Source organism: Polyodon spathula, chromosome 13 (assembly GCF_017654505.1).
Source record: "Polyodon spathula isolate WHYD16114869_AA chromosome 13, ASM1765450v1, whole genome shotgun sequence".
Classification (NCBI taxonomy): Eukaryota; Metazoa; Chordata; class Actinopteri; order Acipenseriformes; family Polyodontidae; genus Polyodon; species Polyodon spathula.
The window spans coordinates 17,172,864-17,244,952 of NC_054546.1; the positions used below are offsets into that span (position 1 = coordinate 17,172,864).

General features: G+C 37.6%; 4 protein-coding genes across 5 annotated transcripts in view; 3 read left to right on the forward strand and 1 right to left on the reverse strand.

Annotated features, from left to right (window-relative positions):
* The first annotated feature begins 4,020 nt into the window (after positions 1 to 4,020).
* Positions 4,021 to 27,676, forward strand: stox1 (storkhead box 1). 2 transcript variants are annotated; one of them, XM_041267628.1, is made up of 4 exons: positions 4,021 to 4,489; positions 21,942 to 22,094; positions 23,952 to 26,328; positions 27,272 to 27,676. In XM_041267628.1, exons 1-4 carry the CDS (start codon positions 4,156 to 4,158, stop codon positions 27,423 to 27,425), a joined length of 3,018 nt encoding a protein of 1,005 aa, XP_041123562.1. In that variant the 5' UTR covers positions 4,021 to 4,155; the 3' UTR covers positions 27,426 to 27,676. The 2 variants fall into 2 exon arrangements, with proteins under 2 accessions (XP_041123562.1, XP_041123563.1); XM_041267629.1 differs by having other exon boundaries at positions 23,952 to 26,217.
* Positions 27,677 to 31,321: 3,645 nt separating this feature from the next.
* Positions 31,322 to 52,234, forward strand: dna2 (DNA replication helicase/nuclease 2). The gene is made up of 22 exons (XM_041267574.1): positions 31,322 to 31,541; positions 31,635 to 31,682; positions 32,967 to 34,117; positions 34,694 to 34,867; positions 35,165 to 35,348; positions 35,862 to 36,010; positions 36,445 to 36,576; positions 37,022 to 37,247; positions 37,446 to 37,563; positions 39,019 to 39,178; positions 39,983 to 40,174; positions 41,086 to 41,316; positions 43,233 to 43,349; positions 43,971 to 44,080; positions 44,333 to 44,442; positions 44,751 to 44,975; positions 45,722 to 45,915; positions 46,767 to 46,856; positions 47,553 to 47,751; positions 49,084 to 49,173; positions 49,680 to 49,859; positions 51,756 to 52,234. Exons 1-22 carry the CDS (start codon positions 31,512 to 31,514, stop codon positions 51,912 to 51,914), a joined length of 4,269 nt encoding a protein of 1,422 aa, XP_041123508.1. The 5' UTR covers positions 31,322 to 31,511; the 3' UTR covers positions 51,915 to 52,234.
* Positions 52,235 to 59,920: 7,686 nt separating this feature from the next.
* Positions 59,921 to 68,048, reverse strand: LOC121325268 (phenazine biosynthesis-like domain-containing protein). Its single transcript, XM_041267693.1, has 9 exons — positions 67,913 to 68,048; positions 66,462 to 66,561; positions 64,153 to 64,251; positions 63,581 to 63,690; positions 62,377 to 62,406; positions 61,890 to 61,978; positions 61,267 to 61,436; positions 60,645 to 60,707; positions 59,921 to 60,095 (listed from the first exon to the last, which is right to left on the reverse strand). Exons 1-9 carry the CDS (start codon positions 67,994 to 67,996, stop codon positions 59,983 to 59,985), a joined length of 858 nt encoding a protein of 285 aa, XP_041123627.1. The 5' UTR covers positions 67,997 to 68,048; the 3' UTR covers positions 59,921 to 59,982.
* Positions 68,049 to 69,302: 1,254 nt separating this feature from the next.
* LOC121325348 (heterogeneous nuclear ribonucleoprotein H3-like) overlaps positions 69,303 to 72,089 on the forward strand; it is a 16,576-nt gene continuing 13,789 nt past the window's right edge. The window contains exons 1-4 of the mRNA XM_041267779.1: positions 69,303 to 69,473; positions 70,256 to 70,365; positions 70,593 to 70,748; positions 71,358 to 71,501. Coding sequence (XP_041123713.1) covers positions 70,278 to 70,365; positions 70,593 to 70,748; positions 71,358 to 71,501 — 388 coding nt within the window. The 5' untranslated portion in view covers positions 69,303 to 69,473; positions 70,256 to 70,277. The remainder of the gene's footprint in view (positions 69,474 to 70,255; positions 70,366 to 70,592; positions 70,749 to 71,357; positions 71,502 to 72,089) is intronic.

Genomic DNA, 72,089 nt, shown 5'->3' on the forward strand with positions numbered 1-72,089 from the left:
CAAGCCGCTTTGGATCCCTGCTAATAGGCAATCTGAGCAATTCCAGTACCTTTACAGGTTTAACAGCAATAATACAGGTATGGTTATCACATGCCCAGCCCCTAGGCTAGACATTCAAACCGCTAAAGCACCCACTGCTAAATCCTAAAAGAGCCAATATATCACTCTCCAAAGCTAAAATGTAATGAATCAGTATAAATGAGATACAAGTTCAAAATTGTTCTTACCTTCCACTATATGGAAGTGTAGTTGTAGAATACAACATAAAAACAAGAGCTGTCTTTAAAGGCACGCTTCTGAATACAACCAAACAGCAACCAATATACAACACCCACTCTGTTTAATCATTCCAACTCAGGTTTAAAATATATTTCTCTCAATAGGTTAGATTTGCTTCATGTGTAGATGTGTTTTAACAAATTATTGGACAAAGACTGTAGGGGTTTATCACTGAGCCTTTGAATAAAACCACTAAGCATACAGTGGCCAGTCCAGTTATTTTCATTTAAATTCAGACTATAATGGACAATGAACATACAGAGCCTGATCTCTCTCTGTTTCTAAAAAAAAACAAGCAGGTTTGAGACACCCCGTTTACTTGAAAGACTAGTTTTTTTAATTAATATGGAACTCTACTGCAAGCACTTTTCCAAATTCACTGCATTAAGTCATTTTTGGCTGGATTCAAGAAAGCCTTGAACCGGTATCTTTTCAGATAAGCAAAAAGCTTACATCCTAATTTTACTCTCATAAGCTCTCATTATTTTCTTATAATATAATGCAGTAAATACTCCTGTCTTTCTTAAAGCACCTTCCATTGGTTATCATTCAAGATTGATACACAGCAAATACAAATCATGCTTTTAAGAGCCAACAGCAACACCCTGCTTTGAGGTGCCAAAGACAAGGCCTTATCTTTTGAAGGTCTGATGCCTTTCTAGAATCCTACAGTGTGTCTGAGCCAAATTTTTAATTATTTTGCTTTTAAACTCTACAGTTTCCCTGTAAATATGTTTATTACTGCAGTAAAACTTAAATAAATGCAACACTGAGGCTTTTTAGTTTTAAATGTGATTCTGTCTAGCAGTTGTTTTTTTCTTTTGTAATACAAAAGCCTCTGTATTTTTGGCTCACAAACATCATCCCAATTAAAGTCACTACCATCCTGATAAGAGCTTACACTGAAGACAATTCTTCTAATTTAAATGAAATGCTTGCTTCGGCTGCCAAGTTTTCATTCATTCTATAATATAATGAAGAGAACGGATATTACACCATATACTCCCTTTTTCTGTTCTAAAAGGGATTTCAATAGTTCATTTTTAAAAAGATCACTCATTATAGAAAGGCCTTGGATTCAAAACTGCTGATTACCAGTGAGTCTCGCTTCGACTCGCAAAAAAACTATTTTTTCATGCCCAGCACAGTCTTGCTACGAGCAGGTAAAGAAGAGGCCACAAAACTAGTTATTTTCCTTCAGTAGGTCTACTGTGTTCTAAAAGTTATTGAGTACAGTTTACACTTTATAATCTTATATTCAAACATAACACTTCCTCTGTTATAATAAAACATTTACACTTATATTCTGTTTGAATTAGTCTAAAATACCTGTATTTAGCTTAAAGACTACTTTGAGATCAAGCTTACTTCTTTTCTAAATAAGAAACCTGACTGTGAATCCATTAAACTATGGGCTTGTTAATAATGATAAATATAGCAGCATTATTAAGTCTCATGTTGTTATTATTATTATTATTATTATTATTATTATTATTATTATTATTATTATTATTATTACACTCAAGCCTCAAACAGACAAAAACACTCGTTAGTTCAAATATGATGTTTCTATTTAATTCAAACATATTATTTCTCTTCAGAGAGTTTATTTCATTCTGTTCCTTATTAGATCAAAATACTTTTTAAAACCTTACAATAACATCAAATATGTATAACATTGTGATTTTAGTTTTAAACATTTTTCTATCTAGAAAGGGTTACTTTTGATTTGTGTTAACTTGCAATACGTAGCCTCGGTGTTTAGTTCCCCCTGGTGCCAATGCTAACACAAGCTTCCACATACGATAGTCTTTATTAATTTAAAGATAGGGGAGACTCTATTTTTGAGACTGACCAGCTTCCAAGAGTGCATGTGGACTCTAATAACAAAGGCACATGGACAAGTTTTTTTTCTAACATTAACATTTGTTCAGTTTTCTTAGTTCAAATCCTTGTAACCTGTTCACAATTTGCTGCAATATTATTTATGCTGGTTTTATATTCTTTAAAACACAGTACAATTATTACAATATTCTGACAAAAGACAAACATATAAAATGTAATCTTGAAACTTTTGACTGAGAATGGCATTTACATCATTGTAACTTGGTTAGCGGCTTCACTTCCTGCCAAAGCATTTTGAAACTCTTAAGGAATGCTCACGGCTTCTTTGAATGCAAACCCTAGTGAGAAAGAGTTTGTCTCTTCAATAGCCAGTCAATTCCTTTTTACTGTGACCAAAACTAATTTGACCTAAACCACATTATTGTTTCCAAGCTTTACCTCAAAATAGTCAACCTAGACTTATTTATTGTTTGTTTTGTCATATATCCAACAAGTCCCTGTGGTGTAACTACTTAGACCTTCTTTAAAACTAGGACTTACACAAAGTAACACCTGCATGTTTAGTACCTTTTATGAGTAATTCATAAAGTCAACCCCATCTTAAAACTCTTTAATACAATGTTAAAATTGCATCGATCAAAAATGATGGTCAGTTATACACTAAAATATAATTATTTGGTGCCTGTTAACCACATTCCTTCTGTTTAGTCTTTAGTGCACGCTACAAAAAGACAACTTTGTTGACAGTAAAGTTTGTTTTTGTTCCCCATGAATATTTTTAAGACTTGCCATTGTGTTGCTACGTAAGCCAAACAGCATGCTCTCTGTTACAGTTCAGGAAGCAAGCAGGGAGGTTTTTCTCTTGCAATAGATTACTATTTAGCCAAATCTATTTCTTAATTACAAGTTTTGATAGCTGTCAATTGTTGCCTTAGATACATAAAGTGATAATTGTCAATATTGTTTTCAACCTAATTTACTAAATAAAAGAAGGGGTTCTTAGACATTCTGCAATGATATTACAAACAGATTAATCAATAAATACTTATATTTCTAGGTTCAGATCTGTTTTAACAACAACAACAACAACAACAAAAAAATAACAATATTGTTAAGTCAAAGTGTAATAACATTCCTTGGTGTCTGTTTACATTCTTATACGGTTTGCCATTCTGTTTCTCCTAGCCCCTGTGTAAGCCAAGCCCTGGTTGACAATCCAGTTTGTTTACATCATCCAGTAGTTCAAGCTGTATGGATACAACCCTTCTACAAGCTTCCAATAGTAAAAGCATAGCAAAGGATAATAACACCTAGGACACCCATAGTTAAGCACCGTAAAGCCCCGGGAGACATGGCATATTAAAAACGCATAGCAACGCACGGTAAACTATGTCAAATAATACACTGCACAATTACCGTGCAATTTACTGTGGTAAACTATTACAAGGGATGCTTCATTCTTCCTTAAAACCAATTTATCACAAAGAACTAAAAACAATGTTACTGTCGTTTTAGAAGCTGGGGATATGGTTACAACTGTTTTTAGTTTAGGAAGAAAAACAATTAAAGGGAACTTTTTTTCTAAATAGTAAAACACCGCATACGCACGAAACTCCCGTCAATAATGATACACAAGCTTCTCTGCAAAATGTATTTTAAAAACGCTTTGTGTTTGCTCACTAAGTGACGCGTGGCAAGTCAAACAAGTAATACAAGACGCACACTTTTACACCTGTAGATTATGTTAATATTCGCGAAATGATCACGCCCATGTACGGCTAGGGTATTGACTTCCTGAATTAGACACCGCCTCTCTTGCGACAGCAGCGCCTCGTTACCTTGGAAGCAAAGGAAAGCTGTTAGACACAGGTTACTCTGTGCGGGACAGCATGCGAATTGTTGTATGGTACAAATCATAATATAAACGCAGATGGAATAGACAGAATATGTCTGTGTAGCTGAAACAGAGGCTAACTTTTTGCAATATTCATCCAATAATGTTAATGTAATTAGATAAATAAATAAGTAAAAATGATGACCCAGCAGCAGCTGCAGCAACGGGTTCAGCTTTCTACAGCGTCTCTTGCGATCGTCCTGTGCAGGGACGAAGAGAGTTTGAGCAGCGGCGTTGGCAAACTTTCTAACCCGAATGGTTATGATGTATTCGCGGATTTTAAATCGCAGAATCTGAAGAGTTTTTGGAACAAAAGGCTAGTGAAAGCCGTGTCAGAGGTTTATTTCCAGGGATGGATGGAGAATTTTGTGCTTCTGGTCCACGGGAAAAGCAACAGTCTGGAAGTACTAAGAGAATCTTGGATGAGAAGGGCACTGAGGTCCCCAAAAAGATTTATCATCCGAGCAGTGGGTAAGTCAACACGAGATACACGATCTTTATTATACACATGGGTATGCAGCAGACAGATTAAGATATGTTATGAAATATAAAAATAAAATATTCTGTATATTAGCAGAAGTTTATTTATTTATTTATTTATTTATTCATTCATTTGGTAATGAATTGCATTGCATTATGTTTCATAGTAATTACAATATGTTAAATGTAAACCAAACAAGATGGCATCCTGTCCACTCACGTTTCTTTAAAAACTCTTAGTTAATCAAGCAAACGTTTACAGTATATACTGTTGCAATATCTGGTGCTCCCTGCTCTATCTATAAATAGTGAAGGCAATCCAGAACAAATAATCATAAACAAACCACAATCTGTATGTCTTTGTTCACCCTTAACATATCTGACATTATGAAAGTGTTTACATTGTTTTACGGAGGTGCTTTATAGAGCTGCATGTGATGTATTATTGTAACACTTTGTTTGAATTGGACATTTATAAAGGTTACATAGCACTGTATAGTATAGTTAAGGCAGTTACATCTCTTAAGCCCAGAAAAAAAGAAGGGAAGCGGGAACTTGTTTTAAAATCATAAATGGTATAGATAAAGTTAACCCAAGACACTACTTCAAATTCAGCACAGAGAGTAAAAGAGAGGACATAAATGGAAGCTAAGTAGTTTACAATGAAACATAGGAATTAGTAGTTTTTTTTTTTTTTTTTTGCAAAATTATATTTAATATATCTCAATTAGACCTATATGCCATGTCATGTCTGTTTTTTTTTTTTAGGAAGAATGTGGCCATAGCTATTTATGTAGTTTTTTGTAAGTAACAGTGAATGCTACACAGTGTCCAATTCAAATAAAGCCTTACTGAGATAATCATGCTATAACTGGCACACATGGCAGGCACTCAGCCTCTTTCTTCCTTGTTATACACTTTCATCACATGTTTCTAACTAAACTCGCAGAACATAAACAGACAAGCTCCTTCTCTTTTTACATCAGCGTTTGGGTTTTTGATCTTTATTTACACACAATCCCCATTTGATGTCAGTTCTAGTTTTGTAAACAGTGAATTGTGGCTTCTATTCATGCATCACAAATAGCTTTGATAATATAAGCATACTGTAAACAAATGGGATGATAATATTTCTTCTAATTAGCGGTGCCAGTAGCAATAAGGCTGCAGCGTGACTCATATTGACATTGTTATTCTGTTGACTGTTTTACAGTGGAAAAGTCACTTTTACAAAGCCATCAAAAAGGGTCAATAACTGACAACAGATGCTGTCTCGCAAGACCTGCTAGTTAGCACAATGTCTAAAGAAAAAAACACATTTTCAACAGTTGTTAACAATCACCTCAAAGTGCTTTTACAGTTTTGTTTGAATGTGTTTCATAAATATAGACTTGCAAGTTTATTTTATAGTTTAGATGGACCTTCCATATGTTTACATGCTAACTGATTTACATTTCAAAGTGAAACGTAGCCATGTGCTGGGTATTTCTACAATTTGTTCACCCCTTTGGGAGGACCTGATCTTGAAAGGCGCTATATAAATGAAATGCTTGTTGCTGTACTTTTAAGATTTGTGAGTTCTCTATGTACCTATAACAGATACACATAGAACAAAAGGGTTTTCAGTATTTTTGCAGACAGAAGAACTAGATGATGAACTTTAGGCTATATTTTCTTATTGGATCATTCATTGTTTAGATCAGTTAAATAGAACCCACACTATTTAGTGATACATTTTTGTTGCTTTTCTTGAAAAAAAAAAATAAATAAATGGGTCATGTGTTCATCACAAGAACTTACCAAAATAACTAACTAGAGTAGCATATAAAACTGAAAGGGGGTTAGTTTGCTATTAAGCACACTGACTGATCACAAGCCGTTGGACCACCTTTGTTTTCAAGTGTTGCTCGAGGTGTTAAAAACTATTACTTAACCTTCAGCAAGTGTGAAGTCTTGATTGTTTTCTGATTGTACGTTGGTCCCTGTTCCTTAGCATTCATTTGAATTTCATAATCCACAACAAATTAGCAGCAAACTAAATGTGTCAGAAGTTTCATTCTTTTCATTTCACAGCGGGGTCCTTGCATGCTTTAACATGAAAGGTGAAAGGTTAATGCAAGTCAAAAAAAAAAAAAAAAGAGACTGAGGTCTTTGTATTGTACTGAAAGTCAAGGCCAGACAGTAGTTTACTACTGCATATGGGGACTGAATAAACAAATATTTATCATTATTTATGCTCTCCACAGAGAGTACGAGATGGTACCAGTATAAAATTATTTAACATTGACTTCAGTAGTACTCCAGTACTATCGATTTCCTGGTTTCCATTCATGATTTGACCTCCAGACATGGGCTTCTGCAAATTTGCCACATTGAAATACCAGTACTGTTGTTGGAATTGCTGAAACCTATTCAGTATGTTAAAATAAAGAAGAAATAACCCTAGCCTTCTGCTTAGAGCCCTTTGGCTATAATGCAGTGCCAGTCTGTCAAATGAGAAATTGGGCTTTGTTTTTTTTTAACATGCATAAAAAATGTTTTTACTAACTATAACGCATAAAGTAGAAAACCTTTTCAAATACTCAATGTAAAAAACACAATACATATTCACTGTAAATTATTCAAACTGTTATCAGTGATCACCAATTATGGGGACACAACATATAAAACACCAGTATAGGCTTATTGCAGTACTTTCTTCACAGATGCAGGAATATTCACCCTTCATTCCAGTTTAATCACTGGTCTTCATGCTGGTTGGTTTGCACAACCTAAGCAGATGGGGCTGGGTGTGTGTCCAGTTTTTCTGTATGACAGGTCATGGAGCTACAAGTTCTTGGAAACCACACACAATGTCAATAGTAACATTGCTTCTTAAGGGGAGGGGTGGGGAGTGTTTACATTACTACATAGTAAAATAAAAATTATAAACAAATCCTGTCAAGTCAAGAATCAGAAAAGGCAATGAGATCTTGTTTACACAGGTCAGTAAACCAATTAAGTTTCCAAATTTACAAAACCTAGTAAAATAAATAAATAATTTAGTGCTAAAGAATTAGTGTTCCTGATGTCTTAGATAGTGGCCACCCAAAGAATGGAGAAAGAGGTCTTCAATGCAAATATAAGACCAAGTTTTCTTTTCTTTGATGGGCAATGGGAGAAAGACAATCTGGCAGTCTTTTTTTCTGTTGTATGACTACAGCAGTTAGTGATTAAATGGTGTTTGGGGGAGGGGGGAGCACATAAGCCCACCCAACTGGAAAACATCTTAAAATCATCCTTGCTAAAAGCTAAAAATATATATATAATTTGGTTGTTTTTTAGAAAGAGTAACATAATGAATCCCTTTGCATTGTTAAGGTGGATCTCAAGTGTGACTCAAGGAATATAACCATATTTCCTTCAAGGAATAAAGCGAGGTCAAAACATGAGACATTTCTGCCTTTACAACTTCAACTAACTTATAGTTAGAAAGAGCTTTTCTAATCCATTATGCAGCTGCAGCCAGAGAATAAAAAACAACCCAAGCAAGGTTCTGTTCCTAGTTTTCCTCTAAAAGGGGGTAGGGGATTAACAAACTAGGCAAATTTTGGATTATTAAAAAAAAAATCCACAAATTGCATTTTATGTACAGCTATAATCTTTGATGCCTTTGATTTGAAGCCTCATATGGTTCAGGAGACACTACAAAGGGCTAAAAAAATAAATAAATAAAAGTATCTTCTAAAATGTTGGGTCAAGAGAGAAATTAGATTTTTCTATTTCCCAATGATACCATTCTTCGTGAATTAAAAAAAAAAACAAAACAAAAAAAAAGATGACATACCAGCACTAATTCTCTGGCTTTTAGTGGAGTTGCATGCAGTAATGCCTGACTACGATGATCTGTGAGGTTCAGTTAACCCTGTCATCTTCTCTGCTCTGTTTTAAGGAGTTTTGATCTTGCCATCTGTTTGCCAGACACACCCTTGTTTTTAATAAGGTATCACAAGTACCTGCTGGGAAACCGTTTCCTCCCAGCTTCCAGAAACAGGAGGCTAATGTCTGCTCAAAGTCAAAGGTCCACTGAGTTAAGGTGCCTTTTTCAAAGCTCTCTGTTATGTATATTGTCATTGTGGGGACTGTTAATCCTTCTAAGGTAGCAGACTCACAACAGTCACAAATTTACTACCAACTTTATTCACCCTGCTTTTTATTCATCCAGGACTTGTCGTAGAGAAGCCAATCCGTTTGGCTTGCCTTGAAAAGACTGCATGTCAGCAGGCCCTTTTTAGTTTTGTAAAAAAAGGAAAAGCATCTCCAGCCCTCTGGAGAGTGTGAGAGTGTAAACACATGGCAACTGGTTAAATAAACATTTTAAAATCACGTCACTTCATGGCTCACACAAAACTAACATTACTGTCTTCAAAGCTCTCTCTAAAGACGATGCAATGGCCAGAGTGTTGCTCTTTACTCACTTGTGTATATTGTTTTGATATTTATTTAATTAATTAGGTCAAAAGTGATTTCTACCAGTACATACATAATGTTCATAATTTACGAACAAGAGGAGGCCTTTTTGCCCATCTTGGCTCGTCTGGTTCCTAGTAATTGAGTGAACTGAATTTTACCATGTTGGGTCTTTTTGGCTCAGAGTGAAACCCATAGCAACTGGCTAAATAGTTTGACCTTTCCCTAAGTTAAACTGTGAAAAAAATTTGTCAGAAATAAGGATTGCTGAACCTCTTAGAAGAAATTAAATAAAAATCTAATTTGTTAGCAACCATTATATTTCCAGAAGGAATTAATAGATTTGTGTACAAAGAACCTGAGAATGGGAATTACTCTTGTATTTTATGTTTTTACCTTTAAACTGGTTGATTTTATATGTTCTCTAAAATACACTCGCATTAACGTTGAACTGTGTATTTGATCGATGATGTATACTTGTTTTACACTTAATGGATGAAGGAGTTAGAATGTAGCCAGATGAATTATAACCATGTTCTTTTTTTTTCTTATGGAAGTAAAATTTCAATCTTTTAAAAGTGGTCATTTTAGACAACAGTGTTCGTTTCCACAGCGGTTGGAATTTTTGTCGGGCTGCCATTTGTTCTGGCTGTTTCTCTATTGAGGGGCAACATTACGCAGGAACACACAACCCTAATGAGAGTGACAACACAGTAGGAGATTCTGTGTGTTTCTTGTTACTCGAGTAGACTGCATAATAACAATCTTTCATCTCCCCATCAGATCCGGAACCATTGTGGCTTTGATGGAATACTGCACCATGGCATGCAATACTAATGATGTTTTTGTATTGACTATCTTCTGTTTAAGTAACCATTTTTATTGCCTCTTGTACTGTGAATAATTTGCGTCTGTCTGAGCAAAATCATCTTTTAACCTTTGATATTCATCCATAGCAACCACTCATTCTTATTAAATGAGAATTCCAGTCTTGTCAGTGAATACTTTTAGGCACCGAAGTAGTATAATGTAGTATGTTGGGGTTCACAAATATAAATCTCTGGAACCCCCTAGCCCCTGTGTGAATACATATTTAACACCTTTTGACAGTGCCTTGGTCTTATCGGTCTTTAATACTGACTGACAGAAAATTGGACTGAAATGTGTACATTAAAAAGTATAAATAACAATATAGTCTTACACTGTATTGTGTTACTTGGAAACAACTACATAAGAAGAGGCTGTTCGATCCATCTAAGCTTGTCTGGTTCCTAGTAAAACTGGACGAGCTTAGAAGTTGCCATGCTTAATCTAATTGGGAATTGGAATGGTGTCTTATCTGTGTATGATTACTACATGTTCCAGCCTCCGCCTTTCATTGACTCAGCTGGGAAAACCTCAGCTAAAAGAGGAGCAGCAGATTTGATCTCAAGTACTGACTGCTTCATTCTGTGGAACAGAGATGAAATGTCCTGCATGGCATTGCTATTCACTGAACATTACAACAACATTCATTTAAATTGACCTTTAGTAAATGTTGCACTTGATTCCTGTTCAACTACAGTTCCCTTGGGCATAATTGAAAAGGCCTCAATGACTCGCTCCATGCAGACATTTAAAAGCACTTGCCTGGTAGATAATGAAATTAGCTTAAAACATTTATAATAAACAAAGCCCTTGTTCTTCTGTTTTTTCCTTATGCGCTCCAGTTTATCAGTGTTCATTTTAAAATAAAACTGCTGTCGTGGTATTTATTATCCCCAGGAATGTAGTGGAACATCAAAATCACACTTTTGTGTTTTACATCTACAGGCCTGCTCATCCAGTCTAGCTAAGGACATTCTTTGGCAGAACTTGATGAGAATCTAGGGATGTTTTTAAACTCATACTTGTGTCTAATTTAAGAACATTTACAAACAACAGGAAGCCATTCACTTGAGCACCATTTATCCAAGTTATTGAGAGTACCATAATCTGGGGATATATGAAGTTCTGTTTTTGCTTTATTTTAAAGAGCCTGGTGTTCAGTTTGTCAAAATGGCTGTGAATCTAAATAGCTGTGCAGAATTAGACATGCTTGTAATGCTTTAACACCAAAAATGACTTCAAATAAAAGTCTATGCTGGATTACAGCCATGTTATTAAATCTGCTGAATAACATGTTTCATATTGGAAAGTTCTTCACACATCTCATTGGTTGCCTAATGTGTCTTTTCCAATAAACCTCTTCAGGCTGCATTTTAAATTAGGTTTAAGAGTGCAGATGTTAAAACATTTATGCCTAACTGCAGCATGTTGTAATGAGGTATCCTGTGTCATTATAGACAACAATTACTTCTGTTGTGTCATAAAGAACAAAACACAGAGGTATCCTTCCTGAGAGTGAATATTCATACCAGTGACAAAGATAACCACAAACAAAATGTTTTGGTATAACTTTCTGACTACAATGTAAATTACTTATTATAAATGTTTTCCCAAAACTGTAATTTGTAAGTAATGATGTTCTCAGCCAGAAAAGTCCTTTTGGTGCCAGCTTAGTATTTTCACAGTGGGTCTTCATTATCGTGAGCTACCACCTGTGGCTCTCGTTTGTCGGTACACAGTGGGGAATATTATCATATGTGGAGGTCAACATTACTAGACCAGTCCGACTCTTGGGTTAAGTCACATTGGCCTGCTTCATGTAAAACAGATCACATCTTGATTGTATGACAAGTCTGAACATAGAGGGTGATTTAGAACAAATGTAGGGTGCTCAGAAAGTGGTAATTGGCACAGCGAGGGAGGGAGGTATGTGATGTCCATCTTGTCTCCACATATACTTTTCATAAAAATAAGGAAGAAAAAAGTTAAACTACAGTGCTGCATACTCTCTTGAGGCAAATGAGTACTCTATGGCAACTTAATTTTAGTTAATAACATTATTTAAGTTCATCCTCAGAAATGCCCGGAACGCCTTGCCTTGCTTTTTACAGTATTTCTGCCAGACAGGCAGTGGGCATGCGCTTCTTTTCCTGTTCATGTGAACTAGCATCTGATTTGCTGGTCTCATCCTACCATCCTGAAAATGCTTTGTAAGTACATGCCCCTCAGAGTATTCAATGTAAAAAAAGCGTGCCACCTTTAATCCAGAGCAGGGCGACAGGCTTGTATTCCTGGCAACAACCTGTAAATAAATTGTGCACATTGAAGAAAACTGACTGTGTATAATTTGCACTTATTTGGAGTTTCAAAATGAACTGTTATATAGTGAATAATTAACAATATTCAATAATGTTAAAAAAAAAAAATCAATGATGTTAAATGCAATTTTGGAGTAATGATCAGATTGACCTGTAGGGGGTATGCATGTTGTGGTAGGTAAATCAATTTATTATTATTATTATTATTATTATTATTATTATTATTATTATTATTAGTAGTAGTAGTAGTAGTAGCAGTAGTAGTAGTAGCATTGTGACGATGATGATGTTTTATGCAGGGATTTCTGCATTGTGTGTTTCACAGATAGTGATGGTTAGGTGGTACAGTATTAACAAGATGCAATGCGTGATGCTGCAGTGGTCACTGAATAAAAAAAGATGGTTTTCATAAATCTGAGATTACATTGGAAAGTCCTATATAAGTATATTTTAGTAACACCCAATTAATCGATTGGTATTTGGAGGTTTAACTGACAGCCCTACCCAGTATGTGTAATCCATTAAGGGTACCAAGGTTAATTACAGGTTAACACAGTGTCATTTTATATAAATACAGCAGAGGTGCTGAATTTAGGAACACTAAAAGAAGCTTAAATTGAGTGACAAACATGTTTTAAAAATGAATACATTGAAAAAGACTTCCAGTTAAAAACTCTTGTCATGAACTAAAATATATTGTACTAGAGCTACTGCTTTAAGTAGATCCACAGTACGTGTGTGCATTTTTCAGAGCATTTGAACACGCCACTCTCTAGCATGGCTTTGTTAATGAAGGTATGTACTTCCGTTTGTCATGCTGAGTGCAACACTAGAAACCAAACTCTTCCAAGGGCAAAGGTGATTGCACAGGTCATTGCTGTTCATGGTGGTCGGCACTGGCTGATACTTACAAAAACAAAAGAAGGTCCATGTGCTCTTCATGTGCACAGCTAACAGAGCTCTCTGTGCAATAACAGTGTTACCTAGATAAACATGTATACAATGAAAATATGATCTAATACATATTTAAACTCTCTCTCTCTCCACTTCTACACAGCAGAGAGTGGTGAGGTTATGTAATGGGCTACCTAGTCATCATCTTGAGGCAGAATCACTTGGATCCTTTAAGTCTTAACTTTGACCAAATTTTTAGATCAATCAGCTGCTAGGAACCAGGTGAGTTTAGACGGGGTGAATGGCCTCCTATTGTTTGTAAATGTTCTTATATTTATTATTAAATTGTCTGCCTTTTATTATTAAATTACAATACGTTGTGTAGACTTTAATAAAAATTAGTAGCCAAATGTTTTTTTTTTTTCCTTTAAAGGTTGAATTAAAAGGTTTTCAGTAGGTTCTCAAGGTCTAGGTAATATATCACAGATTGCATTTAGACAGATACTCAGTGTAAAAAATATATAAAAAGTTTGTTCAACTAAATCTTTACATACTTGATATAGATTACAAAGTCTTTAAGTTTAAAGCAACAACATTGTCTTGAATTTGGAAATTATCTGAAGAGACCTGCTAATCCAAGCAAGATCCAATTTTCATAAAATGTGGTAAGAGTAATGGAGCATTAAGTATACAACTTAATACCCAGAGCAGTTTCAGTATGATATATATATATATATATATATATATATATATATATATATATATATATATATATATATATATATATATATATATATTGCATTTTATCTGTTGCTTAAAGAACCACATTTGAAACACTTATTTGACAATATTATATTGTTGTTGATATTGTTTTTAAAGGTTTTTTTTTTTCTGTTTGTCACGCTGAAAAGTAATTTGTTAGAATGCGTATGTTAATTGGTGTCAGGCTTTGTTTGGTTTTTTTGGGGGGGCTGAATACGTATTGTACTTTTATTTGGTAACTTAAAGTAATAAACCCAAACTTTTTAATGTGAAAATCAAGGAAACCGAGAGAGGAAATGCAATATTGAAAACATTTGTTGTTTTGTGGCATCTGTTAAAGCCTAAGAAACTCAGTGAAGCAGACAGATGTTTCAGATACACGCCTTTCTTTATCTTTTCAAACAACCCTATACTGTAAAATCTGCCAGTGTCCAACTAGGTCCCTCACAAATCCTAATGCAAAGTCTGCATTTTAATTGCAGAGTTATTGGGACATGAAACCAATGAGACATGCTTCCTATGTGGAGAAAACCCTTTGATGCACCCATTGTGCATCATAAACAAAGGATAGTGGATACTGAGTAGGTTCTGTAAATGTTACAGGAGCATAAAAGTTTCATTATCTTTTCCAACTCAGTTTAGTGTTTGCACTCTGGGGCTATCATCATTTATTTAAAGAATCATTTTAGAAAATGCTGGTCTAAATGAATGTATTGGAGGATGGGTCAATTGTTAAGAATCTAAAATGATTATTGTAAGTGTCTGATGCAACATTATTAAATAAAATGTCAACAACAGTGTTAGATTTCCATTGCATTTCTCCAGCCATCCATTTTATTTGTGGTTTTTCTTTAATATAAAACTAAAACATTGTTTGAGAAGTTGATATCCATATCCTGGATACTGCAATGTTTGTGTTTAAATGTCCTGTATCATTACTCAACTCTGGTAGGCACTTGTGCCAGACAAATGTGACCTGGAGCTTGTTCATGGTTGATGAAGTTGTCTGGTGTATAGCTATATCATATATGTATATATATATATAGATTATATATATATATATATATATATATATTATATATCTATATATATATATATATATATAATATATATATATAATATATATAGAAATCTTGTCAATAGAATATTACACAATCTTGTCAATAGAACATTAGGATGTAGTAATGCTTGCTATGTGGTTAAAAATAATATTTATTTTGAGTAAAATTTGGTAAATGTTAAACATTTTTAATGTTGGTGTTATTTTTCTGATATATTTACCCAGTTTTTTCATATAATTCTATACATTCGGTTTATAAATGTGTTGCGCTTTGATTGATTTATTTTAAATAGTGTACCATTGTATTCCATCCATTGAGTAAAAGCAAGAGGGCAGAGAATGTAATTGAATGAAAACTTATAATTAGGAGATCCACTTTGTCCCTCAGCCTCTTACTGGCTCGCTGGGTTTATAGCTTTTTACAGTGCTGGCCACATCTGTCTTCCCTCTTGAACAAGCTAAGGAGGTTTACCCTTGTAAAGTTTTATGATAAGTCTTGTGGGGAAAAGCTCTACAAATGTGAATTGCCTAAGTTTTAAGCCTGATTAGTCATCTAAAACAGTTTGATTTTGCATAGTATTGGAGCTTAAATAATGTAACAGGAAAACCCCTTCAAATTTAGCGTTGAAGCAAATCTTTGAGACTTGTTTTGTTAGTTTTAAATTAGAAACATATTGAAAGGGTTCTATTACTATTGATAAAACACCCAAAGGTAATTACTTATTTTGTGTTCTGTGCTATGGGATGTTAAACTGCAGTAAAATGAATGCGGCCCCTCTACATACTGGCAATGTGTATAATTTGGGAGCCAATCAAATCCCTACTGAAATTAATGGAACTTGTCTATTCTGGTATTCAACATAATTTGTAAATTGTGTCTGCCTTAAATCATTATAAATGCTGTGGAGTCCGGCACCAAGTTATGTGCCTTTTGTTTTTCTAAGTTTAGAGTAAAGTACGGTGTGTAATATGAGCTCGTGGGTATGCTACGCCTACAATGAAATCCTTGTTTACAGATTTTGATTAATACAGTCCTTGTATTACAAGGGATATACCTGGACTTGTACTGTAATAGAGTTCACATAGTTTGCCTTTTATACATGTATTTTGTTTGTTTTGTTACAGTGTTAGATTTTACAGAACCTCTGTAAATTGGTTATTTTTACTGTACTCTTCCGGGCTGTTTGAAATCCATCATTGCTTCCTTTGCAGCTCATATCTCCGAAGCAGTTTGAGATATTGACTTCCTAGTTGGTTGCCAAGTCTATGTCAACAGCGTTGTATAATGTATACCATTGCAGCTGGTTTCTGACTGGTGTAGTAACAGGAAACCCCTTCCCAGAGTCCTGTGTGAATAGGAACGTGTGAATGCAAGCTTAGTGAGCAGCACTTAAATGTGGATTGCTGTGGTATTTACTCACTGCTGCTTCAATAGGATTATCACCGTGTTGCCTCTTGTTCTTGACAGGCTGTGAATTGTCAGTGCCAGGATCTAGACTTCACAGTTTGAAATTAATTGTTTGCAAAAGAATAGAGATCAAAGGCTAAAGATTGGTTCCTTTTCGCAATATTATTGGTTGCCCTTAATTGTATGTATGTATGCATGCATTTATTTATTACACATTCAAATTACAGCACATGGCTTTACTTCAACAAATAGACCCATCAGGACAAGTCCACAGTGGTTGAACAGGACATTTGGAATGGATTTTCTTTTTAATGATCGCTGTAAAGTAATTGCATTTTGATCTTTTAGTGTATTACCCTAGGCCTAACTTTAGCAGGTTCAGGTAACTATTTGTGCATGTCACACATGGTTCCCTGCAAGACCTTGTGTGAATGCCGTGTTAATGAGAGGGAGAAAATGTTTTGTTCATAAAAAGGTGTTTGGATCATGAAAGCAGCAGATGTACGCTATAATTTCTAAACAGATTGTATAGAGCACAGAATGCCTGCAGGTCCAGGTGTGGTAAGGTACAGCTTGACCTATTAAACCAGCATGCCTCTTGAATACTGCGTCTTCAAAGGAGTGTTTTGTTTACTGTTGAGGCAGTCCCCCCGTCCCCCACATGATTTAAACAGCTTTATGATTCTACAATCACTTGTACACTGTTTGCAAATCTCCAAGGCCATCTAAACTAAAAATAAAATCTGTTGGCATTGTATCTGATTGCTTGTTTGCTTAACAGAACCTACATGCATAACAGTCTCAGCCACAGAGAGCTGTGGTGTGAAGATGCTGATAAGAGTAGGATCCGTGAGGTCTGAAGCTGGGGTACTTTCACAATGTTAGATACAACCAGGACATGGAGAGAACACGCTGTATAGTGTACAGACACAACCATCGACGTGCAGTCTGTTCATAAAGAATCACCATCATTCAGGATGAGCAACTTTGTCACCTATTCCCTACACTCAACACTGTCTGTGTAGAATGGCCTCCTACAATCTGTCCTAAATCTGTCTCCACTCAATTTCCAATTGTGTACCCTGGTTCTGGTCTCTGTGCTGCGCTTAAAATACTGGCTTAGGACAACTCCTTTTTAAAGATCCAGTATCATAGTTGAAACTTCATAGTGTTGTACATACATTCTTTTTCAATTATAAACAGTTTCACCTTACCTGAAAATATTTTTGTTCTGTGCACACCTAAAGCATCTGTAATGGGTACTGGCACTTTTAAAGCTCTCATCATAAACCATTTGATATGCTGACTTTTTGTATTTTCAGTGAAACTATTGAATGTAAGTTAAAACAGTGATACGTACCATTCACTTTGACCTGAAACTTGTAGGTCATGTTGGGTGATGAGACTTTTTGGTTTACAGATGATAAAGACCAATTGGAATGAATTATGTGTTTTCTTGATTGAAGTATGATTTTGAACATTTTGTACAGCCTAAGAGATATTTATTACATTTCTGTACACAGCTGCATTCTATGATTTTGAAGATGGCTTTTGATTATTGGTATTGTCCAATAAATTATGTGGCCACATTCGTTTTAACCTCATGGTTCAGAAACTGATAACAGTACAGACACTATATTTTCTTCACTTTGCAACCACTGCAGGTTCATTATTCACACATCTGTTTTACAGAAAAGTTGACAAACCATTATATTAGAGGTGCCTTTCCTCACTGAGGATACCTAAAAAAAGAACCACCATGTCCACTAAAGTAACAATATTAATAATAGTAATTGGCTGAAATGTATATGAAAAAAAGATTACTGTAAATGATTACAGTTAAAATCAACCTTTTCATGGGACATTGCAGATATACTACACAGTTAGTTCCATTACAGCCTGATTTGCACTTCATTTGTCATCTTAATGCCCATTTGAGGGATGATTGGCATACATTGTAATGCATGTTAGAATTAATAAAACGGTCTTCCAGATTTTTGCTTCTTTCTGTGGAAGTACTTTGATTATACCTCTTTGACAGGGTCATGCTGTAGATGTAAACAGACTTGTATTCGCCTTGTGAGAATTCAGGCCAGCATGCTTTCCCCCAATTCTACAGAACTGAATTATGAATATTTGGCTTTGTTGAAGCTGTAACACAGGTTTGTGTTATTAAAGTATTACATTACTTATTATTTTAAGTCAGCCAGCATGTTTTCTAATGTCAGCAGCTTACATTTTTAACTTGCCAGTACAGGGAGAAAAGATTATAAGACAAGATTGTGGATACTATTTGAAGGCAGATAATCCTGGTTTACTTCACCCAGATATAATTAGCTTTGTAGTTATGGGATTAGTATTAGGCATCTTTCAGTCAAGTTACACTGTTGTTGTTGTGCAGTAATAATTTACAGTTTTAACCACTGACCATGTAAATGAAATAAATCTTTTTCACACATCTGTTTTACTTCCTATTTACAAGCTATTCAGTTACTGATGATATCCCTGTGCTGCTGGGGGATGCTTTATTTTTGTTCACTAAAACCCACATCTACAGTTGAGTTAAGGGAACTGTCCTATTGTATAGACAATAACTTTGATTTGGTACCGCAAATAACTCCCAGGTTTTCACATATGTAAACTTTGTGTTTTTAGTGAAGTGTGAACTAAATTGGATCTACTTTTTAAAGCTTTTATTTATTGGGCAGAGAAAATTAAATTTCCTTACCTGACTGAAAGCACTGTACTTCAGCTTCACCATTCCCCAAAACCCTTTAAAAAAATAGTCCACTCCAGTATAACACCATGTTTAGTTGGCCTATAGCAGATGCCCACAGCATATCAAATATTCATAAAGGCTCTGAAGAACCTGAACTGAACAGTGTTAAAAGAATACACAATCTGTTTTGAATAAGAAACACGGTAAAATGATGTTCTGTGATGTAAGTAACACAGATGCCCTTTCAGAATCAGTAACCTGGCCTGGTATTTGTGGAAGGACATCCTCCCCTAGACGCTAACATAATGAAGAGGCTGTGTTCAGAAGCCAAGTTGCTTATTTCTACAGGCGGTGACAATAGCACTATGAAAGGAACAGAGCATTCTGTCTGGCTTTCTTGATGAGGGCACAGTGCCCTGCTTGATGCAGAACTCTACCAGGTTTCAAACAAAAGCAGCATTCTCTTGACCGGGCTTTGACTCTCTTCTGTCGTTCTCTGCTGTCCTCCCCCTGACCTGGATTTCCCCACAGGAAGAGCAGGGTGACTGGAGCTGACTGCTAAACAAAACACTACCTGCCCTCCTGCCAGTCTTTTCACAGAGGTCAGGCTGACAGGGTGATGGATCAGATTGTACGAGCTATACAAATCCCACAATACACCAGGACTCAGTTGACACCCAGAAATTCTGAAATGCTGTCTACAAAACACTAACAGTACAATTTAGATATTTTTTTTAATGTATTAGGTAGAAAACATGACTGTTTGAAGGAGGTAAATTACCAAATACAGTGCTTACTGTAGCTATAAACAAGATCAAATTGGGTTCTGCTGTATTTGGGGTGTATTTCTCTACTTTTAATCTCCAAATAGTGGGTTTATGTAAATGTGAAGTGAAGTCACACCCGAGGACAATATGATGTTCTCAAACTCCCAGAGGGTCAGACTTTGGCAAGAGGTTTGCTGCAGTAAACTAAACGGTACTGTTTAAACAATGGCCTGGGCCTTTTCAAGAAAACAGAATACTCGTATATTACATTCATTTAAAAAATAAAAAAACACCACTCTTCAATTGGACATTAAACATTGTTTCACATGTACTACAGTACTAAGCAGTACATAATACACTTTTCTATTAAGGTAGGAAAAAAGTTATTTGCACACATGTTGGAAAACAGAGCATTCTGAAAACCTCATGGCTAATTAACATAAAGCGGGATTTAATCACGGACCAACTGGCAGTTAAGTGTCACTTGTGTATACTGTGAAAGCTGAATACTGCTTCAACCTTTATTTTTACATAGCACAGACATTCTATAATATGCCTTCAACCTGTGAAGGGAGGGGATTGGCAGACAAGTTTTTTTTTAAGTTGTGTATTTTATTTGCCAATTGTAAATCAATTTAAATAAACAATCACCCATTCTTCAAATATTTTAACTTCACTGCATTTTCCTTCCAGAAGGTTGGGCTATACTGATGATGATGAAGGCAGGTACATTTCTGTGCACAGACATGTCATTCCAGTGTTGATTTAAGGAAGCAGCAACTGTTTTGAGTCCTCGTTTGTTTTTCAATGTCAGCAAATCATACTTTTGTTGTTCGTGAAAAAAGGGAGATTGAACCAGTTGGGAAACCACAGGAGATCAGTTCAACCTCCTATCTCTGGATTTGTTTTCTATTGATTAAGGTTTATTTTCTTAAACTTGGTCTTAAGTGTTTCAGCAAAGATTCTGTGTGTTTTGAATGAATTGAGGGAATGTAAGCTATCACTGTTGTTTTAATTTACATTCTTAGGGGAAGCACATGGAGGAGTAGTGGTCCACCTTGAAATTCAAAGTGTAATCCTAGAGTTTTGCTAAAATGTGAGTAACATTGGGTGGATGGTACCTAAGATGGTATCTTAGTAACCTTCTTTGTTTGTGTCTTTTAAGCAATACCCTGCATAGTTAAACATTCAAAAGGACAGCTGTAAAACCATCTAGAAGCTGTGGAGTAGAGGTATATTGTCCATGTGTTGTTAACTGCACACAAATAACTTTTTACGAGGCTGTGCGTCCTAGTAGTTCCAGCAGGCTACTTTTCTGTTCAGGGAAATCACGTCAAGGTTTTGCGCCTTGGTCCAAATACCCAGCAGGGCCCCACTACTAATGGTATTGACTCCTCAGTTAGCTTGTCCTCCTGAGAAAACAGTCATTCTATGGGGCTGTTTCTAATGTCACAAGGAGACGTTGTGAGTACAGAAAATAAAATAAAAAAAAAACACTACAGCAAGTGATATTTGAGACTTGACAGCTGGACGGCACTGAAAGAAATTAGGTTGTTTGAAATATTGTCATGGATTTTGAAATGGTAATTAACTCCGTCATACCTTTGCAACTCTGTGTGCGCAGAAGGTAAACAGAGAAAGACAAACGCCTCATTTAAAACATAACACTTGTAATCCAAGTAAGACCTTGTTGAGAGAGGTTGTGTTTTTTGTAGTGTGTGGTTTTTTTTTTGTTAGTTTTTTTTAGTGCTGCTACATTGTTATCATTCTCAGACATATATTCAAGTACACTTACATTTTGACCAGTGGGGAATTTACTTTCTAGTTTGTTTTTTTTTGTTTCAGATTAAAATTGAGATTTGGGAATCAAAACAGAAGAGTTTCTATGTGCTATGGAAATCTAGTTTTTTTGACTGCTGAGCAAAAAAAAAAAAAGTGTATAAATTAGACTGAAATTCATTTAACAAAATGAATCTGCTTGGTACGGTAGTAGTCTTATAATATGTACTGTAATAATCTTACAATATACAGTGTAAGCAGCGTCAGTTTGGGATAATGTATCAATTAATCACAATTATGGCATTGACCATTGAAAATATACTCGATGCAGAATGTAAATGCTAAGGGAACAATTGCCATGTGTAATATGAAATTGAAAAACAGATTCATGTTGGGGTTTCTTTTCTGGTTGAATTGCAGGTGATGTATCTGCAGTGCAAATGGCACCCATTTCCCAGTCCCAGTTTATCCCACTGTCAGAAGTGCTGTGCTCCGTCATATCCGATATGAATGCTGGTCATGTGGTGGTCAACAAGGAGGCTTTGATTGAGCATTTGATGAAGCATCACCCAGGTATTTATATGTGAAATCAATACTCCAATGTTAAGTAGGTATGATAAATACTTCTCTTTTCTACCATAATCACAGTTTTGATACTGTTCTAGGGTGTGCAGCCATACATTATGTTTGCAGAAAATTGACTAATAATATATATATACACACACACACACACACACACACACACACACACACACACACACACACACACACACACACACACACACACCAAACGTAATAAAGTCAAGACAAACATTTTGACTAGAATTCTTTGTCAATGTCTTTTAGTTGAAAGTTTGTCATTGAATGTATTATGTTTCTTTTAGCATTTTTAAATGTAGTGTTTAACAGTTCAGGATTATATTCTGTTTAGACATGCTCTGCATGGTTTTACAGTGGAACCTTTATTTTGATGCACCACCTGTTAAATGGCATGCATATGTTTGGCTCCGTTCCCCAGCTGATCAGTTATGAGACTGATAAAGGCAATGGCAGAATTGTTTGTCGCTTTCGTTATGTTGAAAGGGTTGTTGTAGACATGTGTACAGCTCAGCAGAGGTAAAAAGGTAAGTAATGAACTGGTTCTTAAAACTACAGGGAGTTCTGTTTTAAGTCCTCGTCAAGAATTCTCATTCCTTTCAAACTCCATGGTAACCAGCATTACCACTGTTTGACTTTTCAAAGCATATCCTAATTACTGGTATTAAATACTTGTTCTGTATAATGTGTTGGTGAACCTAGTTGAAGTCAATATTTGGAGCAAATAATGCAGTGCATTTGAACTTTAACTCACCAAGTAATCTTGTTATCGATGGTTACCAAGGGATGACCTAGACAGGCCCAGCAAAAAAAGGCAGAAATGTAACTGTGAACACATTTATTAATTATTAACTATTGGTAGACTGAAAAACAGGTAACGAGTTCAAACAGAAGCAGGAAAACATAGATATAACAATATAACAATACCAAACATAGACTAGATAATGCTACCCAAGTGCATAAATACTATACACAACATTTAGAGACAGGAAATTGAGAGTGGCAGATCTCACAGAGCCTGTGCTACCTCTAGTGACTGTCCAGTCACGAGCATGGCCTCCTCCCCATTGAGTGTCATATTCTATGGTCCTTTTGATAGAAGAAATCTTAAGATGGTTCATACTTCAGATCTCATTTCTGGTCGGCGTCAAGGGCTCTGACCCTGTGTCACAGGTCGGAATGACATCATCCACACTCTTGCGACAGGCGTCTTTTTTGGAAAGTCGTACAGCCTTTTTTCATGTGTCTGCGACCTGAAATCGCATGGTGTCGGATGATGGTGAAAACCGTCAACATTTGCTGCATGGTCATACGCTGGTAACCATCACAGAGCAAGACTTCGTGGAACGTTTAAATAGAAGAAGTTTGTAAACATCCACATTCATATAACCCCTCACTTAGACAATATAGAGATGTCCAAATAATAGAAGCAGCGTTGGTGTGTTATTATTCAGAAACAAATAGAAAAGGAATGGAGAGAATGTAAAGCCTGTGGCCACACTTTGCTGGGAATTGCCAGTTGCTATTTGCAGTGTGACTGCAAGTTTGTCTGCAGGTGTCGCTGCATTGCTGTGTATTTTTGTGTTGAAGAAATGGGACCCAGTCTGTTCAACAGATCATCTGACATTCTAAAATACCTAAAATATCTCTGACTGTCACATATCCACATCTCTCCAATTTAATGTACACCATTCTTCAATTCAGATTCTCCGTGTTTCAACTAATGATACTTTTTAAATTGAACACAGTGTTTGATATTCACTAAGTAGTCACTTCTTGTGTTTAATGGCATTTCAGTATTCACATGTTTTTTTTTTATTTTTATTGTTTTAGGAATGTCAATACCTACTCAAGACATCCTTTACAGTGCACTGGGTTCTTTGATCAAGGAAAGAAAGATTTACCATACTGGAGAAGGGTATTTTATTGTAACGCCGCAAACTTACTTCATAACAAACAGCCTGGTAAAAGACAACCAAAAGTGGCTCATACCAGAAAAAGACCACCCATCTCCACCTTCAGTCACATATCTGGTGAGCACAGAAACCTGTGCAGACACAGTAAATGACTTTGTTCCCACTGTGGCTCATTGTAAGTCCTGCCGTTGTTTCAGCCAAACACCAGCACAGTCGGCACAAGACCTGCAGTCCATTAGTGAGCACAATGGGAAAGGCCAGAAGTGCAGCAAGGACACCAAGCCCTTAGTTCAACACCAGTCTACCTCTACAGCAGCCAACTACCACCCTTGCGAGCCACTGACCACCAGGAAAGAGAAGGTCTGCAAAAAGTTTGGTCTCAACCTGTTCAGACGGAACATATCAAAGAAAGAGAAACACAAAAAGGAATATGCAACCTACTCTGGTCAGTTTCCCCCTGAGGAATGGCCTGTCAGGGATGAGGAGAATTTGAACAACCTACCCCGGGACTTGGAGCATGAGATAATTAAGCGGATCAACCCAGAACTTACTGTGGACAACCTAGTGAGGCACACCATCATGATGAAGAAAATCGAGGAGCACAGAAACGTCATCAGCAAAGGCACCTCAACAGAAATGCTAGCCACCAAACACCGGCATCAGTCCAAAAGCATTGCTCGGAAAGTGGTTGCCAAGACAACAAAACATAAAAAGAAAGGCCATTCTACCAAAGAAAAGCAAAGGCTGAAAAACAAGTTGGCTTTGCACAAGACAGAGCTAGGGGAAGTAATTGTAGATGGCTATCCTGAAAACCACCCTGAATATCTCCACGGGCACCTGAGGACCGAAATCATTGCGGAAGCGAAATTTGAGCGCCAAATATGTGATGATCCCAATGATAGTGAAACAAATCTTTACAAGAAGCAGATTGATAACCCCTTTCAGGGGAGGTCTGTAAGAGATGCTGGTGCAGGGAAAGGTCTGAAGGGTCATAAAAACCGTGAAATGAAGGGATCCAGGACAGAGAGAGCAGACAGAAGTATGCAGAGGTCAAAATCCTGGGATTCTTCAAGGACAAAAGTTGCTGCTGATAATGAAGACATACAAGCAGTTGATGACAGACACTGCAAGGGCACGAAGGCAAATGGGTTGCATTGCAATGTGAATCTGGATCTCCGGCTGGTGAAAGAATGCCTTGGGGATTATGGCTCAAATTACCCAGATAGCAGTACACTGAGAATCGAGGACAAGTACAAACTTCTACAGAACAACCAGCCCAGAAGAAATCTGTTCAGTGATGAACTTCAGAAAGACACAAGATACAAAGTTGTGCCAGACAGGTGTGCAGCTGGCAGTTTGAATCGGAGGTTTATGGCCAGAGTGACTGGGGAACGTCAAGTGGTGGAACAGACCATACATTCCTTACCACCGCAAGTCACTTACCACTATGATACAGCCAGGATGCTTCCCCCTTGGCCAAGACAAACAACTGGTCAACGCCAGCCTTCATCTGTGCTCAGACAGATCAACAACAAAGGGGCCAGAAACCAGCCTGGTAACCCTGATCACCTTACCACTGCATATCAACAGTTTAACAATAAGCAAAGTGGAGCGGAGTCGAGTCCGATGGGCAGCGAGGTTTTCACGGATGAGGATCAGACTCTTTATCAGCAGGCGATCGAAGACGGTGATGCCTGCAGTTCCCTGTATCTGAATGAAGATTCAGAGGAGTTGGAGAGCAGTGAAGACTCTCAATCTGGATCAGTTCACGATCAGCAGCCCTATTCTAATGCCAGCGACTGGCACAATACTGCAGCTGAAGACCACTCTGCCAGTACATGCGAGAATCACTCTGCCGTGTTTGGTTCTTGCTATCAGCAAGAGGAGGCAAGGTGGCACGATTCTACCAACAGACACCTGGCAAAGCCGCAGAATATCTCTCACATAGAAAGCAGTCACAGGCCCATGTCCCAGTTTATTTACGAACACCTTGAGGAGAAAGAACGGGAAGTGGGAGAAGCTGATCTGGTCAACGGGAGCATATTTGACTTTTGCCAGACGAGCGAAGGTGACTCTGATGCGGAGACCTTGCACAAATCCACAGATGAAGGAGACAACAAATCTGGGCACTGGAACTTGGCTCAACAAACGGCGGAGAATCAGAGAAAACAGATTGAGCAAAGGTTAGAGCTTATAAATAGCACACACAACGCCATTTCTGGGCAGAGCACCCAGGGCGTGCCTGTTCCTGGAGATTATAGTATTACAGGAGACAGTGGAATAGATTCTCCAAGGTAAGTGTCACCTTTTTATTTAGCAAATGCTTTTTAATTTCCAGTCTGTAGACCTTTTTAAAACACTTTCAAATACTTTTTTCATCACTACTTTTATTGTAATGGTCCTGGGGGAAAACATGGTGTTACTTTGCAATTCTCTCTAAATGTTAGGTGACTGTGTGTGTCAAAATCTTGAAGTATAACAAATCAGTTATTCAGCTCAACTGTTGACCTTAAAATACCAAAAATTGACCTTAGAGTGACCACAATATTATAAAGTTCAATGTTCTTTTTTCAATTCTAAATTATCACCAGGACAATCACCCTGTACCATACTCTGAATGGTTTATTCAATCCAAGATGATTAGAAATGCAATACATTAGTTGCTTCCCATCTTCTGCCACAAATAAATCCAGCAGTGTACTGTTTGTCTTTTCCTCTTGTTGTCTTGGTTTTGTTGCATCACCTGTTTTCTCTTTCCAGACAGTAGTTAACTATGAATGGACTCTTCATTTTGAGTTTTTTTATAGATTTTTTTTTTTTCGTGCTTGTCAAGTTAGTACTCATGAATAGAAAATTCACTGAGAATTAGAGACCTGCTTATCTATAATTCAATCCTACAGCAAGTGTATGTAATTAGCAATAATCAACCCAGATTAACAGTCATGGTTCATTCGCATGGAGAACATTTCAATGCTTTTGTTTCAACTGGATCAGATCCAGAATCCATTACCGAAACAGATCTAGGTCAATTGTGCCAGATTTTTTTTTGTTTTTGTCTAAGCTTGTGTTTTAAGTTTCTTTTAAAACTTTTAACATAAATTGGAAAATGTCAAAACTTTCTTTAGTGGCACACAGCAGTTTATCATAAGGAAAATAAATAAAGTTGTTAAATAACACAGTGTAACTTTTATGAATATTGTCCTAAGTGTACTAAAGGCTTTCTGTTTCTTTTTCAAGGACGCGAATGAGTCTGGCCTCCAGTAATTCAGTGATCCTGGAAGGACTGAAGCGACGAAGCTTTCTCCAGAATTTAGAAAACCTGCACTCTAAAAACAATGTGATCCGTTCTCAGAATTCTTTACTTCCACTCACACCTGTGATTAATGTGTGATTCCCTCAGCTGTTAAACCACAAAGAACTGTACAACTCACAAGGCTTCATCACATTGAACCACATTGCAACTTGTACAATTGTATATAGTCTTCTTCCTGTAAATAAGATAAGGTGAAACTCTCTAATATGTACTCCTCGTTTTGTAAACCTGTTTCATGATGCCTGTTTTATTTTTTCAATCTGTCGGATTATATGTGGAGCCAGTACTGAGATTACTGATTTTTTTTTTTTTTTTTTTTTTTTATGTTGTCAAACTGCAATTAAATGTCTTTTAAAATACATTTTTCGTCATCTTTTTTCATAAGTTACATTTTAAATGTTATTTTTATAAAGTAGCTCTCTTAGCACAAGAAAAGGGCTTTTTTTTCCCCCCATAAAACTTTGGTAAATTAATTTTATATTTAATTATGATACTCTTTATGTTATAGATGTACCACAATAAGCATGGTAAATCAAGGCAAGCTTATTAAAGCATTGCAAACTAAATTCAAAATACAGGAATAACTGCAAATTTATCATGTCAATTTATGTGGTTGAATCACTCAATATTAAATACATGCATTTAATAAAAGACCCTCAAAGTCAAATGTTACAAATCCAGTTATTAGAACATGTCATCATTTTCGAAATGATCAATTTCAGGAGTTTTAGAATTCACTGCAGTGATTGTCTTTAGAAAATGATCAGGTTTCATAACCCTGAGCTAGTAAAACATGATTTATATTACGCTATTCCTAGTATGAGTCTTCCATGTGCACATATCTGTGCATCACAGTGTTTACTGTTGGTCCAGTTAGGAGGACTCCACACTCTTAAACAGTAATGATAATAAAGCCAGTGGGAGGTTCTGTTTACCCCGCTGTCCTGTGTATGTGTGTTCACCTGCCTGACACAGAGATTAGTCCTCATTAGCACCTACTTCTTGTGAATGCAAGCATTACACATTTTTGGTGCCACATCACAGAAGCAGTGACCGTGAAGAAACGTGCATCTTATTGAACCTCCTGAAGCGCCTAATGTTCAAATAAAGTAGTTAAAAGTGTGCTGGTGTGATTGCAGGTCATTCTTAGAAACATTCCTCATTATATTGGTAGAAACCTTCCGTTACACTATTATAGGTTGTAGAACTACTTTGGGTCACAGCCCCCTCTAGTGTCATACTAATATGTCTGCAACCATACAAGGAAGCAAGATGCCAAAACTATGTAGGTAAACCAATAAATATGTAATGCACATCTGGCTATACAAAATATACTAGAAGACTGATGATATCCATAATCAAATTTAGTATACACCATATATTTATTCTTTCTGACTAACAAAAGGTACAGAAAGTCATGTTTTCCCATGGCTTTACTATGCATAAAGCATAGTTTATTTTGCTATGTTTTTTAATATACTTTGCCAAAACTCTCAGGGCTTTACAATGCTTAGCTATGCTAAGCTTCTAAGGGACATCACATTTCAAATATGCATTTGGACACCTTTGGAAGATAATGGGTCTGTTTGCAGCCAACACCTTAGCCAGACGCAGGGCTGCTGCTTTTAACGCCAGGTGGCACAGTCACTCTTAACACCTTCACAGCAATTTGTGACCGATTTCTACCACATAATAAAATACAGCTTCATCTCTGGTCTTGTGTTTGATAGACCTTTTCACCTTTTCACTGACTTAGATGAAGCCAAGTTACTCCCTTTTTGACTTGTATTAGAAGCACTGTAGAACCTTACACAATCCTTGTCATTATAATAATAATCTTTATATACCACATTTCACAGTAGACCACCATCACAAAGCACTTTACAAGATACGAAACTAGGGTGTGTAAACTATGCATCAGCTGCACAGTCATTTACAACAACATGTCACCCAAAAGACAGAGCAGAAGGAGGTTAAGTGACTTGCTCAGGGTCACACGAGTCAGTAGCTGAGCTGAGATTTGAACCGGGGACCTCCTGGTTATAAGCCCGTTTCTTTAAACGCTGGACCTTCTTATACAGGACAGTGATGTGCAATTCCCACTGTAATAGGTAAACCGAAGTCATTTACTTCTGCGAGACGGGTGGAGGTTACATGACAATTGGTACAAACATAGTTGGATTAAATACCCAATCTGAAAGAAACACAGTTGTCCATAGTTGACATAGGAGATAATATAGCATTTAAAATACTTCATTCAATTCTGTTCCCTGAATTGCAGAATATAATGTTCTCTGCATTTACATTACTAACAGTCCCTTTGAAATCAGTGCCAAAAAATACCCTGACACCAAAATATGTACCCAGCCTAATACCTTATTCCTATCCCAGTACATTACTAATAGCATTGGTATTTTATGGCAGTCTTGAATGGCTGCAGTGCCAGCTGGAGTTGCCCTTTGTATCCCCAGTTTGATTGGTGTTAATCACTCTGGAATAACCCAGGTGGATTAAGTCTGGGGCAAGTCTCTACAGACATGTTTGAAATTTACAGCTCTCACACCGATCCTCGCAAATAATTTGCATCCCACAGGACGCACTTTGCACAATCGTGTACTGTTCCCCTTGATGGGTGTGACTCTGTTACAAGACTGTTTTTAAACATTCTCTTAGATTAAAAAGTGTTTAGAAAAATGTGAATAATCTTCTATCTCTATTTTTACAAGCAACTGTAAACCACAGTCCTAAATATTTTAAGACTAGAGCTCTTTACGTCTGTTATCTACCGCTATTTCTACAATCAATTGTAAACCACAATTCCAATATAGAAATTGGAAAACACACTTTCAAAATGTTTGTCTTCCAGAATATAACGTTACTTTAGTTTAACTCCTATTTATATTGTGTTTCAAAAGGTATTTTGGTCACAAATGTTCACAGAAGGTAACACAATAAAAGCAGAATTGCCCTGAAGGTAACAAAAGAGGTTAAGGCCATTAATGGTGATTTAAGCTCTTTCATTATTAACATTGTCTCAAATATGATGTATTGCATTTATTGCATTGCATTCACCACCTGGGACCTCCACTGTTTGCTATCCCAATGATTAATTACTGCTGTGGAAATAAAACTAACAACTAAATACAGCTGCGAAGCATACACGTTAGTTCTGTCTGCTTATATGGAAAATACATATCCTGGCTGTATTTGTTCTGACATGAATGAATGTTTGTCCAGTTTACACTTTGTAAGGTTCATTCTTAGGGATCACATTCAGCCTGGACGACGTGGTAACCCATTCCGTGTTTCAAGTGGTTAGTTAGTGCAATGCTTAGATCTAAAAAGTTAATTTTAAATTGTGTTGAGACTCTTGAAGGGGATACAGTGGAGGTAGTCACATGCATGTATGTGAGTCACACTTCCGACATTGCTCTACGTATTTAAAGAACCGCTTACCCACTTGTCATTATATAGCATACATGCTAGAGATTACCAGATCCTGGGGACAAAGGGAGCTGTCTGTCTACTTGTTTTTAATAAAATAAAGCGGCAGCCTACTAAATATTGTAATACACTATTGTAACTTAATTTCGTGTTCTTAGTGACACCTATCGGTCTATGGTATAAATTGTCCAAAATATATGCCTGTAAATTACATTTAGAAAAATTAAGAAACGGATTACGTGTATGTTACTGCCTCGTATTAGCAATATTTAACTGACTACAAAAAAATTGTACATACTAAATCAATAGTAACGCCGGACAACTGTCTGTATCAAAGATGTTCCAGTAAAAACATTTCACTTTTTTCACTCAGTTTCCATTCCTGTTACGTTTTCCTCTGGCTTGCAGACCATTTCAGAGGAAGTTCCGCCTACTCTACCAGTGCAACCTGGTTTTCTATTGGTTAGTTTTCTTTCTCAAATCGTATTATCGGTTTTTTGTAGTTAGGTATTACTGGCGGGAACCTTTTAGATTACGTTCAGAAATTTTTGTCAGCTAGTGTGTTGTGCTGTATTTTGATCACAGAACGTAACTTTTTTTTTTTTTTTAATTTACGAATTTATAGGTAATCAGATTGTGTAACGTTAACAGTAATATAATAAATAAGGATTAAGAAATCTAGAAGCCTTAGCTTCATAAGCAGTCGGGGATCGGTTTAAAATGTTGAAACAAAACAAGCTGAAAAAAAAGGTATGGATTTTCTTTTTTATATAGAAACTAATATATATATATGTGTGTGTGTGTGTGTGTTTTTTATGATGACATCTTATTGTTGTTTTCTAGTCGGACCTGGGCAAAAACTACCCAAGCATTTCCTCGTTTTTCGGAAAGGTAAGACTGATCTGTTGTGTGACAGTTGTAATACACTGTGATTAACAAGTTTAGTCACAAAACGAATTAAAATAATTACTGTAAGTAAAAGTACCGTACACATAAAGACAAATATTACTACTCATATCAATAAATGTACTGTACTGTTCTTTAAAAAAGGGTAAATGTTTGTCTAATGGAATTTGTTTGTTTGTTTCTATTCGTTTTAAACTGGCTTTAAAAAAAAAAAAATTCAATACAACAGTATTTTTCAGTTTGAAAATAAAATAGTAAAATTGATTTATAAGTAAAATCGCAAGGAGTCTCCACACGTGGCATTGATCTGAGCTAATTTACTGGTCAGTTAGGGTTCGTGTGCACGCTTCTTGAAATTCTAAATACAGCAAACCGAAAGGAGTTCCGTAAATATCCGAGTCTAGTTAATGGCTGAGTGCATATAGATACATTTACACTTTTACACTCCTGCACATGGGAAATGTGGATGTGTACAAAAACATACTATCACATGTATGGTGTTGTACATATCTAGAGAACTGAATGTCCAACTGTGGTACAGGGACGTTTTTAAGTTTAATAAAACACCTGAGCTTGTTGCCTACACAGGGTGGCTAATCATAATGGCAGTAAAACCAGGAATGGATCAAACTGGAATAAAGTCTTATTCCATCCCTGCAGCCTGTCAATACATATTTCACAATTAGTATATGTACACATGGACAAACACATACTGGGTGTTTCATTTCTCCTGAGCAGGCCAGAGCGCTACTGAGCACATTTCATTGTTTCTTGAGATCTGTTAATCTAGTTGCAATAAAATTTGATGTGAACCATTTAGTGCACGTTTGTGATGGTGTCAGAATCTAGATCACCTTTCATTCAGTAGGATTGCTGGTCTTCGATTGGTTGGATAATAAAGGCTTTAAAACCAGTTTGATTACATTTTAAATAGATATTTGTACAAGTTTTTTCACACACACACTCATCCCTGTGTTTCACTTCAATGGGCCACATAATCAAACACATGTCATTGCAAAGCAACAATCTGTTACTCGGAGGCTACAAAGTTATGGTAATACATATTAGGTAAAGTAATTTTTTGTAACTTTTTTGTTCTTTTACTTTAGCAGGAATAATGTCAAGGGTGCTAGGTAATGCTATGGGCTGCTTCACTAGCCTTTCATACTGCCTGTGGTAAATCTGGCCCATTCAGTATTAATGCACTAGAATAATGCTGCTTTTTTTTAATGTATGAAACTGCTTAGTTTTTTTTTTTTTTCATTGCAGAAACCTGGGGCCTTTTTGAAAGGGGATGGAGTTGAAAATGTGACCCCTGTTAGCTTTGGAACCAACATGGATGTAAAAAGCATGGTTTATAGTCTTCTAGGTAGCAGCGATGAAGAAAAAATTATTACAGCTCTCCCCCAGTCGCCGGTTTTAACAGACGATCTGTTTTTAGTTCCTGAAACACCAGACAGCCAAATCAAACCCTCGAATTTTGAAAAGCAAGGGGATGTATCCCCACTATCACGAAACCAGCATTGCAGGGACTTCAAATTGAAGAAGAATGTCTCTGGTAGAGGAGCTCTGTTTACAAACAGTACAGCTCAGAGTCACTTGCGCTTGTCCAAAGTGCTGAATCTGGACAGCGTCAATAAATTAAAGCCTCAGAAAAGGACTGTCTGCAGCCCTGAAGAAGTACAGAAAACCAAACGGCAAAAAATAACCCATGTTAAGAAACCTTTCGGTACCAGTCACCCAGCAAATGAATCCTCCGATAACTTTCTGGGTGAGTGTTTGAAGATAATAAGCTGTTCTCCACCAGAAGTGAAAAGCCCTGCGAATAGGTCAGCGCTTGCTAAAGCAAATAACAAAACTGGTCGGCTTAATCTGCAGAGTACAGAGTTTTTAAGAGCTGAGAAAACTGATGGTTCCCCTTCTAAAACTCACGTGGGTAAAGAAAATGCACCTTTAAAGCAAATTTCATCCCACTTGTTTTCCAAAAACCTCATTAAGAACACAAACTCTTCTCGCAATAATACCTGTCCAGGCAGCTGCAGTGCAAGTAATGAGGAGGAAACAGTTTTCACTCAAATTGCTGAACAGAAAGATTGCATTCGCTTGAACTTCTGTGACAAACGATCTGAAAGCAAAACCCAAGCCCACCTTCCAGCTTCCAGCTGCACGACCACCTTAAAGTCGGTGGATAAACGAGATGCCGTTGCTGGGAGATTCCTTGCAGTCCCAGATTGGGAGGCTGGGAAAGCAGCAGGTGTTCCGCTCGATGTGCTGGATGAAAAGCCTTGTCCGAAGGGGAGTGTTGATTCGGAATCAGCTGCCCCTGCAGAGGACGACCCAGGGTATGTGGAGGCATGCTGGTTTGATGATGTCATGGAGCAGAGGGATCCAGAACCTGAGGAGAAGTCGTCTGATCTGAAGTAAGACAAACATTTTGTAGTTGGTAGCTGCACACTTTATTCAGTATAAACTCTTTCATGAAGGGGAGCTGCCCCTAGCCTGCTGTCTAATACCCCATCGGGGAATCCTTAAATTAAACCAATACAAACTTCACCTACCTTTTTCTTTATATGGTCTCCTTTTCCAAATATTTTGAAGTGTTGACACTGCATTATGATCTGCAAAAAGGCCATTAACACTCCTTGGGTCATCCTCCGAGTATTGGCAGGAAGCCTGGTCAAGTGCATTGTAGACTCTGTAGTTTCATAACAGGAGCTTATATGCCAGTGCTGGCACACAACTATCATTGAAGCCGACTGCCATAGAGTGTTTCGGATAACATGCAAAAATATATCTGGGATAAGTGATACACATTTGTCAACTGCTTAATGTTAGTTTATGGATTTTCTAAACATTTATTACTAGTGAACTAAGAAGCATTTACACGTTTTAAAGTGGCAACCTTACTCATGAGGATAGCCGTAATAAGACACTCAATCCCTTCCATATAGATATAGACAGATCAAAGATACTAAATTCTAATTGATCCCTTTCAGGAAGAAGAAAGCAATCCCTGATTATGCTGTTCTGAGTCGAGGTCTGCACAACAGATACTGGGTTGTGTCTGTGAAGGAGGTGCCGGGCCTGAAGGGGTACCCTGAGAAACACTTGAGCATCACAGCCTCCCAGTGCGCAGAACACACCGAGCTCTGCATCCTCCAGGATGACTGGTAAAGAGCACTGAATAACAGAAACCATAACACTAACATGACATTAATGTGTGTCTCTTTACTGCACCTTTCAGTTGCTTTTCATATTACTATGAGTGTATTTTCAACATGGAGTGCGTACAAAATACACTGAACTTTGTTCTAGGTAGCCACGGAATGCTTACATTCTGCAGAGAGCTAAACTATGGAAGAATGTAGGGAACAGTGTCTCATATTTTTAGCCTACAATGTGGGACGCATTAAGTCAGCTATATCTGAAAGGATCAGGTACTAAACTCTGTGTCTTTCCTCGTCAAGGGAGTCGGCTCCAGTGAAACAAGGTGACATCATTCACCTGGAGGGGGAGTGCAACTCTGATACCTGGGTGCTGCACAGGGATGCTGGGTATCTGGTTTTAACTCCAGACCTGCTCATCTCTGGAACCAGCATCGCTAACAGCATACGCTGCATGAGACGAGCGGTGCTGAGTGAACGGTTCAAGGTGCGAATATGAGTTAGGGCCCAGTTTTTTGCAAAAGTGCAGCATTTGACTTCTATTGAGTAGCAGTTGAAGCCAGTGTATTTTGCAGCTGCACTGCTCACTTTATTGTTCAGTGGTCCTTTTTACACTTTGAAAAGTTAAGTACTGCAATAGCAGGCTTTTCCTCCATTACAGTCCAATTCTAGTGTATTTATGGTGCATTGAGTTCCTCATACTGATTAAGTGTCCCATTCAGGTTTCTATTATTAAGTAAACTTTTTAGTCACCTAAGCTTTTTTCTGTAGTGATATTTTTTGTTTATGTAAGAACTTCCTGGTAATCGTTATTTTTCCCAAAATTTATATTATATATAAATATTCTATTTGAACTCGTAAAATGAATATTCTTTAAAGCAACATACAACTCACTACTTACTGTTGCCTCCAGTATACTATATATTATAACCAGTTCCTAATGTTATGCAGTTTAGCACAGCAATAATCTATGGTGCGCTAAAATACTGACCTCTTTCAGGCCTTTGACAAAGGCATGAAGCAGATGCTGGTTGGCACCATTGTTCACGAAATCTTCCAGAAGGCAGCTGTTTCCTACGGGTTTGCAGATGATAGACTGCAGGAGTTAACTTCCAAAACTCTTCTTGGGCCCAAGTACCTTGGAGAAATGTAAGTGAAACTTGCTTATACAAATAATGGCATGTAAAATTATTATTATTTTTTTTTTAAACTGAACTGGCTGCAGTACACTTATTTCCAACAACGTAAGGTTTCTTTTCTAATGAAACTACACTGCCAATCAAATTGCCAATCAAAGAGCAACTTTCTTAGTGGGATTTACCAAGCACACTAGCACAGGATTGGCTTTAGTCCTCCAGTATCCCACAGTCCTTCACTATTTCAACCCAGATATCAAAAGTGACAATCACCTAGGAAACGCATGTCTTCTGCATGCGAGCAACACTTTGTTTCTGTACTGTGGAATGGAGTACAGTAATATTCTTACTAAAAGCTTAAATTCTTAAACATTTTCATTCTAGCATGTTTTAATCACTGGAACTGCTGTTTAACCTAATTGTGCATTTACAATGTCTTTCATTCAGGTACAGCCTAAAGCTAACTCAAGTGGATGTGAGACAGGAAATAGAGGAGTACTTGCCTTCGCTCTCAAGCTGGGCGAGGCATTACTTTCACACGTCCCCTGAGGCTGGCAAGAGACAACTGCAGCTTCAGCTGTAAGGATCGCTCTGTTAATAACCTTGAGGCGAAGTAGGTTCAGTTCCCTCAATCTTTCAGCTCTAGTTAGTCTGGTTGTTCTTCGGGGGGCTTATCTCCTGAACATCAGTGTGCTTTTTGCAATCCGCAGACCAGAACTGAATTCAGTATTCTGAAGCCCAGCCTCCCTGTACTCTGTACTTTTATCTAAGCATGTTAGCCTTTTTCAGACATCACATTTTTCCATAGGAAAGATGCACCAGGGAAAAAAACTATTCTCTAACAGCTTCATATAATATGTTTCGCCATAACCACAATAATGTGAATTTTTGATGAAATGCAAGACCTTTGAAATGATGGCAGGACTTGCTATGTAAGATGTATAGGAATTGTTTTGTTAGCACCAAATACATTAATGGAATCTTTTTGCTGCACATTGATGGATTTTAATTCGTCTTCCTTCAGCCCAAGCGATGGAAAACTGAGCCAACAGGATGCGGCCAGCACTGTCACAGTCACGGAGTTCCTGGATATCGAAGAGAACATTTGGTCCCCTCGGTTCGGCTTGAAGGGGAAGGTGGACCTCACAGCTGGTGTGAAAATCCACCGCAGATCGAGAAACCGTCAGCTTGTTATGCCCCTGGAGCTTAAAACCGGCAAAGAATCAAACTCCATTGAGCATCGTAGCCAGGTACTGTGCCATTCACATCCAGACATCAAACTCCATCGAGCACCATAGCCAGGTACTGTACAGTTTCACATCCAGACATCAAACATAAGAAAGTTTACAAAGGAGAGGGTGCCTGGTTCCAGTGTGCCTCCTTTGTGTTGACTGCATTAAACCCCAGGATGTAAAACATTTTGTTTTGGTTTGTAACTCTTGTTGCAGGTTATTTTGTACACACTCATGAGCCAAGAACGCAGGACAGACCCCGAAGCTGGATTCCTGGTATATCTCAAGACTGGCAACATGTACCCTGTCCCGGGCACCCACATGGATAGAAGAGGTGGGAAACCCTTCATGTTTCATGAGACAGTATTTGCACTTTATTACAAATCGCCATTTAGGATCTGTCAAAATTCCAGTACAGTACATATTCTGTGTATAGAACTTGGTTCTAAATGGAAATGCTTTTTATGTTTAATACTTTGTGTACAATCTTCATTTTTGGGACTTAGATACCTGTGTGGTGTACAGGTTGTGTTGTACAGTCAGGGGAGCGCAGGTTTGCGTCCTAGCTGTGAGAAATGGCTGGTCTTCGCATAGGCTGTGGTGCTTCCTTAGGTTAGGGAGACAAAACCGTTGTGGACTGTTTCTCCTTGTCACGCTACAGTGGATCTTGCTGGCCATGCACATAGTGAGTTCAGGCAGACACCTACAGGGCTGGTCTTCCAGAGACCGGTAGCTCGTTGACATCTGCTTTCGAGTTCCTGGGCGTGAAAGAGGAAGCTGGCATGGTCGTGGGATCGGAGGACATCTACTGGACCTTCCGTTCATTTAGCGCATCCACAAACTGCCAGAAGTAGTTTTCTTATATGATCTGCATACATTGATACCTCATGCCTTTCCAGCAGCTTTATAGAAAGAAAAGGCAGATACAGTTTTCACACCAGGAGCATGTCTTTAATGAATGCTACTATTGTAAAATAAACATGCAAACAAATAATACAAAATAAATGCATTCCTACCTGTGCCGAAGTCTGGTTTTAGAGATTGCACGCAGTCTCAAATGCAACAGAAAAAATAATACCCTATTAAAGTGTAAACAACATTTAAAATACTATTGGAGTAATATTTACAGAGTGAAGCATTTGTTTTGTTCGTTGCTTACCTTTTGTGCTTGATTTTAACTGAAAGTAGATGACTGATATTTGTGGAAGGAGGGTGGTCAGATGTTTTTAAAACATTCTTGGCTAGCAACAGCAGGTGCAGCATTGCTAGTGTTTTCACTAGAATCTTGCCATGATGTTTCATCTGTTAATGCCCTCACAAGTGCTGCAAAAAGTATTATTATTATTATTGTTATTGTTATTAATAACCTTATCTGCCAGTTTGCGAGAAAATAAATCGGCAGTTGAATGCTGCGCCATTGCATCAGGTGGAAATACAAAAAGCAATCTTGCAATTGACGCTTGTCCAGCGGGTTATGTTCATGTGGACTCAGAGCTTATTCTAGGCTCTATGTGAACGTGACGTACGTTTTTACAGAGGGAAATCAGCGAATCTGTGGTAAGACAGATGTGCTTATGTTAGCGCTTTGCAAGAATGCTCTCAATTATATGTTTATCTTGATGTTGGAGTCTCCATTTTGAGGTTGATATTTATGATAACTTGCGAAAGTTAGTAAATTGACTGACTGCTATTGTCAGTTGTTGTAAAAAATGTGCACATTTTAGCCCTCGGGAACGCTGATGAACGGTCTATGCAAACGTAATTGTACGTGTATTTGGTTTTTCAACAGAGCTGCTGAAGTTAAGGAATACAATGGCCTACTACCTTACCAACACTGTAGAGCATGACGAGAAGCAGGCACCACGCCCGGCACCACTGCCTCCTGTTATAAATGACAGACAGGCCTGCAAGTTCTGCTCTCAGATACGAAACTGTGCACTTTACAGCAGGTGAGGAATGAACTTCCAATTTATCCAGAACTTCCAACACCCAGAAAGACAATGTTAAGTTTTTTTTAAGTTCCAGTTTAAGCATGCTTGAATGCTTCCATGCTACATGGTGCCATTCATAATTCTTGTAACATTGTTTTTTCAATTATTTTCAGTTCTACTTGTTTTTTGAGTTTTTATTGAACAACCCCGTGGTAGCCAAATGGTGGATCGTAGAGTGTCTCTGTCATATCCCTTTGCATTTCATCCTCGAAATACCCTCTAGTTTTCCCGATGATCCGACTTGTGCAAATTATGAATCGTCTCTTTACAGTATATAAAATGTATTTTTTCAATAAATTGTTCAGTTTATTGAAGATACTGACATTTTCAAAGTCAAATACTTTATTGTCATGACAAATTGAACAAGTATTACCAAAGATGCAAGTATTTAGAGAACACAAAATAACAGGAATGAATTAAACAAAGATAGGTGTTGGGTTCATTACTGCGTGTCTGTGACCCCCCCCCTGGTTGCAGGACGTTTCAAACTCTGCAGCTGTTACTGCCCCCTCTCTGCTCTCCCCAGAAAGAAATGCCAGTTAATGACAGCCGTCCAAGAGTTTGGGTTGTGTTGGGAATTCAAAAAATGATGCTGTTTTTATTTTTTATACCAGTGCCATTTGACCGAAAACTCCTGTCTGCTTATATTTTAACATTGGCATCAGGTAGAAATATTCCTAATTCCAGTATGTTTAAAAACCACATGGGACACAAACCTTTCCACCTCAAAGCTGTAATAACCGTGCGTGTATTTGTTTTCAGTGCTGTAGAAAGAGAGAGAGGGCAGCTTCCCCCCGAAGACATGCAGTCTTTTCTGAATCAGGAGAGTCAACACCTCAAGGAGACACACTTCCAGTACTTCAGCCACTGGTACCTGCTGTGTGCGCTGGAGAGTCAGACCATGGAGCGCAAAGGGGGCCGCAAGAATATATGGCTGCGTTCAGCTGAGGAGAGGCAAGCCTTCATTTTGATGATCTTTATTTGATATAACAGCTGTCCTAGTTGGTGCATCTAGTAAGTGACTCTGAATGCAGTTACAATGATGCTGGAGAGGTTCCACAAACTAATACTACTAATATAGCAGATGTCTGTCTGTTTTTACACGTATGTGAAATATGTCACACTGGAACTGTGGTAATAATATTATTTGCCACAAGTTATTGAAAGTGTCTGAATCTGGGCTTATGGAGGAAGCTGGCTGGCTCTCTGTCCTTCTGGCTGTATATGCTATGTGAGAACATAAGAAAACATTTGAATGCGAGGAGGCCATTCAGCCTATCTGTGCTTGTCAGGTTCCTCGTAGCTGATTGACCTCAAAACTTTGTCAAGTTGGGTCTTAAAGGATCCAAGTGATTCCTCATCAACATGACTAGGTGACCCATTCCATACCTTCACAACTCCTACCAGTACAACAGACACAAATATGTAACAACATAAGAGAATTTACAAACAACAGGAGACCATTTAGCGCATCTAAGCTGAGGCTAGTAGCTAAAGGATCCAAGTGATTTTGCCTCCACTAGGTGGCCCATTCTATACCCTCAACACTGTGAAGAAGAGTCTCTTACCCTCTGTCCCAAGTATCTCCACTTATTTTTTAAGTGTCTTCTGGTCCTGGTTTCTGTATTGTGCTTGAAGTATTGGTTAGGATTAATTTGATCAACTCCTTTTAAGATTTTAAAGGCTTCAACCAACCCCCCCCCCCTTATTTCTTCATTGTTCTAGTCTAAATAGATTCTTAATATTGTCATTATTCTGGATTGAAATCATGTCTTTAAATGTTGCTTACTTTTTCTCCCCTGCCCAGAGTGTGTACACATTTCTCTCAGGTCAGGATATGACCCCTTTTTGCGTTTTATTTGCAGAGAGAAGAACGGTGGGTGTGTTGCAGGTGTTGTCCGGACAGGCCACGTCCAAGCTGTTTCAGACACCCAGTACCTGCATAATTTTCAGAGCAGAAGTGGCGTGATTTCCGAGAGCTCTCTGGCGGTGGGTGATCGAATCGTGGTGAGCGACCAGCAGAAGAAGCTGATTGCCTTGTCTGCGGGGTACATCACTGACGTGAGCCGGGCCATGATAAGCTGCACACTAGACCGGTATGATTTCTACACATCAGGCTTTCTGGAAATTAAAGCCTGTTAGTTATTGAAATATATATAAAAATGAATGAACATCTGATGTACACATTGCTTGTAACCAAATCCCGCGACGATTGCCCCGTGTAACACCCCTGACAACTCAAGCAATCATACCTAGTCAGCACGCTGACTAGCATTTTGATGTTGAAAAAGTATATAAGAACATAAAGTTTACAAACGAGAGGAGACCATTCGGCCTATCCTGCTTGTTTGGTTGTTAGTAGCGTATTGATCCCAGAATCTCATCAAGCAGCTTCTTGAAGGATCTCAGGGTAATAAGGATCTCATATTACTGGGGAGTTTGTTCCAGACCCTCAATTCTGTGTGTAAAAAAAAAAGTGCCTCCTATTTTCTGTTTTGAATGCCCCTTTGTCTAATCTCCGTTAGTGACCCCTGGTCCTTGTCAGTACCTTTTAGAATTCTGAATGCTTGAATAAGATTGCTGTGTAGTCATCTTTGTTCAAGACTGAATAGATTCAGTTCTTTAAGCCTGTCTGCTAACCCAGAATAATTCTTGTCGCTCTTCTTTGCAGTCTTTCTAGCGCAGCAATATCCTTTTAGTAGCGAGGTGACCAGAACTGAACACAGTATTCTAGGTGAAGTCTTCCTAATGCATTGTACAGTTTTAACATTACTTCTCTTGATTTAAATACAACACTTTTCACTATATATCTGAGCATCTTGTTTCTCTTTTTTATAGCTTCCCCACATTGTCTAGATGAAGACATTACTGAGTCAACATAAACTCCGAGGTCTTTTTCATAGATTCCTTCTTTAATTTCAGTATCTCCCATATAATATTTATAATGTACATTTTTATTGGCTGTATGCAATACCTAACACTTTTCTCTATTAAATGTCATTTGCCATGTGTCTGCCCAGTTCTGAATCTTGTCTAGATCATTTTGAATGACCTTTGCTGCTGCAACAGTGTTTGCCATTATTTTTGTGTTATCTGCACATTTAACAAGTTTGCTTACTATACTAGAATCTAAATCATTAATGTAGATTAGGAATAGCAGAGGACCTAGTACTGATCCCTGTGGTACTCCACTGGTTACCTCACTCCATTTTGAGGTTTACCTTTAATCAGTACTTTCTGTTTTCTACATGTAACCACTCCCTAACCCATGTACATGCATTTCCTTGGTGTGAGATAACCTGAGATACTGTACCTATATTGAGTACAGTGTACTTTGTACAAATCACAGTCCATAGGTTAATTATGGGCAACTTGAAAATTTTTTGGACTTCCTGAAGAGCAAGTACCATTACCAAAATTTTGCGAGCCCTGATCATGTAGTCAAAGAAACTACAAATTGATATCACAAGACTGTCAGAAGACATAATAGTAGTATAGTATTTCACGTTGGATTTTGAAATGTCACATTTTTCAATTTGTCAGTTTTTCGTTTATGGAATGCTACATAGCGGTATGCAATTCAATATGTTAACGTAACATTATTCAGCAGGTTTCGTTCGACTTTATGAAGCAAAATTAGTTAATTCTATTTTGGCCATAGCTGTAGGTATGTATGTATGTCATCCATTTTCTTTCTTCATGAGTGCTCATTGAATTGGGATGAAACCTGTAGACAATTTTATCCACAAATGTTTGTCTTCTCATAATTATCATTTCCTAGTTCCCTGTGAATGAATAAACCTGTGTTTTTGAAACTTAAGCCGAGGGAACACAAAGCCACTTTTTCAGGAAAGGTGACTTAAAACCTGGTTCCAGAAGGCCGGGAGACCTATTCTGAGGCAACTTTGTTTTATCAAACCAAGTCTCCCCTGGTGTGTGGCATGCAGTGGCCTGAAACCTAGTCTCCTGAAACCAAGTTCCAAGCCACGAAGTTGAACCTCTCTTTTTCCAGAAATCTTTCGAAGCACCCCTTGGACACTGTGTTCAGACTGGACCAGGACGAGGGGATTGGAGGCATGGACACACATCTGGGAAACTTGTCCAAGCTCATGGAGAACTCCTCTTCCAGGTGGGTGCTTTTATATTAAGGGATAACCGAGATTTAAAAGCCTCTCATATTGGGCTGTCTGCTTTTTTTAATGTAGATGGATCACTGGACAAGATCAGAAAATACAGGGAAGCACTAAAGAAATGTTTCAGGCGTTTATTACCTTACTTCCATCTCCTTTGGCGGTCCGCACAAGGATGCAGGCTTCCAGTATACCAGCCTTTCAAAACTTATTCAAGTTGTGATGTGCCCAACCAGCAATCCTAATTCAGTAAGAATGTGTGTAAGGGCCTTCACTAAATGAACAATCCTCTGAAAAAGCTTTTAAACAGGGCACTGTTATTTTTACACAGTTACAATTATGCATAGTTTACAATGTACTTTGTGTAAATAGTACTTAATGTTTTGCTTAATAATGTACTCGGTTGTATCAGAAAAGAGTTAGTTAGGGATAGGGTTAGGGTTATATAGTGCAAAACTATTTACATGTTAAGTACATTGTAACTGCATAATAGCATTAAAATTGTAAGTACATATGTAAAGTATTTACTAGGTGAATGCACAGTAATTAGAGAAACTTAATGTAAAGTGATACCCAACTTGTATATGTTCCAATATTAATTGTTGTTTCTTTGTTTTCAGTGGGAAGCTTAGAGAACTGATTGTAGAATTCCGACCCCCTCAGTTCATTCAGCATCTGAGCAGTGTATTGCCTCGCGAAGCCAAGGACACTGTGGCCAACATCTTAAAGGGTATGCCATTTCCACCACCAGCACGTCTGTCTTCCTATATACAGTGTCACATATGATAGGCATTCTCTGCAATATTATACAACATGTCAATTATAATGTCCTCTGTTACAACCAAGTTTAATAATTATGCCTGTGATATCTGACTTATGGAAGAGCCTGTCGAATATCAGGTTTTGCTTTATAGAAGCTTTGCTGTTCTTCTTAATGATGATATCTGCTGTTCTTTAGAAATGATTCTGTTGTGTCTTTTAGGACTGAATAAACCGCAGAAGCAGGCTATGAAACGAGTGCTGCTTTCCAAAGATTATACTCTTATAGTGGGAATGCCTGGGACTGGGAAAACAACTACCATATGTACTTTGGTAAGAGAATACCAGGAGAGTATTACTATTGAAGAGTACGAAAGGCAGCTATTAGAGGTGATGTACTTAAACCTGATGCAATGTGTCGCAATCTGCTTGTCAACATCTGCATCCTGGTGAATTGCGTTGTGTGACGTGTAATAAAGTCAAATCAGACCATCATTAAATGCCCTCTTGGAAAGCAATGCTGTGAAGCAATGTCGTGCTGAATGAATCTTGAAAGTAGCACTGAAAAGCAATGCCTTGAGTGAATCTTGAAAGCAGTGCTGTGAGGCAATGTCGTGCTGAATGAATCTTTATTTCCTCAGGTGAGAATTCTCCACGCCTGTGGTTTCAGTGTGCTCGTTACCAGCTACACTCACTCAGCCGTTGACAACATCCTTCTCAAGCTGTGCAAGTTTCAAATTGGTTTTCTGCGTCTGGGGCGACTTCAGAAGGTCCACCCTGACATCCGGAGCTTCACGGACGAGGAGATGTGCCGACGGAGATGTGTTCAAACCCTGCCACAACTAGAAGAGCTGTATAACAGTGAGGTGAGTCTGAGGCTGTGCGTGTGAGAACCCTCGTCCGGCTCAAACAGTACGTCTCTTTGATGCAAAGACAGGCAGTTATGAACGTCCTGAAAAAAAATATTTTGCACTTTTGTCATGTCTGGCAATAGGAATATAGCGGACACTTCTACACGCAGTGTCTTATTTTTATCTGTATCTTGTGAACCACTACAAATGTGGTGAAAACTGATATAGATATTCTTTGGTTGCAACGGTTAGTGAAGGCTGCTGGTTGCATAGATTACTATACTGCCTGGTAGCACCAGAAGAGGACAGAACACCTGTTTAGTCTTTTTAATCAAACTCACAAGTCATGTGTTACAGGCTGTCTGAAGGGAATTTGGGTTATTCTACATGCTGTACTGACAAGTGTTAGAATAAATCCTTGAAAGGGCATGTTACTGGCAAACCTTGTTGGGTACACCTGGTTGGGGAGATATGGATCCCACAAACCATTAGTTAAAGTTAAAGCTTTGCAATATATATAGCTGCATATATATATATATATATATATAGCTATACTAGATCTATATATATATATCGATATATATATCTATATAGATATATATATATATTATATATATATAGATATAGATATATATATACACAGTATATTTTGCCACATTTCAAGCAGACTAGTCACAATTGCATTGTAAGCTTAGGACTGTCTTAGACTCCTTATGCATCATTTATGGAGGTCATACGTATCTGTTTCCCATGCTTTGCAGCTTGTGGTGGCGACCACCTGTATGGGTGTGAAGCACCCCATCTTCAGCCGGCGACGCTTCGACTTCTGCATCGTGGACGAAGCCTCTCAGATCAGCCAGCCCATCTGTCTGGGCCCCCTCTTCTTCGCTGACCGTTTTGTGCTGGTTGGGGACCATCAGCAGCTGCCGCCGATCGTCCAAAACACAGAAGCCAGGTGAGGCACATAGATCACTGCCTGGAATGGAAACAAAATGAACAGCTTTTATTCTGTATACCTGAGCAGTGACCACGTATCAACTTCAGTGTGGAAGTAATCGTAGCTAGCAAAATATATATGCCTTGAATGTGCAGGTTTAAAGAAACGCAGGTTATAACAAACTGTTCTCATTTTAAAATGTTTATATCAGGTAATACTTTTGAAAAAAGAAAGTTATCATTTTCTATCCTAGGATGTCTATTACATTTGCACTTTTCTGGGTCATTTTACCTCAGCAGTGTCTTCTGGGTCGAAGCCTGTTACTGGCTGAAAGCATGTCAGTCAACGGGAAGCAGCTGGTTGTTGCTTTTTTTTTTTTTTTTTTAACAGTTAAAAAGCCATTGAAGGGGTAGGAACAGTGTCATTCTCCAAGTGCAACACTAACGACAGCATTGCTTGGAAACAGATTTATTTAACAAAGCGTAGTCCTGTGTTTTAACATAACTAAAACGTGTATCTTTCAAACTTGGCATTGTCTGGATCGCAGCAATATATTTTTCAACACGTTCCTGGTAGTTTAGATATTTTTTTATTCACCCATCATGGGTAAATAAAATAGGGAATTCATGTTTTTTCTTCCTACAAGAAGTATGTTTTTCTTCTAAACAAAAATGTAAGAGTCTGCAATATGTTTAAAGATGTAACGGTGAGATAGCAGCACGGGACACAGCAAAGTTAACAATTCATTTCTTGTAATTGGTTTCAGGGTGTTCTGTAACCCTTAATGAAAAACAGGAACAGCACTGTAATGGAGGGCTTCTTCCTTATGGCTTTTCCGCTATTAACTTCCGTTTTGCTTCTGATACCAGGGCTCTTGGCATGGATGAAAGTTTGTTTAAACGTCTGGAGCGCAACAGTGATGCGGTGGTCCAGCTGAACGTGCAATACAGAATGAACAGGTGCTCTTATTTCCTTTTTTTATGCATATGAATATGAAATGAATGGAATGTGAGCTAGGCAGAAAATGTCACTAAGCCAGTTTCCAGAAATACACTTGGCTTGCCAAGTCTGTTGGAACTTACAGGACTTACCCAACCAGTAATAAGTCTCGCCCAAGTCTGTTGCCAGCAGCATGTTTTCCATGTGCCTGATTTGCTTAGATCACAGATGTAAGTTTAGTAAGAGCTCAAGGTTTTAACAGGACTGGGTGCAGAGCAAGGGGGTTATTTAAAGTGTATTGGATTTTATGTTAGACACTTGTTATTAATGTCAGATACTACGTTTACATGCACTGCTAGCTGGTGGGTGATAACCCAGTTCAGGTCAATTGTGAAAAGTTTGTTATTCTCAATTTAACTGTAGCTGACATTGGTACACATTACATAATTCAACACAGGTGTTAATCTATCTGCAAGAGGCACAGGACTCAGTGGAGTGGAAGAGAGGATGAAGTTCACCCACAGACTGTTAGGGGCAAAACCATGTTTAAATAATAAACTGAATGATTCGCACATTTCTTCATATTTTGCACATATGTGCAGTTTAATTCTCTTTCTGTAAAGGACAGCAGTCTGAATGGTAACTAATATTGTTCATAATGTGTTCAGTAATTTCCCATAAGCCTAATGGGTTTCCCCCCCCTCGCTTTCTTTCAGCAAAATAATGTCTCTGAGTAATAAGCTGGTGTATGAAGGCAGGCTGGAGTGTGGCTCTGAGAGAACAGCCTCCGGTGTGGTCCAGCTGCCTAGGAGAAGCTCTCTGGAGCTGGAGTTAACTGCAGGCTGTGCTGAAAGCTCCTGGTTAAGAGAAACTCTGGAGCCAAACCACCCTGTCTGCTTCCTGAATACAGTAGAGGTAAGAGAGCACAGTGAGCCTTCTGTGATGCGATGACTAATAAAAACATTAACAGACCCAGGAAAGCAGCTGAGCAGAGTAAGATGCAGCACTGTAGTAGTTGCAAAGTACATTTGTGATTTAGATTTTCACATGGTGGAGACAGACCCTTTTTGAGATGTTGTCTTCATATGTGGTACACAGCTTCATTCGGTGATGCTCTGTCAAGTTCCATTATGGGTGTGCAAATTGATCTGTTTCACTGTCACCTAAGGCCATACAAATAGCACACAGCACACGTTTTGAAAGTGTCTTCACGTTTGGTGCAGAACTGTATTCTGTATTTTATCTTAATCAAGTTTCACAAAGATCAAATGTAAATTCCATTTAAAAATCTAACGCTACAGTCAGTGGGACACAGCAAAGGTAATGTAAAGTGTTTCCTGTAAACATGGCAGGGTGTTCTGTAACATTCATATTAAAACGGTTGTATTTGTAGCATTATTTTTTCATTCCAGCAAGTGGAAAATAGGAAGATGACCCCCTGAACACATCACTGCATAGCAAAACTGTCAAAATTTAAATTGTTAGCCCTTAATCTGATACACATATATACTGAGTCCTTGATCCTAAAAACATAATATTTCAGCAAAATGTTTAATTAAATGAGATACTGCGATACAGTAATATGCTCCCCAGCAGAGGGCATCTCTTCGATACTGCTATCTTCAGTTGTTTACTATATTAAGTTATGTTTCCCAAGAATACAGGTAACCCGTCTGTAGTATGCTTAAATTCACCCAATATTTTTAAAGGGTTCTTTTGTTATATTCTTAAAATAAAGATATGTTTAAAACAACATTTCGGGGAAGACGCACCACGCAGGACACAAGTGCCCAAAAGTATTTATACACTGTTTTTTAAACACTTTTTCTGTTACATTGGGGGGGGGGGGTGTACTTTTGGTGTGTTTTACATTTAAAAACTAATATATATTAGAACGAAATGAGACCACTTGGCCCATCTAAGCTCATCCTTGTTCTAGCAGCCGATTGATCTCAGAATGTGGTCAAGTCTTAAAGGATCCCAGAGATTCTGCCTCAACTACGTGGCTGGATAACGCGACACCCTCACCACTCTGTGTGAAGAAGCATCTCCTTCCTCTGCCCTAGGCCTCTTCATTTCCAGCTGTCTCTTCTGGTTGTGGTTTACTGTGCTTGATGTAAAGACTTCAGTCATGCCCCCCCACCCCACCCCCCCCAGTATTTCTTTGTTCTAGTCTGCATACATTGAGTTTTATGTAGAAGTTTGTGATCTTGTATTTATTTCTTTTCATCAAACATGCTATTGTAGGTTCCTGCTCCGGAGACAGCAGAACAAGGTGGAATAAGCAATGTTACAGAGGCGGCATTGGTGCGCTGCATAGTAACCATGCTGCTAAAGGTATGTAATGGTACAGTGATCTTGAAACAATTTCAATTTTTTTTTCCTTTTGTGATGGTAGTAACATTTTGCAGGAATGCTTGCAAGGTTCCTGTTTGCAGCGCATACTCGTACAGGAACACCATTCTAAAGCGTCAGTGTTAATTCAGTGGTGTCAATATTGAATAACCTTTTAGATTTACTTTTTACATTCATATTTCATTCACAGTACAGGTAGCAGAGAGTAGTCAACTAGTCGAGTAGAAAAGACAAACTGGACTAATCTCGTGATTACAGAAGTGCAGTTATTTGCAGTCCTATTAAGAAATTTTTTTTTTTTGAAATAATGTGCTCAAAGAGCAAAGGGTTAGGGTTCACAAATCGAGCACCAGACAGTATTGAAACTCGAAGACTTTCCTCTAGTTCTACCTTGTGTACTGCAGCAGCCTCCAGGTGAAATGTTTGACTGCTTGTTGTGAGTTTGTTACTGTCCGTACTATAAACCTGGGTCTTGATTTGTTTTTCAGGCTGGATGCAAAGCGTCCAGTATTGGGGTAATCGCTCCGTACAGGCAGCAGGTGCGGACGATCTCTGCCTGGCTGGCAGGCCCTGGGTTCAGTGCAGTGGAGGTGAACACTGTTGACAAGTACCAGGGCCGAGACAAGAGCGTCATCATTGTGTCTTTTGTGAGGAGCAGTGATGGGAATGTAAGTTTTTGCACAAGACAGCTTTGTCCAAAAGCCCAATCCTTTTTATGTGCACTGTGTATTTAGTTTTTTCTCCTTACTGATTTTTCCAGTTCAAACATACAGTACCAGTCAAAAGTTTGAGTACACTTGCTGGAAACTAGGTTTTTTCATAATTGACAATGTTCTACGTCGTATATGTTTCTTTAAATACTTGAAAATGAACACACATGTTATAATATACAAAACATAAGGAGTATCAAAGCAATGTTCAAGAAAATTGAAAATTGTCTCTAAATCTTGGATTCCTCAAAATAGCCACCCTTTGCCTTAATAACAGCCTCACAAACACGAGGCATTCGGTTAACAAGTTTCAGCAGGAAATCACCCAACATGTCTTCCCAGCTCTTCTGCAGCAGTTCCCAGAGATGTAGGGCACTTGTGGGTAGCTTTGCTTTGACTCCTCTGTCCAGTTCGTCCCATACAAGTTCTATGGGATTGAGGTCTGGAGACTGGGAAGGCCAGGTCATTACATTGAGTTGTCCTTCACTTTCCTTCTTCACCAGATAGTTCTTGCACAACTTTGAGGTGTGTTTCGGGTCATTATCTTGCTGAAGAATGAAGGACTGCCTAACAAGCCATAATCCTGATGGAATGGCATGCCTCTGAAGTATGCTATGATAGACATGCTGGTTGAGCTTGGCCATGGACTTGGTAAAGATCACCAACTATGTCACCAGCAAAGCAACCCCAGACCATGACACTGCCTCCTCCATGCTTGACAGTGGGAACCACACATGCAAAACTCATGCGCTCACCCTCTCTGCGTCTTACAAATACTCGGCGGTTGGACCCAAATATTTCAAACCTCCAGTTTCTGTGTTTTTTGGCCCAGGCAAGTCTCTTCCTCTTATTCTGCACTCTTAACAATGGTTTCTTGGCAGCAATTCTTCCAGTTAGGCCAGCTTCACTCAATCTCCTCTAAACAGTTGATGTTGAAACATCTGTACTTCTAGTAGCATTTAGCTGAGCTTGCATTTCAGGGGCAGTTAATCTCCGGTTTCGCAGACTTGTGACTTGAGTGAACTTGTTCTTTGATTCTGAGGTCACCCTTGACCTGCCTGACCTTGTTCGGTCCTCATGAGTGCCAGTTTCTTCAAATCATTTGATGGTCTTGTCCACAGCAGTTACAGACACTTGCAAAGTTCTTGCGATTTTTCTTAAAGATTGACCTTCATTTGCTTAACTGAGCGTATTTTGCCGTTTTCTGATCCCTTACATTCAGTAATGACAAACTTGTGCCTATGCTACCTATATTTATAGTAATCATGGACCCTCACCTGTTAACAATAATTGGTGACAAAAGGTTAATTAGGTAACATGCTAGTTAACTCAGAGAACATCTAACAAAAACACTTAGGCCAGTGTTCTAACACTGTGTATTACACATTTCAGACTTAACTGATTTGGGCTTCAGACTAAGATCCCCTTGCTTTGGGTGACCATTTCATTGAAATTGACAAGAGTTACATTTTCATTTAAAAATTAATTTTTGAATGCAATTCACTTATGATTATCACCTTATATAAGTACACTTATCATATAATGAAATATTAAGTGTTTATAGACAAGTTTGTACAGTTAAAAGCATAGATAATCATGAACAACCTGGTTTCAAGCAGGTGTATTCAAACTTTTGACTGGTACTGTAAGTATATACCATAACCAGCTTTACTAGATTGAGCCTTTAGAAAGGTAACGAATAGCACGTTACCTTAATTTTTGCTATATTGCTTGCAATTCATGGTCATGGAACATTGTACATAAAAAAAGACATTTAGATATTTACAAAGCAGAATAAACACCCTCCATGTGGTATGTGTTTTGTAACTTTGAGTTTTCTTATTGTTTATACAGCTTGGAGAACTTCTGAAAGACTGGCGTCGTCTCAATGTGGCGATCACAAGAGCGAAGCATAAGCTAATCATGCTGGGGTGTGTTCCAGTGCTGCTCCGCTATACACCCCTGGAGAGACTACTGCGTCACATGGAAAACGAACACATGATATCCTTTTAGTTTTAAAAATTATTTCTAGAAATTGACAAAAGGCTGTTCTGTATTTCTTGTCTTCAGTAGGTTTTACAGTAATGTTAGGCACAAGGTCAGTACTTATGCTGGGTGTTTGCTATGCAAATCCCAATACTAAACCATCCTTTGTGGTCTTTTTTTGGTTTACAGCTGCATATGATAACATTTCAAGAGTTTTCTTTTTGTCATTTTGGTGTTCTTACAGGTGTGCATGTTTGATTCAGTGGTGCTAAATTCTAGCATCAGGGTACCTTCTATAGCAGCAGCAACATTCAATTTTGGCGCCAGTAGACATGTTTGTTTATTATTTTTTGTATTCCTTGGGATGATAGTTTCACATTGCGTTTGGACTACTTGCATGATCCACCCACACTCATCCACAAAACATTAAAAACTAATTAGAGTGGGTGGGGGCTTGATTTAGGGCAGGGTTTGATAATTTAGCACCATTAGGGGCTGTGGTGCTAAACTTTCAAAACAGTTTAGTATTAATTTTCAGAATGATTTGCATCCCTGTTTTAGGGTCATCCTTTAGACTGTTCTGGTGAGTTGCTTCACCATTCTGTTAATCCTTAGAGGTCTATTTATTCAGCGCTTGTCAGGTCCAGTTTATTTTCACACACGCTGTTTTTTTACATGCATTGTCTTATTTTACAATGCATTGTGTACATTCTCTCCCCCCCCCCCCCCCCCCCCCCCCCCCCCCCCCCAGAGTAAAACAGGTTTAAAAGGCCCTGCATAGCAAAAGGACATCAGTACTGCATCTCCAGCCAAGCCCCACCCCTTGTTCGCTGTATTTATCACATGCCTCATTATTGTCGTGCATACTGAGAACTCCTCTCCTGATCACTCGTTTTATCACCAAACTCCTCAATAATGTGATCCAAGTCATTATTTTATTACTATAACAAAAAACTCTGCATATGTCTCTGATATTCTTTGAGCTCTGGAAGCGGAAGCAGCTATCTCCTTTGTTTGCATCCATGTTATCTCTGTGGTGCAGGTGCTATGTGTATTGCTCAGATACACCACTTTTTTGGGGTCGTTCCCCCCCCCCCCCCCCCCCCCCCCCTATCACGGTCTCACTTGGCCATTGAAAAGTTTTCTCTGCTTTTTCTAGAGAGAAACAACTACTAGAGACCTGTGCTTGATGTCTTTTTTATGTCGGATTGGACCGCAAAGGGTTAAATTAATGTGCATGTCTTGTATATTGCTGCTGCATTTTGTAAAGTGTCGTGGTGATGTGTTAATTTAGTTTATTAACGTTGTTAACCCTAAGCAACTGACATTATTTTTGTCTCTGCCATTGTGATAGACTGAGACACACCTGCCAGCTAATTTCATAGTACAGAGTGATTTAAGCTTTTTGACCGTCTCTTGCTTTCGTTTTATTAACGTTAGTTTGTCTGATACTTTTGTTATAGTTTATTAACATACACTTGCTTATTGTTTTGCTTTTACTAATTCAGTTCATTTCAGATGCTGGTACACATGTGTCATGACAAGTAATGCATATGTATACTGTGCCTATAGTAAGTATTCACCCCCCTTTTAATTTTTTTTTTTTTTCCTTTGATTTACACAACCTACTCAGCACTTTGAAGAGGCAAGATAATTTTTATTGTGAAACAACAGTTAATAAAAAATAAAACTGAAATGTCTTGGTTAGAGAAGTCTACACCCCCGAGGCAATACTTGGTAGAACCACCTTTGGCAGCAATTACAGCTGTGAGTCTTTTGGGGTAAGTCCCTACCAGGTTTGTACATCTGGATCGTGCAATATTCGCCCAATCTTCTTGGGGAAAATTGTTCAAGCTCTGTCAAGTTGGATGGGGATTGTTGGTGGACAGCAATCATCAAGTCTTGCCACAGATTCTCAATCGGATTCAAGTCTGGGCTTTGTCTGGGCCACTCTAGGACATTCACTTTCTTGTTTTTAAGCCACTCCATTGTAGCTTTGGCAGTGTCCTGCTAAAAGGTGAATCTCTGTCCCAGTCTTAGGTCTTTTGCAGACTGAAGCAGGTTTTCCTCAAGGATTTGCCTGTATTTGGCTCCATCCATTTTGCCCTCTACCCTGACAAGCTTCCCAGTTCCTGCCAATGAAAAGCATCCCCATAGCATGATGCTGCCACCATCATGTTTCTCACTAGGGATGATGTTACTTGGGTGATGTGTTGGGTATGCACCAGACATAACGCTTGCATTTAGGCCAAGTAGTTCAATTTTTGTTTCATCAGATCACAGAATCTTTTGCCACATCTTTTCGGAGTCTCCCACATGCATTTATGTAAATTCCAAGCCAGATTTTACATGGGCTCTTTTCAGAAATGGCTTCTTTCTTGCCACTCTTCCATACAGGCCAGATTTGTGGAGTACCTCAGCTATTGTTGACACATGGACATTTTCTCCCATCTCAGCCATGGAACGCTGTAGGTCTTTAAGAGTTGTCACTGGCCTCTTGGTGGCTTCTCTGGCCAATGCCCGGCTGCTCAGTTTGTAAGGACGGCCTGCTCCAAGCAGATTCTGGTTGGTGCCATATACCTTCCACTTCTTAATGATCAACTTGACTGTGCTCCAAGGGATATTCAATGCCTTCGAAATCTTTTTATACCCCTCCCCTGATCTGTGCCATTCCACAAGTTTATCCCAGAGTTGTTTTGAAAGTTCCTTGGTTTTCATGGTAGTATCTTTACTTTGAATGCACTACCCAACTGTGGGACCTTACAGAGACGGGTGTATTTAATCTAAGATCATGTGAACAACTTTTATTGCACAAAGATGGACTCCATTTTAACTTATTGTGTGAATTCTGAAGGCAGTTGGTTGCACCTGAGCTTATTTAGGTGTGTCATAGCAAAGGGGTGAATACTTACATAATTAAGACTTTTCAGGTTTTTATTTTTAATTGATTAGTTCTTAAAACGTAGTAAATCGAACCTTTTAAAATGTGCCTTACAGAAAACTGGTAAAAGTGATCCCAGCTTTCTTGGCTGCAGCAGTAGATGTTTATTTGCTTTCCTTTCAGTGGTGTTTCATCTGGGAAAATCTGGAGCACATTCAGTCTATACCATCCACACAAACCACCTTGGAAACGTTTTTTAATCCCAGTATGGCGGCGCCAAAATATTGAATTACCATAGGAGCATTTGCTTTTTAAATGATTGTCATTCACTGTAAATGTGACGCATTAGGAACATCAATCTATGGCCAAGGTACTGATTCATGAACTGGTTGTATAATACAAGCCAATATTAACTTGTAAGGCGAATGCAGTTAATTGTGTTCAACATTTATTTCTGACAATTGTAATAGTTCATATGTGTGGTTTTTATTCTTTCTCTTATTGTATAAGAATGTCATGTGCTGTTCTGGGTGGTAAACAGGATAAAAATGCATAGACACAAATATAGTGAAGAGCCCATGCACTGTTTGGAGGGGTGGGGGGTTGTGCTCTTTATGAACAGAGGCATCATTTATAATGGTTTCAGTATTTTGCATTGCCGTTTTAAGATTGAGTAAGACTTCATTTTTTTTTTTTTTTTTTTTTTTTTTTTAAAGAGAACATTTTCCTTAACAGAAGTCCACATTTTCCAGCTTCCAAAAGGAGCGCATGAAACCTTCAGTCATGTGACCCTTTAATGTGAAGATGTACTGTGAAACGATTTCCTGTACAGCGTGACCTGTTGATAATGGTACACACTGACTGGGATTGTCCGTTCTGTTCAAACCTTTTTATACCTCAGTAATACGATGGCTTTCTTTTAGTGGTGTTAGCCAAATATCTATATTTGCTGCTGTGTTTAAAAACACAATGACAAACAAATTGAATAATTGGTATACCTTTTTATGTTGTCTTAATTAGGTTTTGGATAGCTTTGATTTACACATTTCAATCTGTTGATAGCCTGTCGGCTGTTTAGACAGTTTTATTGTATTTTGTATGTAATAAGTTTAAATAGTATGCCATTATCAGCTTTTTAAACTGTGGCCTTGCTTAAGCATGTTTAATGGGTCAGAATTATGGGAGTACTGTTTGAGCTAGTATATTCTTACTCTTAAGTGGTAGAACAAAATAACTTCATAAATCTCACCTTGTGCGTACTCCCATTTCTTTATATAGGTCTTGCATGTGCAGTTTTGTAAGAAACACATTTTAAAGTGTCTAGTACTACACCAGGTTAAAGACATCTCTGTAGGTTATGCTTTCAGGTAGTGCAGCACTTCCTTGGTCATTTTACCTAGAGTGAAATTGTCACCACCCCTTCAGCGGGATTTTGTTCTCATTAACCAACCCACCTGATTCCCCTATTGACCGACATGCCTTCTGCCAGTGACACGCTTTGACCCAGAAGACGCTGCTGAGGTGAAATCAGGAAGTGAAACCTTACCAGACTTCCTTAGAGTATGGAACCAGAGCTGTCTTTAACCTGGCATGGTACAGTGATAGATGTCCTGTTTTAATATGATAATACATGTTTGCTATAACATGTGCAGAGATGGAAATAAGACTCCTATTGCATAGCAGTTTTATCCATTCCAGGTTTTATTATGAGCTTGATTAGTCAGTGTATCGGTAAGAAGCACAGGTATGTCTTAAACTCAAAAGTGGCATAAACTGCTGTGCAATGGGAGTCTTATTTCCATCCTTGTATGTGTTTCTTTCAAAACTGTATTTGAAACCTGCATAGTGAATGGATGTTCCTAACAGGTAAGAGTTATTAAATTTTGTTACCTACAAATGCAACATTTTTCACACATCTTCAAAATTGAATGCTAAATTCATTAACTGTTACTTAGCTATGTTTGTATGAGATGATCCTTGGTATTTTAGGGATTTTTTTCTTTGTTTCGTTTATGTGCAGGACAAGGCAGTTGCGTTCGTGCAAAATCCTAATGGAATCTAATTGAAAAAAAGTTTACTGGTTTCAATTATGAACCCATACAGTTTAATACATTTTTAAATAACACATACATAAGTAAGCTCACTGTTTGGAAACCAAACAAATTAAATTATTGGATTTTAACTCCAACTTTTCAAGTTATTTTCCTCCTCACTATAACAAAGAAAAGTGCAAGTTCTGTTTTTGTTTTTTTTCCCAACAAGCTGTTGCCTTGTCTTTATGCCCCCCCATTCATTCTTGGGCGAATTATGGACAAGTATATTATTGATGTGAAACAACAGTATGTCTTAATTAACTAGAACTGCCAATAGCGTTCTCGTTTTGAGAGACATTTCCAAACTTAGCAAAAAATAATTGTAATGTGGGAGGGAGGGGTTGTCGTAACTAGTTGCTTCAACAGTTGCCATAACAAATTGCCTGACAGTAGATTTGTGTTAAGTTGCCTTCATTTGAAATGTGACTTGGGAGCTTATCACACTTTACAAATGCAGTGTGATGTTAAGAGTCCTAAACTTAGAGGCACCCTGTGCCCAGAAGTACAAAGCACAGAGGAGTTGGATGGTACTGCTCCGTAGTGTATCAGCAGTGAGTTTTCGTAATGAAGGAAACGCATTAGAAACTAATGAAGTTCATCTAAAAACAATTAAGGTAGGCAGGGTGGTTATAAAGCCTTACAGCAGGTACTGAACCTGCAAACAAGCCAAGTCATTTGAGCTGAGCACACACAAGCAGCATCCTGCTGTACTCCACAGGACTAGTACGGAGCACACACCATTACCTCCAAGAAAACCCCAACAGTTCTGTTTCCACTGAAGTTAAGCTGTAAAGAAATCAGAGATTGGTCTAACAGTCTGGGATTTTTTTTTTCTTCCTGATATGCGGGGTACATCTGAAAGTGTTTCGACCTGATGTCAAACTATCTTTCTGGGAACACATTAAGCCAGTTCTTTTAAGCTGTTTTTCTTTTTTTGTCTTAGATGCATTATCATCCGCTACCTCGGTTCAGAACTATTCAGAAATCGAGTAAAATGGGTAACATTAGTAGGGTTACTTCTGATTTTGGAGTTGATCATTTTGTGAACTGAATGTTCTGTTTCAACTGGATTTTATTTTAAGATAATTCTGTTTTAAAATGTTTGTTAAAGATATTTATGTACTTGCAATTTGTTGAGTGTTGTATTTTCTATACTTGAATGAGCCACTGCGAATAAAGAAATTTACACGCAATTGTTGTGATATTTCATTCATTACTTTTGTGTTTATGATAGTCAGTGAACGAGTGGAAGAATATAGAAACTGTTCCTGCATTATATATTTTAACTAATAGTAACATACATTCCTCACCATGACCTTCATCAGTGGTTCCCAACCTTTTCCAGTGTAGGGACCACCTTGATTTCCATTACATGAGAGTAGATGTTAAAAAACTTCATGCTGATTTGAACTCGGCTCTCGCCAAGATAAGCACCAACTAAGACGTAGCTTTACAGTAAACTAATGTGATCCATCTGCATCTCCATCCATTTGCTTTCCTTTCCATCTGTTGATGTAGATATCCTCTGGCGGAAGTGTAATGCTGGCTCCAGGGATCAACTCATTTTGCCTCCCCAGCGCATCAGCACACAAAATGGCTGTGATGCTGGCTCCGGGGATCAACCCAGTACGGTTTCCCCGGAGCATCAGCATGACAACCGTCTGCATTGAACTAAGTAGGGTACATCTATAGGGTCTTCAAGTGGGCACCTTCTGTCCTCTACTTCGTCGACTAGCCCACAACGTACCTTATAATGAGATCCCTGGGCTTTTATCTTTGCTACCAATTCATCAAGGAATGTTGACATTTTGTGCACTGAAAGTTGCTGAAGGCAAAGTTCCTGTTTCTTTTGTTTAAAAATGTTATTTTTGTTCACGTGAATTCTTTGTAGATAAAGGGTCTCTCAATTATGCAGATATAAGTTTCGTTTGACAAAACCTTACAAATAATCCACTGGGGCTTTGGGTTGTCCTCAGAGCCAGTATCACAAGTGTTAGACCCTGCAACATTTCTAATGCAATTTATTGCCCTATTCCTGCCAACACTGGCACATTTTATATTGTTGAAAATTAAAAGTACTAAAACTGGTTTTAATGTTGTGATTGTTATTATTTTAATTGTCATTAGAGTTAGAAATATTCAATCCATTGCATTACTTTTATGTAGAGCGAAAAGACTGGGACAGCCAGATTACTTTTTTTTTTCCTTGAGCCGTGAAAACAAGCAGTAGAATCGCCACAGATCAGAAAGATGTGCATTTACATGAATGCTAGTTCATTTTTAAATAATGCTGATTAAAAAAATAAGTTTGTTATTTTGACAAGACCAATGTGGCGCTATAATGTGTAAGTTATTTAGTATTTACTTCACGTAAGAAAGCTGTTTCAGTTAATGGCGGCTTTGAAGGTGATGCTTGGTATTGCATCAAAGGGAGCTGTAATATATATAAATTTATAAACACACCCGTAATAAAAGAAAACAGATAAAGGGGAAAAATTTAGATTACGTACACATCTTATTATATGTAATGTGGTTAAAGCTGTTGTTGCTTTAGTAGTTGCACAACATGTGATTTCTGAAGAAGTTGTTTTTCTGGAAGAACTGCATAACTGAATTTTGGGAGGAGTTTGCGGACCACCTGGAGTTTACTCACAGACCACAGGTTGGGAACCACTGACCTACAGCCATATAAAAACGTAACTGTGGAATATGGACAGACAGACAGACAGGTCTGCAAATTCTGATCCTTTCCAAAATATGAAAAATGGTTCCCTAGATACTATAAAAGTGTGATATACATATGCATGTAGATATACTTAAACCCTCCATATTCTGAAACTCAATAACTACTGCTAAAGAATGTCCTAACCAAGTTTTTATAACAATTGACTACACTTTTCTATGGATAAGTAACCCTAAACTGACTTGCATACCTCCACTATATCAAACAGCAGCACCCTTTTGAAATGTTTCACTTCCTGAACCAATCTGAAGTCAGGGTGATGTACTGGAGAGGTCTGGCTTGGTTGATATAAGGAGCAAACTGAAGTACTCTGTGCATCAGACCAGATTGTTGTTTTATTAGTATTATTCGGGGCAATTCTCATTCCATTCAGGTGTTTTATAGCACAAGGTTCCCACTCAGCACAGTCACGGTCTGCCCAGCAATGTCCACTCTCCCTTCACCCCTCACTGTGATCTTCAGCTGTCCTCCTCGACGAGAGCACTGACAGGCTGCACTCACAAAGGAAGAGCTGCTGTCAGTATTGTGGAAGGGAACGTGATCGAATTCAGGTAAGATACTAGAAACCTAGTTGACTGTGGTTTTTCTTTTTAGCTTTTTTACAAAATCAGATTTGTACACAAATGTTGAATTATGAAATATAAAATACATTGCAAAACAAGCCACCAACAAAACTAGAATACAAGTTACAGTTTTAGACAGCATTTACAGTTTTGCCAAGGATGGAAATAAGACTCCCATTGCATAGACAGCTTGATCCATTCCTGGTTTTATTATGAGTAATAAGACACACCTGAGCTTGTTACTATACACAGTGGCTAATCAAGCTGGTGCTAAAACCTGGAAACTGCTATGCAATGGGAGTCTTATTTCTATCCCTGCTTTACTGGTAACGTTGACAGGCTGAAAGGCTTCCTCTCATTCAATTTTATTTTTTCTGTTCTTATTTTCTAAAATATATATTTTTTAAATCCATCAACTTAATAGAAAAAAGAAAATAGCATGTAACGGTAAAGAGGTTAAACCTGAATAATTCTTACCAAGCATCTCTTTTTTTCCAAGTTCCTCTGACCAATAGCTGGCCAACACTGTGTGTGCAGACCCTAGAGGAGAAGGATTGCATTAGACTTTTCTGAAGCACTGTATTGACATGCAATTCTTTGTCTGCACAAAGTGACTGCTGACATAGCACATCGCAACAGAATTCATTTGTTGAGCGTGTTTTAAAGTAAAACTGCTTCAGTAATGTTAGCTAAAATGTTCATTTTGAGAACTCAAAAGAATGCTTAAGTTGTTACCAGTTCAGCATTAACAGATTCCATTTAATCTTTCACAGAAAATGTTGCAAAGTGCACTTTGGCACAAGATTATTCAACTATTAAATCTAGGGGGCACAAGGTTCGTTTTTAGTAGCTTATTTACCATGACCATTGATTCAAACACCAAAAGACCATGTTAAGTTTCTATTGAGATTTGCCAATGCACTGAAAACTGGGGCACATTCCCTTCAAAACAGTGTGAATATTTTCTGTGCATCAATGGTTCAAATAGGATGCCCAGGGACCTCATATCCCTCACAACCTGTTCTGGATCATTCACTGTTTCATTTGGACAAAGGAGCAAATCTCTAAGGCAACTTGGTTCCTTTTAAATTTAACTCACCTGTGACGGGATCCTCTGGAACACCGTACCACGGAGCAAAATATCTGGAGTAAAAGTCATAGTTGCCGTTTTGATTTCCTTTCAACGTGATGATCAGTCCTGCCACCTTTCCTGTGCTGTCACTTTTCATCAGAGATTCAGTGTCTGGCTTCAGGCTCTCCAGCACAGACCTGAAAATAACAGTTACTAGCCAAGCCTTCATTGTTAAGTCCAGCATTGATACCCTCCCTTCAGTTAGAGTGCTTCTATTGCAGAAGCCATGGCTCCTAAAACACACTCAACTGTTTTAACCTTTCACTGCCAGAACCCAGATACGATGAATATATTGTGGCTATTTCCAGAGCTTCTTTCATAGAGAACAAGCATTACATCTGTCGACAACATTTGAGTTTTTATAGCAAAACACTTTGAATTTCATACTTAGCAGCCTAATCAAGTCCAGAAAGTCAGAAAATGCACCATACCGGATACCTTGAGCAACTGGCTCTGAGTAAAATGATACATATTATTTAGACTAATACCAATACAACATACAAATATGTAAGAACACAGTCTAGTTGCTCTTTGTTGGACTCTCTCCAGGGACACGATATAAAAAGTCTGCTTGAAAAAGCTTCTCTTACCTGTCATAAGTGTCACACAGACGTACAAGAAGTTTCTTTGTCGCACTGGAGTAGCGAACATCTTGAACGGCAAGGTCGCCTACAGCTGTCTTTTAACAAAAAGGCCAGAGGAGATGCTCTTTCATTATTTTTTTAAAAAATGTGTTTTTACAGTGAAGCTATAAGAATTTACTACATGATCAACCTAAAAATGTGCCTAGCTTTGGCTGTCAGGAGCATTCAGTTCCAATGGGTGTTTAATATTGTCAAATATTTTCACAAAATATAGCAGCTGTGCTTATGTTTCTTGTCGGAATTCGAATACTGGATGCGTGTGTGTGTATGCAAGACATGCAGATACTGGTGTTGGACAAACAAAGTTTGTTACTAAACTTAACATAATAAGTATAACGAGTTATTAGTGGCAAACAGAATATATAATTACCACCTGTTCCTGTTCATTTAATACTCAGTTTATATAATTACCCATCTTCCTTATATTACTTACTTTAATCAGTTCTTTTATTTCCTGGGGATCCTGTTGAGAGGAGGGGGAAATCAAATAAAACCCAAATATGAATTGTATTGGAGCTTAACAGCATGCTTGCTTGTTCTAGTTCTACAGTCATTTATACTGTGGTCACATAAACATGACATTAATGACCTAACAAGTTCTGTAGCTGGCAAGTTGTTAACAAATAGTTCCAATAAAAACACTTTTAAAGAGATCTGTGCTGCACTGTTCTACCTTTTAGAATCGTTTCAATATTAATGTATTCAAATGAACATGAGAACATAAGAAATATACATCTAAGCTTGTCTGGTTCCTAGTAGCTGATTGGTCTCACATTTGTCAAGCTGGGTCTTGATGGATTCCAGTGATTCTGCATCAAAATGGCTAGGTAACCTATTCACTACCCTCACCACTCTGTGTGAAGACGTGTCGCCTTCCCTTTGTCTTAAGACTATCTCCACTAAAGAATGATAAAGTGAAAAGGGTTTTAATAGTACATTTTGACTAACTTAAATTTCATTCCCTGCCTCAAGATGGTTTCCCATTTACCTGCATGGACCCCTCAGACCTACATTTCCCATCATCCTCCTGTTCACATATAACAGATGGACTTATCCATGAGCAGGTGAATGATGGGAAATGTAGTTCAGACAGGTACAAGGGAGGCCATCTTGTGGAAGGGAATGCAATTTCAAAGTTTAAAGTGGTCAATGTAAAAAAAAAAAAACACACACCTTACATAAACAGTTGTAGCAACACATGGGAACATGTAACGCAATAAAATAAACTGGTCCTTATGTACCCTTTTTAAGACTGGAATCTGCTTAATCATTGAGATCAGAAAAGCAGAACTACAACATCCACCATGTGACTGGAGTCTAACACACTTGCAGATGTAACAGACAGTGTCGTGTGATGCTGTGTGTAGATTTTCCTCCCCGTCAGTTAAATGAGACGAGGCTCTTTTGCACAGTGGTTAAGGGGCTTGCTTTGCGCTGTGTGCGTGGTCGCTGGTCCCAGACTCTGGTTGGTTACACGGAACAACTTGCTATGGATGTGATGATTTTAAATAACCCTGTGCACAAAGGATAACTGAGAACAGTCTTAATAGTGAGTTTGTCTTAATATGGAGCTGGCTGGATTGTGAAAGTTTGCTTGGCATTTACAAGGAGGTATCACAAGTGTTTGTAACACTCACCTGTGCTGTTGATGTATGGATTGGAAAGTCTAAGATGATATGGTCAGCTGACAGTCTGGCATACAGCTCTCCACTCAGAGTTTCAAATGTGAGAGATGAGTTTGCATTTTCTGTTTTTAAAATACATTTAAAATGATTTTATTAATACAGATTATTAGGGTCATACAAAAGTCTTAAGAACAAGAAATGTTTTGAGTGGATATCTGTTACACGTCCTGGGTCATTTTGCCTCAGTAATTTTTTCATGCTTAAAGCATGTTGCTGGCTGAATGCATGTCAGTCAGTAGGGAAAGCAGCTGGTTGGAAAGAAGTTCAAGCAAGTGCAACACTATCTGAAAACATGACTTGCAAACAAGTGTAGTACATTTTAAAACATGAAAAAAATGTAATAACATGTTTTCATTCAAAACTGCATATTAGAGACCTACATAACGAATGGACATGCACAACAGGGAATAGTTATGGAATACTGATTTTTTTCTCCTCAGCAAAATTAATAGGCCAATTGACTTAACCATCATATATAATGGCATTCTGTAGATCAAACAAAAAAACAAAAAAAAAGCTCTTACTTTGGATGTAGAACAACACAGCTGCTGATGCTAAGGTTGCATGTCCGCAGAGAGGAACCTCTGTTGCTGGTGTAAACCACCTCAGTCCAAAGCGGGAAGCTTCCACAGAGGAACACAATGTTAGTCTTGGACAGGTAACCTTATCAATGAACCAAATCACCAGTACACTCTCTAAGCCAAACTACTGTATTTATAATTAGGGCTTTATTTTTCTCACTGTAAGAAAAAAAAAATGTATTTCATTGCATTTCACGGTCTAAAAATAGATCTCACAATTTAAACATGTAATAAAGCAGAAAAAAATAGCAGTCACATTCAAAATTGGTGATTCTCAAATTATTATACAACAAATGTTCCTAAATATTTAAATGCTTACTTGAAAAACAGTAAATTCTAAATTGTAGAATATTTATGTCCACTTATTTTCACCATTAGTTAATTATCAAACAAAATAAGTCACATAATGCTTGCTTTGGGGAGGACGTAAGTCAAGGTCTCTCTCCTAGACTCAATTTAATCCTAATAAACTCCTATAAACCTGTACTAAAGTGTGTTTAGTTGTATAATGGATACTAACAACAGTTTGAAACTCAACGAGTCAAAAATTCCAACCTCTGCAAAGAAAAGAGCAAAGTTAGAATCACGAGAAGCCAAGATGGCGATGTGGATGCTAGCCATCATTTACTTATGTGTGAATTCAGTGTCGTTAAACAGATACTACAGAGCTTAGAGTCACAACAGAAGCTGAGAGAAGACAGAATATCAAAACTGGAAGATACTGTGTTTAGTCTTGAAAACAAAGTGAAGGAATTAAGGTCTGGGGCAACAAAAAACAATGACAAAGTGCAGGACTTGGAGAACCATTCCAGATGTAACAACATCCAGATTATTGGAGTAGCCGAAGGACTTGAAGTGAATAATTGTTCAGAAATATGTAAGACAACTTTCTATGTGAATTGTTTTGGAAAAAGAAAGGCCATTGGAAATTGAACATGCCCATTGTTTTTTGGTGCCAAAACCGTGGGAAGGGGAGCGCCCACGACCACTTATTACATAGTCTAGGAGGGATACTATGACAAGAGATATGGTATCAGGACCAGAACAATGTTTGTTAGTGGGGTTTGTGGTGTTAATTCCCATTGTTTTGCGATCTCAATGACTACTGTATTTAAGTCTAGAGATAATCATCTGCTTTTGTGAAATCTGAAATAAGACGGATACGTACACTTAAGGTTATAACTCTCTATGGTATTTCTGTTATATTGGTCAAATACATGGAACAAAATAATATTACGTGTATCTTATTTTTGATATATATTAATGGTATCATGATGTTCCAACCCAATTACGGGTAGTTTCATGGAATGTTAAAAGAGTCAAAAATCCTATTGAGAGATAAAACATTAACTTCACTATCTGTGATATTGCCCTTATTCAAGAGTCACATCTTACAGAAAAAGAAATTGTCAAACTCAAAAGGAGATGGGTGGGCCATATTTATTATTCGTCATATACATCTAAAGCTAAAGGGGGTTTAATGTTAATAAATAAGATTATGTTTTGATTTATTAGACACCATTCAAGATACAGAGGGAAGATTCTTAGCCATTAAAATAAGAATTGGAGGAAAGGAATTTGGAATTCTGTACTAGATGTTATTAACTTGGAAAGAATAACCTATGCTCTTTTAGATAAGGATTCAGAATTCATTAGAATGTGGGATAGAGCTGCTTCCTATTTTATAGACAGATTTGAATTAAATTAGAATTATACCTGTATATGTAAGAACTGCCCATTGGTATTGTACCTTTTTTATTTTGACCACTTTTGCTCTCTTTAAATTTAATATACATGTGGAGTATATCAGAGTTAAATATGTATGTGGACTGACATTTGTGAATCATTAATGTAATACCTTTAATGTGGTTTGATTACATGTATGCACATAAATTGACTGTATTGTTGTGAGATTGTATTTTAAAAATAAAAAGTAATAAATATAAATTGGGGGGGGGGGGGGGGGGGGAATCTAACAAAATAGTGTTGCCCTGACAACCAGTGTTTGGGAAGTTACTTTATAAATATAATTTTACAGTTACTGGAACTAGTTAAAACTTTTAACTTATTTACTAGTTGTGGTTGCATCTGGTTACTTCTCTGGCATAGTTTATATTACTGAGATCTACTTTTTTGGTTTGGTCAGGCTGCAGCTTGAAATATTCTTTTAAGTATTAGCTATCGTTCCCTCCTCCCGATGCCGTTGTCATGCTATGCTTTTGGCCAGTTCCAACATACTGTGGATATATTACCTGAGCTAAACGTATCCGTAGAATTCAGCTTCTTAATGAATGCTGTCTCTGATAAATTCATTTCAGAACCGATCTTTTGGCAAATGTCATCCTGCAATTCCTGAAATGGAACAAAAGGAAATTGTTTTTCAGAAAAGCCAAACAACTCAGCCTGTGCTCGTCCTGCTGTAGCTGTAATTCTGTTTTGGACACTCAGCAAATGCCTCACGTCAAAGAAAATGTCGCTGGCTTTAGTTACAATAACAAAAAAGACCCTGCAACACGCTTTGCCGTTTAGGTGAATCCGTAACAAAAGTAAGCACTTTATTATTATTGCTTGTCAGTCAGAGGGCCTGTGCTACTGAGTCAAATGTTTTCCAGATATAAAGTTCGGAGATAGCTGAGATTTAAATATATTTTCCTACCCTGTATTTGCAGCTTCCAAATCCACTGATTCCATTAAACAATATTCTTATTCAGATCACGAGGTTATGCTTTAATGAACTAAACCAGTTTTTTTAAACAGTTTATTTACATTATGCATAACATAATATACAAACGAGATAGATATAGCGCTAGCGCTGGAGACACATTACACCATTTTCATTTAGGCTAGACAGAGCAAGACATTTAAAAAAAAAAAAAAAAATTGTGTGTAATTTTGACATTTAGGAGCGCCCCACTGCCTAAAAAACACGGGATACCAAATAATACAGCCTAGACTATTGTCAGCTGGCTAATTTGGTATCTCTGTGTTTCTCGCTATCAATACCAATCTTGTGCGTGTATTGTATATATAATAATCTGTAAACAATAACGTGTAGTACATTATGCATTTTTATTTAATGATTGTTCTAGCTGCGCAAGTCAAAGACGTTTTTAATGAAACCATTATATGCATCATAAAGAAATCACGCCGTCCTGTCCAAAAGGTTAGCAAATGATTGCAAAATGCAGCCGACAACTGCTGCGTGTGCACATCACTGGTATTTAACCTCAGACACAGGCAAAAGAAAAATCAGACGCGTGTGGGGCAATCTCATTTTACTCAAGCGCAATGCGCCAGGCTGCAACTGACTTGTATACTTGTACTGTTAGCATATCATTAATACTGACTTTGTTATATTTTAAATGAAGTTTAAAGTTCACGTTAATTTATTCGGGTTTATTAAACCGATTGTAAACCAAGGTGTTTGAACTGTGTTACTACCATGTTGCAAGTTCAACACGATACATTTGCAAGTTAATTTTGCAGTTTTCCCTTTCTACAGCCTACGCTGAATGCTGGTTTGCTGGGTTTTTAAATATGCTTACTGTACACTGTACCTCCCTCGATTTCAAAGTTCTGCGGTAATTTGAAAAGCAGCATTTCTTTAATTGCATAATCGGTGCGTGTATAGCCAGAATAATGTTGTACTTATTAATTGTAAATGAAAGCACTGCATTGCAAAACAGTTGTTCACAGTACTTACGTCTTCAATCAAACAGACAGCTGCAGGGTTCCCACAAAAGGGTTTGTTTGTAAAGGCATCAACAGTGAATACAGGAATCTGCATAGTTTAGGCTACTTCTGAGTAACGTCCTGTACAAATGTCTGCGCTAGTTTTAAGTACAAAGTTAATATTTCAGTGATAAAGCCGTATGTTGCTATTGGATAACCAACGATCGTGTAGACACACCTATATTTAAAGGTAAAGTGCATTAAAACATAAATATTCATGTTTAATATATACAAAAAAAAAAAAAAAAGAACTTTCACCAAAACACTTTTTTAAACAATTTGTAACAACTGCAAGTTTTAGCATTTCATTTAATACCAATAGACTAGGCTAATGCAAAATAATAGTATAATTCCCTTCCTAATCTAAACTAGCAAAATCTACCTGTTTCCAAGTCGTAGATAACGAGATGTTTATGAAATCATGTTTATTTATTGATTTATTTTTTGTTCAATTTTGGGAAATGAAACCCAGCATTTGCTCTTTTCTGATATTTGTAATGTAGTTTTAGTTTTGGCCACAAGGTGACGTCTATGGTATTTTTATTGTTGGTGGTGAACAAGCATTAAAAAGTATGTCGTCAATCTCGATAGCGGTTTGAAATATCGATATCCTGACTGATGGCGACATAAAAATGTTTCCCATTGTCTAAAATACAGTAGTATGAGGTGATAACTGCACTTCTGTTTTGACAGGGTAAGATGCGGATATTAGTTTGTTTTCATTGTGTATGTAATGTATTCATTATGTCAGTTTGAAGGATCTTGTGAATGTTGGTATCCTTGATAGGTTATTTTTAAATCCATTATTATAGCAATAATGTAGCCTAGCGTTGACCATTTGCATTGGTAATCTGTACAAATTTAATTTTGCCAAAAACAATAATACACATTATGCATAATGCTTTCAAAACATAATATAGATGTCGCGAAAAATGTCTATTTTTTAAATAATGGTAGCCTGAGGAAAGTACATTTTTACTACTTCATCAGAATTTGCTACTGGTAGAAAAATATCACATGTATAACCTTAACATTTTGGTCAAAATCTGATATCTGTACCAGATTAAAATGTATAGCGTTTTTTTTTTTTGTCGGTCTAGTTAAAACAAGCCAACAGTGGTAAAAAAAAAGATTCTAAAAATGATATGGCACAACTAAAATTCACATTACTCATTTTCAAACTAATATCAACATAGTATCAGAACTCACACCTGGCAAATAGCTATTAATAATAATAATAATATAATAATAATAATAATAATAATAATATAATAATAATAATAATAATAATACATGTGTTTTATGTAATAGTACACCAGCGTTTATTCTCTGTTATAAGGAAGCAAACCAAACTATTAGTGGATTGTGGAAAAATACAGGGTGGAAACAAAACAAGACAAAAATTACTGTTGTACCGAAACCCAACCTGACCGTCTGAGCTTCATTAACTGATGACCCGAACCCTCAGTAGCACAGCCTCTCGCGAGAGTAAGTGTTAAATACATCTTCTAACTTGGGTCTTATGCGAGGAGGTGAGGAATTAATCATTTGCTTTTCATTTTAAGATACTGTATTTAAACAGAAGCGTACTGTAAATTGGCCGTAGTGTTCCTGTGCGTTTACCGAAAGCGTTGGTTTCTACTGGAATATTTGGCGCGCACGCATAGTGATGAATTTTATTTAGGCCGAATTGTAGTAGTTACATTGATTACGTTTTGCTATATCTTACACAATGGTGCTGTGTCGTATACATTATCCTTACGATAAAACATGTGTTATCAGAAACAAAAGATCACTTGCATATTTTAGTGTGCTTTGATGAATGACGCAGGAACTACTTGCTATATAGAAGTGTATAAATTATTTCAGGTTTTGGCTAAATTTATATGAATTACTCGTTACATATATAAGCAAATTACAACTTTTTACTAATGTAAAAACTTCTGTGCATCTTGGATAATTATACATTTACTTACACCCACCTACCCCACTGAAATGACTGGATTGTAAAGTGTGATAGCATCCTTTTGACAAATCCAGTTTTCAGCTGGAACACCAGTCAAACCACTTGCACTACAAGAATATTGACTGTCAGTTATACAGTAATAGGTCAGTCTCATAGAAATCAAGATAATATCATACTGTATATTTCTAAACGATAGCCACTGTGTGCAGGGTAGTTTGTAAATAGAGTAACCCACATTTACCCTGGATAACACATACCATATGAGAGCACATGGTGGCCCAAGCATGGATTTGTAATCTGTTACAGAATACTGAATTGCATTTTATAATTGACTTATGCTTTTAACAGTTGCTTTAAAGAAGCAGAAGAAATGCCTTTGCACGATGAAGGGTTTGTGGTGCGCATCCGTGGCTTGCCTTGGTCTTGCACACAGGAAGAAGTTGCAGGATTTTTCTTAAGTATGTACATGTGACTGCTCTGGATAAGACCCATGGGCCCCTTATTGCCCCTTTTTAAAGTACATGCTGTTGAGCTAACAAAGTAGTTCCAGTAAATCTTGCATTATGTTGTGCAATCAAAATATACACACATGGTAAACGTTTATTGGATACATCCCATTACTGTAGTTTTAGTTCATAGTCGGTATTGAAAACACACAGTGTATAATGTCTTTCTCTCTCTGCAGATTGCATTATTGTCGGTGGAGTAAATGGTGTGAGTTTTACTTTTTCTAAAGAAGGACGGTCAAGTGGAGAAGCTTTTATTGAACTGGAGACAGCAGAAGACCTGAAAAATGCACTAGTAAAGGATAGCAAATACGTGGGGCATAGGTATATTGAGGGTAAGCTATTAAAAATAGAGCTGCATTCATAAAACCATAGTGTAAAATCCCAAATTTATAGAAACCGTTGCTTATAAACTTGGACAGTCAAACTTAAAAATGACCTGTATAGAAGGACCACATATCTATAGTAGTATAATATATATGCTGTGTGTTTTATGCCTTTTTTTTAAATTTTTTTAATTTTATTTTTATAGTACAATTTTTTTTTATTTTGGCAAAATAAGTGGCAACAATGAACTGGCTGTCCACACCCTTGATAAGCAAGTTGATAACAATGACCTTTGGGACACAGCTGTAGGTTAATTCTCTCTGTTGTTATCAGTGTTGTTAAGTACAAATTAACCATTGCAATGCCACGTTGTTTTATCTGTGATCATATCAATGAAATATACTACTTTTGTTGACTAGTGTACATTTTGTTTGGCTATGTTTACAGCTCCACCCTTTTGTTATATAATAGTACATGAGATACTGTTATTCTTTGTACAGCATTTACAACAAAAAGCTTGAACAGTTTTTCTAAATGCTTTATTTATTTACATCTATTAATGTGGAATGCAAAAAAAAAAGCCAAAAGTGCATGTTTTTTTTTTTTTTTGTCTTCAGTGTTTAAGTCAAACAGCAGTGAGCTGGACTGGGTGTTGCAGCGATGCGGTTCGAATGATTATGACAGTTGCAGTGGGTGTCTGGTGCGGCTCCGAGGGCTCCCCTTTGGCTGCAGCAAGGAGGAGATTGTTCATTTCTTTACAGGTACCTGCCCTTTCAAAATGTTCTCTAAACAGCAGGACTTTTGAACAGGTTCTGTACTGATGTCAAAGTGCTCACTCATGTAAACAAATTGAAATGTGTATCTGCACCTCTTATCTAGTTGGAGAGTGTCAGACTTGGCTAGTATCAATTCTAATTTACGCATATTAAATGGCCCATTCAAAGGTATTCCGTTAAACAGTTGGAATAGTTGAAGACTATTTTGGTATCATTTGTGTGTTAAGTATTTTCCACATTGGTGAGTTTAATATGTTTAGAAAAAATATGTAGAAATAAACTGATACAACTTAAAGTGTTACTGGACACTGCAGTGTTTCCAAGAAATGCTTTACAAGTAAAAGTTGAAAAAAATGTAATTCCCTAGTTGATTCACCTTAGATATGCAAATACAAATATCAGAAAAATTGGGATAATGTTGAAAAATATATTGCTGCTAAACGGACAACAAGTGATACAGCTAAGCAGTGTGTTTCTGCAAACAAACTTTTTTTTTTTTTTTTTAATTAACATGCACAGTTTTTAACAATTCACTGGGATTACTTGCAGTTTGTTACACCATAGATTTTTGAG

Coding starts and splice junctions, on each gene's coding strand:
- dna2 (XM_041267574.1), top strand. CDS start 31,512: ATGTTGAAACAAAACAAGCTGAAAAAAAAG. Junction 44,443..44,750: donor CAACTACCATATGTACTTTG/GTAAGAGAATAC, acceptor TTATTTCCTCAG/GTGAGAATTCTCCACGCCTG. Junction 49,860..51,755: donor TGAGGAGCAGTGATGGGAAT/GTAAGTTTTTGC, acceptor TTGTTTATACAG/CTTGGAGAACTTCTGAAAGA.
- stox1 (XM_041267628.1), top strand. CDS start 4,156: ATGATGACCCAGCAGCAGCTGCAGCAACGGGTTCAGCTTTCTACAGCG. Junction 4,490..21,941: donor ATTTATCATCCGAGCAGTGG/GTAAGTCAACAC, acceptor GTTGAATTGCAG/GTGATGTATCTGCAGTGCAA. Junction 26,329..27,271: donor AGTGGAATAGATTCTCCAAG/GTAAGTGTCACC, acceptor TTCTTTTTCAAG/GACGCGAATGAGTCTGGCCT.
- LOC121325268 (XM_041267693.1), bottom strand. CDS start 67,996: ATGCAGATTCCTGTATTCACTGTTGATGCCTTTACAAACAAACCCTTT. Junction 61,437..61,889: donor CTGTGTGACACTTATGACAG/GTAAGAGAAGCT, acceptor TGTTATTTTCAG/GTCTGTGCTGGAGAGCCTGA. Junction 60,708..61,266: donor TCCAGAGGATCCCGTCACAG/GTGAGTTAAATT, acceptor CTTCTCCTCTAG/GGTCTGCACACACAGTGTTG.